At 48.3% G+C, this 70,949-nt stretch overlaps 3 protein-coding genes, 1 long non-coding RNA gene and 2 pseudogenes across 4 annotated transcripts; 5 read left to right on the forward strand and 1 right to left on the reverse strand.

The window, feature by feature from the left end:
* Positions 1–14,381: 14,381 nt before the first annotated feature.
* On the forward strand, positions 14,382–17,889 carry LOC120701589. Its single transcript, XR_005686169.1, has 3 exons — positions 14,382–15,010; positions 16,401–16,512; positions 17,670–17,889. It is a non-coding gene; the product is annotated as an uncharacterized LOC120701589 (long non-coding RNA).
* Positions 17,890–20,272: 2,383 nt separating this feature from the next.
* Positions 20,273–27,181, forward strand: LOC120701119 (annotated as a pseudogene).
* A 3,247-nt stretch (positions 27,182–30,428) lies between these two features.
* On the reverse strand, positions 30,429–33,997 carry LOC120700022 (disease resistance protein RGA4-like). Its single transcript, XM_039984175.1, has 2 exons — positions 32,975–33,997; positions 30,429–32,845 (listed from the first exon to the last, which is right to left on the reverse strand). Exons 1-2 carry the CDS (start codon positions 33,829–33,831, stop codon positions 30,595–30,597), a joined length of 3,108 nt encoding a protein of 1,035 aa, XP_039840109.1. The 5' UTR covers positions 33,832–33,997; the 3' UTR covers positions 30,429–30,594.
* A 2,122-nt stretch (positions 33,998–36,119) lies between these two features.
* On the forward strand, positions 36,120–50,707 carry LOC120700019 (disease resistance protein RGA5-like). Its single transcript, XM_039984173.1, has 7 exons — positions 36,120–36,357; positions 36,445–36,574; positions 37,764–38,855; positions 39,147–41,351; positions 41,573–41,675; positions 42,459–42,536; positions 49,034–50,707. The coding sequence occupies exons 1-7, from the start codon at positions 36,141–36,143 to the stop codon at positions 50,258–50,260; spliced, it is 5,052 nt and encodes a 1,683-aa protein (XP_039840107.1). The 5' UTR covers positions 36,120–36,140; the 3' UTR covers positions 50,261–50,707.
* Positions 50,708–53,597: 2,890 nt separating this feature from the next.
* LOC120700023 lies at positions 53,598–56,589 on the forward strand. The gene is made up of 3 exons (XM_039984176.1): positions 53,598–53,668; positions 55,151–55,928; positions 56,004–56,589. Exons 1-3 carry the CDS (start codon positions 53,642–53,644, stop codon positions 56,111–56,113), a joined length of 915 nt encoding a protein of 304 aa, XP_039840110.1. The 5' UTR covers positions 53,598–53,641; the 3' UTR covers positions 56,114–56,589.
* Positions 56,590–67,130: 10,541 nt separating this feature from the next.
* The window catches only part of LOC120700021, a 6,271-nt pseudogene continuing 2,452 nt past the window's right edge, over positions 67,131–70,949 (forward strand).

Genomic DNA, 70,949 nt, shown 5'->3' on the forward strand with positions numbered 1-70,949 from the left:
ATCTAGTTATGTGACCAAACCGTAACTCGCCCTATACCGTGGGCACGGCTATTCGAATATGTTTTAACTCTGCAGAGGTGTACAACTATACCCACAAGTGGGGTACCGCAGCACGATCACCTTAGTGTCAGTGCATATCCCAACAAAGCCATTACCCACCTTAGCTAGACCTGACTAGCTAACACGGGATCCACCAAGGGGCCATTGACCTATCAGCGAGGTTTAACCGGGGCATAAGACACCACGACCTTATCCCGTCTCCTTGATCACCCGTTGCTCTCAGCTCTCCTGATGGCTAATAGACTAACTAGTGGGGTTTATGCTAAGCCGTTGCCCATTCAACGGTCGAGTGGTTTGCACGATAGTTGAGTTAGGCAAGATGACACATCAACTCGGTCCTTAATTTCGACAAGATGGATATCTCCCAACCTTGCTCAACCACAAAGGTACGAGCCTCCAACATATGACAAGTCACACAGAAATACCATCCATCCATCTCATCATAACATTCTTTTCTTTCACTTCTCAAATATCCCATTTTTCCCCTTTACAAATACTTACACATTTTTCCTTTGATAAAACACATTGTAATCATTTTTGAAGTGTTGTAAATAAGTAATAAAATCCTAAGCATTCTAGCAGCGATTAACATCTAAATAGAATGAGTCATATTTAGAGATTAATCTAGGTCATCAAGGAATGATCATAGTAATCAAGGGGTGGCTATCCAATCAGGTTTCAGCGATAAAATAATATGCAAATTTATAAACAGGCCAATAGGTTGTGTTTGAAAAACTGGGTTAAATATGAATCAAAGGATGGAATTGGACTTGCCGTCTTCAAAGCCTTCCGGGAGTTCTTGCTTGCGGTATGGGTCTTCTGGCTCTGGCTCGCGGTACTGCTCTGCGTGCTCCTCGTCGAGTTCTCCCTCATTCACACCGGCATCTACGGCGCACACAAACGAGCACACAATAAAAAAAGAAATAAAGATTTTATCGTTGAGCTCGAATTAGAAGAAATTAAGATATGGAGGTAGGAATAATATTTTTGAGAGATTTTTGAATGGCATGGCTGAAATAATGTTGGAAACATCGTGGTAGAATTTCGGATCAATCGGAGGATTTTTGGCGCATGAAATGATAGGTTAAAGCGGTGTTCAGGGGCTAAACAAGGGTCCAGGGACCTTCTTGTAAATACTTTTGGGAGGGGAGGGGCTTGATTATAATTTCTAGAAATATCCGGGCTCTTCTGGAAATTAGGCAGGGCCTATTTAAAAATATTTTATATAGTGGAGGGGTTTATTTTTGAAAACAAACAAGGGAGGGGCTTCTTTGGAAAAGAGCTAGAGAGAGGGGGGTTCTTAATATAAAAGGGAAAATGCCACGGGGTTTTTGGCAAAAAAAATGCCACCTTCTTCCTCCTCTCTCCACGGGAAACAAAAGGAGGGGGCAAGGGGGGCGGAGGCGCCCTGGGCGCCGGTGATTCCGGCGGCCCTGGGGCTCGGCGGTGGCCGTGGAGAGAGGGAAAAGCATGGGTGCTCAAGGGGGTTCGATTCCCCCTACAACCTCGGGCTGGGTGGCGCGACAGCGGCTGGCAGAGGCGGGCGGAGGCAGCTGTGGCGGCGGCGCTTCTGCTCAGGGGAGGAGGCGTGCGGTGGTGGAGGTGATCGTGTGGGTGGAGGGCATCGGGGAGGCCCTATTTATAGGCCGGGTGGGGCAAGGAGGAGGGGGCCACGGTGGTGGTGCCGGACTATGAGCTCGGCGGAGGTTTTAATAGAGGTGGGGGCGGCCCGGCCACTTGCTGGTGTCCGCTAGCGGCGTGGTGGCGCTGAGGCTACGGTAGGAGGACGAGGCCGTGCAGCGAGGACGCACAAGTAGGGCGGGGGCGGTGCAAGTGGAGCAGCGGCGGCCAACGGCGGGGTGCCGTGTGGGTGCGGCCGGCCCTGCTCGCGGGCGAGCACGCGGGTTGAGGCGGCAAGGGGGCACGGCGCGCGCAGCGGGGATGGGACGGGCGAGCAGGGGCGCTGGCGAGGGGGGGCGGCGTCGAGTAGAGAGCTCAGCATCGTGCAGTGCGTGGGAGAAAGGAGAGAAGGAAGGAGAAGGCAGAAAGGAGAAGCAGAAAAAGGTAAGGGAAAAAAGAAAAAGGAAAAAGAAAAGGGAGAGAGAGAAAGAAAAGAGAGGAGAGGGCGCCGGCGGGATTCGCAGCGATGGTCGCGAATGCATGTGCTGCGGCGCCGGTGGGTCGAGCGGTGCGCACGCGGAACGAGGGAAAAGAGAGACGGGACGGCAATTGAATTCAGATGTCGGGACGGCAAAAATCGCCGGGAAGGATTTTTCGGGGAATTGGGAGCTCGGACAGAAAAAGGATTTGAAATAATTTGAGCTCAACGACCAAAAAGATTTTGAAAATTATTTTTAGCGAATAATTTATTTTGGTGAATTTTCGGGATGTTACAACCTCGCACTCATAGGGGCGCTAAAATGATGACCCCACTGTGATGACGCTGCGAGGACCTAGCATCTTCAGCTTGAGGTTGGTGTAATTGGGGACGGCCATGAACTTCGCGTAGCACGGCCGCCCCAAAATGGCGTGGTAGGTTCCCTTGAACCCCACCACCTCGAACGTGAGGGTCTCCTTCTGGTAGTTGGAGGGGTCCCAAACATGACGGGTAGGTCAATCTGCCCGAGCGGTATTGCTTGCTTCTCGGGCACAATGCCGTGGAAAGGAGCCCCCGAAGGTCGGAGGTGGGCCCGGTCGATCCCCATCGCGTCGAGGGTGTCGGCGTAGAGGATGTTGAGACCGCTGCCCCCGTCCATGAGGATTTTTGCCAATCGCTTGGTGCCGATGATCGGGTCGACCACCAGCGGGCATCTCCCAGGCTGGGGGACGCTGTTCGGATGGTCGGCGCGGTCAAAGGTGATCACTGACTCTGACCATCGGAGATATGCGGGCGTTGTGGGCTCGGCCGCGAACACCTCTCTGCGCTTAACCTTCTGCTTGCGCTTCGACTCGCAAGCGGTCAGTCCTATAAAGATCAAGAGGACGCCGTCGGTCTTGGGGAAGTCGCCTTCCTGCTCTTCCTCGTCGCCGGCTTCCTCCTCGGGCTTCTTTTTCTGCTCCGCCTTCTTGGAGGTGCTATAGAGCCATTTCTTCATCAAGCCGCAATCCTTGAAGAGGTGCGTCATGGGGTACGAATGGTTGGTGCAGGGCTTCTTGAGCAGCTTCTCAAAAAAGTCGGGGGTCTTGCCCGCCGGACCCTTTTCGGCCTTTCGGACGGCGGCTACCACGAAATTCCCCGCCTTTCTTCTTGTTCATCTTCTTCCCAGGGTGGTTGGAGGTTCCTTCGTTGGCTGCCTCATCGTGCTTTGCCTTGCCACTCCGGGCTCGGTCGAAGATCGCACGCACCGCCTCCTCGCCGGAGGCATGGTTGGTGGCGATGTCCAGGAGTTCCTTGGTGGTTCGAGGGCTCTTGCGACCCAGCTTTTGGGCCAGGGACTCGCATGTGGTCCCGGACAAGAATGCTCTGATGATGTCAGGGTTCGTGATGTTGGGGATGGCGTTGTACTCCTTGGAGAAGCGCCGAATGTACTCTCGGAGGGACTCCCTCGGCTTCTGCCGGCTGTTCTTGAGGTACCAGGGATTTCCAAGGTGCTCGTACGTGCCCTGGAAGTTCCCCACGAAGATTTCTCTCAGGTCCGCCCAATCGTGGATCCTGTTTGGCGGAAGGTGTTCGAGCCAGGTACGGGCGGAGTCGGCCAAGTAGAGTGGAAGGTTCCGGATGATGAAACTGTCGCTCTCTGCTCCGCAAGTTCGACAGGCCAAACGATAGTCGTTGAGCCATAGGTTGGGGTCCGTTTCCCCAGCGTATTTGGTGATGTTCGCAGGCGGTCGATACCGTGACCGTACGCGTGCGCTGCGGATGTTGACGCTGAAAACTCTGGGGCCCGAAGGCTTAGGGCTCCGGCTCTGGTCCTCGCCACTGTTGTAGCGCCCGCCACGGCGCGGGCTGTAGCCTCGGTTCACCGAGGCAGCGTCGGCGTCCTCATCGTACCCGCGACGCCGGGCGTTCATGGTGTGCTAGGCGTCGCAGTCCGTGCCGATTCGCTCCTTAACGGGGGTAGCCGCGCCCCCTGTTCCCATGTTGGGGGGATGTGCAGCCTCCACCACATCGCGGGGGATCGTCTTGCCGCTCTCCCGGCCGCCGGGCCGACGCGTGACCCTCGACGTGCCGCGGGGCGTCACCGTGGTGCTCCTCGTGGTGTGGGGCACGGCGGACGGGAACTGCCCTTACCCCAGACCCCACCAGCGCGTTCCGGCCCGCCTCCGGCACGTGTCTCCGTGAGATGGAACTCTCCGCTTGTTGGTTTGCCGCGAGTTCGAGATGCTTGTGCATCTTCTCGTGAGTGCGTTGCTCTTCAGGAGTTGCCAGTGGAGGAAGGCCCTCGAGCAGGGCTGCTGCCGCTGCCACATTTTGGCTTGCACGGATGAAGAGAGAAGGGGCCCCTCCATCCTCGCCGATCTTCCAGTTGACCTCTGCGGCGCAGCCACGCACGGTTCCGCGCCGGCACGGCGCGCTAGCTCGCGAGCGAGCTCCGCTTGCACTTGCTCGAGTTGCTGCCGCACTTCCTCGAGCTCCTTCTGGCGTGCGCATAGTCGGTCCGCCTGCGTCGGCGGCGGGGGTACGTTCCCCTGGGGCCGTATAGGTGTGCCCGGAGGCGTGCGCGGGGAAGGAGGATCTCGAAGATCCTCGAGGTCCTCCATGTGGCCCTCTGGGATTTCTGCCATGTAGAAGTCCCGCGATGGATGGTGACTCCCATCGCTGGAGTCCGAGCTAGAGTCCGACGTCGACTCCGTCGCCAGGAGATCACACACTGACTCGAAGACGTAGTCCGTCATACCCACGAACTCATCGTTCATGAGGTACGCGGCATAGCGTGACATCACGTGATGGCAACCATGCGACGCTACGTTTCGCAGACCGAATGGGTACGTCCCCACAGCACAACCCGTCATGATGTTCGGAGAGAGTGGCTCCCCTCCGGCGAGCTGCGCCATGACATTGTCGAATGCAAAGATGGCATGACACAGGTCCTCCTGGGTGGATCGAGGACCCAGGTGAGCCTGAAGCTGGCGGCCCAACCGCGAGCTATCGAAGGCGTGGGGCTGGGTGCCCGAGAGAGCAGCGCCCTCTCGAGAGTGTAGCCACAGTCCCCGCAGAGCCTCGACGGCGGTGTCAAGGCCCTCGGGGTGGGTCGGAGTCTGGATCCGCTCCAGTCCTCCGTCGATGTTGACGATGAAGTCCAGGCTCCCGGGGCCCATCCTCCGGCGTGGTTGGCCATCCGTAGTTTGATGAAGTCACGTGACGCGCAAAATCCCCTACTTGGCATTTCGTATCGTCGATGAGTGATTACGTGTGCGTGTCATGGGCTCGGATAGAAACGCAAGGAAAGACACAAGGTTTATACTGGTTCGGGCTAAATGTCCCTATGTCCTGTTCGAGCTTTCTCGTGTTCTTGCACTGGTTTGTAGTAGGGGGTTACATACGGGCAAGAGAGGGAAAGAGGCTCCCTTTTATAGTCCAAGGGGGAGATGGTCAGATACATGAAAAAGAAGGAAGAAAAAGGAGAAAGAATCCGGGGGTCGGGTGCTTCCCGACCCTCCTCCTCCGGCTTCTGATCTCGGTGGGCCTGCCTGATGGTGACGGAGGGTGTTCGTCCCCATCCCTGGCATTGTTATGGTCATGGTGAACAGGGACAGGGATGGCGTACTATTGGTGATGTTGTCGCTTGCAGGGGATGGCCGATCGGACATATCCTATGTCACGACGGACAGCACGTTCAACAGTGCTGACGTCCGGAAGAAATAGATGGGTGATGCCCTCCTCTGGGACGGGCCTGTCAACTCGTCACCCATAATGGTCCGTACCGAGGCGTGGAATGGTCAGCTTTCCTACTCGCCTGAAGTAATGGCGCGTGGGGTCCTCCTTTTGATCGGGGACTCCCTTCTCTCCTTGGGGTCGGTCGGCTGCCATGTGGCGGCGCGGTCCCCCCCTCCCCCCTTCACGGAGGTCGGGCGGAGCGGTGGAGTCCCCCGTGGGGGTCGGGCAAGGCGGACTTCGTCTGCAACGGTCGGACGGGGCGAAACGTTCTCTCCCTGTGACTTCGTCTTGGCGGTGTTTTCCCTTTGAGGGGACCCCTGATGGGCCTTGGGCCCTTTCCCAGCGGCTGGGCCGTTCCTGGGCTGTTGAGTCCGGTGCTCGTTAGCCGGGCCAGACATTAGCTAAGCTCGGGAGGTGAGCTTTACCCGGCACTTAGGGGTATCTATTACCTTTATTCTCATCACTAGCTGTCTGGAGAATCGGCTGTCTAGATAAGCTGAGTGTTTGGCAATCCTAATTATTTTGAGTCGATTGTCTGAGTTGAGTGGTAAAATATCTGAAGTGCCCCCTGAGGCTGATGATATCTCATTTTTTACAGAATACAAGCAGAAGTTAATAATTCTTATATTTTTTTAATATTGACTACATAATTTTATTACAATTAGATTAACCATAGGTTAATATCACTAATATACCAAATGATATACCAGCAGTAAATTAATTCAGTAAAACATGCATTATCCTATGGCAATAGCCTACTTAATTTATTTCAGACTATGTGCTAACACAAGAAGCTACTCTCGTTACCAAGCACTGAAGCAAGAACTGAATACTCTGCTCCTTTGCTGTGTCAGGCGATCGGAAGGGCTGGGGGCCTCGATGCAGGGGCCCACGATGCAAGGGCGACGGAAGGGCGCCGCACAGCAGGGCCGGGACAAGGGAGGGGAGGCGGGTGCCGAGGGAGGTGCGGCAGATGCGGGGGATTCGCAGCGTCGCCCGATTCGCCGGCGCGCAATAGGGACAGGGGAGAGGATGGCTGCCGGAGTGGCGGCGGGCGTAGAGGAAGGTGCACAAGAGGCCGGCTGGCACGGTAGGCGATGACGTGAACGCGGCTGCCCGTGCTGCTGGCGTCGATGATGACGCTGTAGCTCGGGCGCGCCGAGCGGGACGACACGAGGAGGATGAGCAGGGCGAGCGCGGACGCGACGGGAGGAAAGGCAGAGGGAGCCGAGGGCGCCGGAGCCCAAGCTGGAGGCGGCGCAGGGAGAGGGGCGGCGAGGAAGTGGCGTCGGGAGAGAGGGGCGGCGGCGCAAGGGTCTCGGGGGAGGAGGAGAGGGGCGGCGGCGCAGGCGATTCGGGGGACGAGGGGTCGGGGACAGAAGGGCAGCGAGGGGAAAAAGCGCTCGCTTCTCCCGTGTACGAGCTTTGCGACGCGTTGCCAAGAATCGGCTTTCACGTTGTATCAGGAATTCTCAGGTAAGCGGCGGCCCAGATAATCGAAAAATAAGCGAGATGTTTGGGTGGGATTCTCGTTTATTTCCAACCAGAATCGACTTATAATTGGAAACAATCAGGGCCTCAATCTGAGCCGGCCGCGCGCGAGAGGGGGCAGCGGCACCCGCCCGAGTGGCGCACGGGGACGAGGGTGGGCATGCATGCAGCTCAACTGCTGCTCACGCTGGGACACGTGCGAGCAGTCCAGTGCACTCGAGCGGTGGCCAGAAGGGGGCGCGGCGCGGCACGGGTGGGCGGGACCGCGGAGCCACGCCGCAAGGCACGGTCAACGGGCGTGGGCACGGCGAGCGGGACCCACACCGAGCCGCGACGCGAGGCCGGGTGATGGCGGGCCTGCGGCTCCACATGGTGCGGGCCGGTGGGGCGTCGCGCCGGAGACCGCGAGGGTGGAGCAGTGAGGGAGGAGGTTGTGGCAGCGGCAAGCGCCATCGGCGTGCGGCGAGCGGTAGGATGGTAGGACTTAGGAGGCCGTGGCGGTGGTGGCGTGCGGTGCGGCGAACAGGTCGTGGCGCCGACAGCCGGTCCAATTTGGTGAATTGTGGATGTATGGCTATGCGGCGGGTAAGTGCGGAGTCGCTGACAAAAATAATTTTTTTTGGCAGAAACTATCTCTAACTCGCAGTATGGGTCTACACCTCCTTCCACCCCCTCCATCTTGATAAGTCCAGCGTGAGGGGTAAGACGGATCCTATTTAGATAAAAAATATTTCTAATTATTTTCGATCTTTATAGTATAAATAGATAGATATAGATACATACTATAAAGATAAAAAATAATTGAAAATGTCTATTATTCAAATCGAGCCCACCATACCCCTTATGCTCTGGACCCACCTGTTAGCAAAAAGTAATTATTTTCTCACCGCATGTTCCCTTGCCCAGCCGCACATACCCCACGGTGCTAGCCGTGCCGCAGAAATTGAACAATACTAGAACATAATGCGCGCCTTCGCGCCCTATCCACAGTTTTCTTTTATTGTCTTGAAAAGTAAGTACGGTGCAATTGAAGAAATAATAAAATAAATATTATAAATGATAAATTTATAACAACGTCTCGTGCAAATATCTCGACAACATTTGTACTACTGACTGAATGATATGTGTAGACCATAGATTTTGTCAAGTCATATATTACATTTAATAGTCAGTATTGGTAGCCAGTAAACATTTTAATAGATAGTTTAGAATACCGGCTCAAATAAGAGTGGAGTACCAAGATACTAAAGAGGAAGTGTCACGACCCCAAATGTAAAAATATGCTTAACATTTAAATAACATCATCATAAGCATCATCAAGGCATAATGGAGCATCATGTGCATGTGAGTATTTGTTTTAAATTTAAATTGATGCTTGTTTGAATGAATGCTTGTGAAGAAAGTTTAAATGTTTCTACACAACATGGCCCCCAAAAATTTTATTCAAATACTAGATTTCAAATGTTGATTTAAAAATATTTTTGCAGAATTTTGTGACCTTTCACAGAGACACAAAATTCTAGGAAATTTCAAAAGTAGTCTCTTTGTTCATTTTGCTGCGACCAAATTACAAAAGTTTTTCGAGTGATTCTTGTTGCATCGTGTTCTTGGTTATTTTAGTAAAAATTTGGTGAATTTTTGAGCCCAGGAACACCTTTGTTTTGAATTTCAAACTTGTTTTCTTTATTATCCTCGCCCGGGCCCCCCGTCAGCCTCCCCTTCTCTTCCTCCTCCCTGTTCTGCTCCGCGTGTCACACGCGTCGCCGCCGCCGGCCAACCTCGCGCCACGCACCGGCCATCCTCATTCTGCACGCATCCTTATCCGCAGCGCCCTCCACTCGCTCGCCCTCTCCTTATCTGCGCCCGGCTCCTTCTTCTCCCCCCAAACCCTAGCCCTGCTCCACCATGGCCGCCGCGGTCTGAGCTCTGTCGCCGTCGCGATTCACCGCCGCCGGTGAGGTCCTCCCCAATCTAGCGCGCGCAACACCTAGCCCTCCCCATCCTCGACCGATTTGGGCCCTCACCCGACCTCCTCCCCCTCCCTGCTGGGCTCTCGGCGGAGCTCGCCGTCCGCCGCCGCCCAACGCCGCCACGCCGCCCGTCTTTCGCCCCTCCTCACCTGCGCCGCCACCGGTGAGGCTCACCGCCGTTCCCTACACCCCGTGCGCGCCTTCCCTGCCCCGCTTCGGCTCCGCTTCGCCGCGCCACCTCGCGCTGCCGCCGCTGTCGCCGCGCACGCCGTGGCCGCGCCCACGCGCGGGTCAAGTCGCGTGCCTTGCCTTGACCCGGGCTGGGTGGGCTGCTGACCCATGGGGCCCGTCTGTCAGCGCCTGGGCTGGCCCTGCGGGGTACGTCTAGCGTTTTCAAATGAGTTTATTTGTGATGCAAATTTGCAAAATGCGTAGAAAATCGTACGTAGCTCAGAAAAATGCGAAACTTATTTTGTTGGATTCCTCTAGCTTAGATCTACTCAGAAAAAATATGGTGTTGCATGTTACTTTGCTGTAATATTATCTTTAGTTTTATCTTGCAAAATGGATTAAAATGCATACTTATTTGTATATTGCTCTAAAAATTCCAAACCAAATTTTGTTAGACTCCTTGTGAAGTATAGTTTCCAATGATGCAACTTGCTCATAGGTTTTCCTGCTGTTTGTTAAGGTTTTAAGTGTGTTTTCTTATGCTCTGTCTGAAAATGGTTTAATATAGAACTTTTTGCTGGAAAGTGACAAAATGGTGAAACTAGTTTTGTTACCTTTGTACTCTTGCCTAGTATCTGTGGTAATTTTCTTGGATTTGTTTAGTTAAGTTTGCATGCCTTTTCTGATTTACCTTGTTTCGAATAGCTGAAACTTAATATATTTATGATTAGTTATAGGAAAATGCTTTTGCTGCAAATCCAATTTTTATGAGTTCTTGGTAATGCCCTCTGTATGCTCAGTTTATCCCAAGATTTGTGCGAACTGTTTGTTCTCCTAGTTTCAAATTGCTTGCCCTAGGGTTATTTTGCCTAGATAGGGTTTAACGCTCGATTGACTTGGTCATAATTGTGTATGTGCCATTGCATGTTATTCCATCCATGTTTCATTCATGGCATGTCATTTTCATGTCACCGCATCATGCTAATGCATGCATCTCATTCATGCATTTTAGTGACCAAACCGTCGGAGGTCGAACCCGTGGAGCCCACCGAGTCCGTCGAGCCTGAACCCGGAGTCCAGTTCGTGGTCGAGCCCGAAGTTAACCAAGGCAAGCAGCTAAGCATGGATCATTGCTTCTATTTAACTTGATTTAATTAGTTATCTCACCGGGTAATGTTGGGTTATATATATTATGTATGTATTGCATTCTTGTACATGCTTTCATGCATTATCCTTCCTTGAATTGTTACCCCTGTCCTTGTCACTTGTTAGTCAGTTAATTACTTAACTTGACTAGATGCTTAGCCCTGCTTAGAATGCTTGTATTGCTCGCTAGACAGGAATAGTTTGGAGGATCACATTTACCAGTTATCCTTGATCGCACTGGTTCAGTTTGGTTGTTAAGGGTTTGGTAGTATAGAGATTCGAGCGGAATGGTAGGGCCTAGAGAATGAAGTCACATGGGCATTGTCCGCTTGGATCGATTAAGAACCGAGTTGATGCCATCGGGCTTGAGCATCTTTCCGTGCTACCACATATCCAATATAATGGTACGGATGAGCCAATTACCTTCTTTGACTTGATCATTGATGTGCAGTCCTAAATACGTGGCTAAGGGCTATGCAGAGAGGCTTAGAGGTGTCCCCCGGGTGGACCTATGTGTAGGAAAGTTTAGAGATGGCCCCGGTGGAAACTAAGTCTCTACTCGTAAGCTAGGTGTGAAAATTTCAATGATCGAGCCATGTTGGGAACGGTTGACGCGAGTATCCCCTTATCCAACTTTGGCCGGTTGGGTGAGTCGCATGGTCCTTGCGTCATGTGTGTAAAGTAGTACACTCTTGCAAGATTATAATCATTTCGAATTGCCGCGCTCTCGGACATGAGCAAGCTCTTGGTTCGTCGAATTCTTCATAGAGAGTTTCGGTATTGTTGGCTTTGGATTCATGTCATATCAATGATCTATTGTATGTTATGTTACTCTCTTAATCAACTAAAATTATCTGGGGGTTGGACAAGATTAATTAAGTTTGCTAGGTGATAGTCTAGATAGCTCATGCTTATGCAATAATTACTTAACCTTAAAGCTTTTACTTGAGCCTTTGCATGATCCTTGTTTATTTAATCGCGTAAGTCTTGCGAGTAACTTTTGTACTCAGGTTGCATCTAAACCTAGTTGCAGGTGAGCAAGAAGTTGTCGATCGTTGTGGCCGCAATGGTGCCCTTGAGCAAGACGCCATTGCTTTGTTACGCTTTTATCGATTTATCCGCTGCGTAGTTTATCTCCGTGAGAGCATGTAAGTATAATAAATTCTAAGTTCCGGTTTAATTTGGTTTTCGTGAGCCCAAGGCTTGTATTGGAAGTTAGCTGAACCCTCCTATATCGAACTTGTAATATTAAGTATGTAAAATTGCTCTTTGTGAATTATCGGTAATGTACTTGCTTGTATAACGGTATGTGTGCTTAATTCTGGGCATGTGGCAAACACGTACCGGGACTACCAGATTTGCGGTCGTTTTAGGTGAATTGTGTTGATTAAGTGCCTCTAAGATGTGGATTAACACGTGGCGTGTCGAGAGACGGACACGTGTTAACTCTCATCTTAATGGATTAATCAATAATTTCACCTAAACCGAGTGCAAATTGGACGGTTCTCACAAGAAGTAGGAGAGATAACATAGATTACAGTTATGAGGTATCCAGGCTACAACTGTGTAAGCACAAAATGAGCTAGAGCAAAGAAAATATATAAGTGGGGTTCAGCGACAGCAAAGAAGCGTGTCAAGTTAAAGCAAAAGAGTTTATTTCAGACATGTCAAATTCTATGAACATATGTTCTAGACAGCTTAATATTAAGTTTCTTTTCTTAAGAAACAACACACTTCCAAGCTATATTTCGTAAAATAGAGAGCAAACAGTTTGCTGCAATTATTATAAGATTCCCAAACACTCTTACTCATAATTATCTTGTTGAACTATATCAATCTAGTTATGTGTGTTCAGAAGTTGCCCACCTATCTTTGGTTTCCATATGTATAGGCAACTGGAATGAATGCTTGATACATGGGCAAAGGTTTAGGTATGCGCTTTCAGTAAGCTGCCTACCTGGTAAGTATGCTATAGACAGCAAGGGCGGGATGGAAGGAACACGCATACGGGAGTTGCACGCTGCGCTGCCGGCACTCTGTTCCACGAGATGGAACCTCCGGTACAGCAGAGTAGAATCCAACGACGAGCACTGCCTACCGAGAGACTCCGTGACCCTATGGCCTATCCACCGGGGGCGTCTATATGCGTCTGCAGCCGTTGTCGACGTAGAAGACAAGCCCACCACTCAGGCCGTGTTTGGTTTTTTCGCGAAAAAAATTTACGAAGGAATCTCGTATGCATAACGTATTAAATAAAATCTATTTGTAAACTTTTTTCACAGATAGGTGCAACTTTGCGAGCCGAATCTAATTAATCCATAATTAGATACAGTAATGCTACAGTAACCAAGCTCCAATCATCCTCAAATCGTATGGTCAAAGTCCTCAGTAGCTATAGTACTACTACAGTACCATGGTTGTGGAGGTAGTATCGTAATTAGACTTCATTTAATACCTCTAATTACTGATCAAAGCTGCGAATTTTTTTTCAAGTTCAACCAAACACGGCCTCAGTTGGTTGCATGCGGTGCCAAGAAAGTACATGCTATCTAAAGTCAAGATAAAGAACTATTTGAGAACATAGAGTATTATTCCAAAAATATTTTTTCTAAGAAGAATGGTCATCATAAGAGAGATTGCTGTGAATATAAAACAAAAATATTGCAAAAATAAAATTAAATGTTATAAGAATAAAGAAAAGTGTTCTGGAAAAAATATTTAAATTTTTTTTAATATAGACAAGTATGATCTAGTTTTGAAGATCTCAATGCAGGGATCATTATGGTGCAATCAAAATTTGATTTGGATAATTGGTTTGCAAGATATAGATTTTTTAGTTTGAAGGCATACATTACACCAAATCCGAGACATTTCAACCTCATCACCCACCCACATGATGGGATGAATAAAAATCCCGTGACCACCACCGGGCTCTCCTCTTCCTTTTTTTTCTTCTCAGGCACATGTTTCCTTCTCTTTCACCCACTGTGACTGACAGTGGGGCAACTAAGTCTCTGGTCCACTGGTTAGGCAGCGTGATTCTTTGTATTCTGCGTGAGTCCACCGGAATGCCGGCCTCGTAACATCCCGTATTTTTATAGAATATTATATAGTGAAAATGTAAATTTTCAAAAACTTTTTGTGTGCATGTGTAAATAGCTAGAAATAATGTAAGGTTGAACTCATCTTCCATCTTAAATTCCTAGTAAATTAAAATCAATTATACATAAGGTTCATATTGTTAGTGTGAATACTTTTTTTTTTGTGACTTGTTAGTGTGAATACATGGAGCTTTTGGGTTTTATTTGAATCTACCTTGTTTAAAACTCTGTTTGAATGGTTTTGTTTGAAATTGTGTAGGTTTTTAATTTGACTTTAGCCATTCAAATTAAAAATCAAAAGCTAACTTGCCTTGGGCTCAAACCCTCCTAGGAACCTAGCCCAGCATCCGAACCCGCGAATAGCCCGACCCAACAAAGCCAACCGGCCAACCCACCTCGCGCCCCACTTTCGGCCTGCCTCCCCCGCACGCCCAAACCAGCCCAGCTGGCCTATCCGGCCTGCTAAGCGCGCGTGTCACCTGGCCCACTTAGCGAGCCGGCCCAGCACTAGCCCGTCGCCGCCATGTCTCACTGCCGCCCCGGCCCCGCTCATCAGCCCCTCCACTGTTACTTTTTCCCCTTCCTCGCGACACCTCTCACACCGACGTCGGCCGCGCTCTCGCCCGCGTTCTGCGCCGGTAGCGCCTGCCCCTGCTAATGCCACCACTTGCAACGCCTGCCCGCATCGCCCGCCGCAACACGCACGCCCTTGCTCGCGCTAGCTGCCAAACTAGCGAAACTGCCCGGTCGCGCGCCCTTGACTGCCGCACCACGCGTCCCGATCTAGACGCCGAAAACCACCGACCCCAGCCGTGCAAGCCCTAGCGCCGAGCCCCTATAAGACCATCCGTAGCCGCCGTTTCCCCCGAACCCTAGATCACTCGAGGATTTTTCCCCAATCCGCCGCTGCCGCTAGAAAAATAGAGGAAAGGAGGGAGAAGAAAAGAAGGGGAAGAGAAGCAGAGCAAGAGGAGGAGCTCAGAGCCGAGGAAGGAGAAGAGGAGGAAAGGAGAGGAAGAGAAGGGGGGAGGAGGAGCTCGACGCTGCCGCCATGTCGAGGGGAGAAGCCGAGGAGGAGGAATCGACACTGGAGCCTGATGCCAGTGCCACCCGAGCTGAGGACGCCATCGCCGGACTTCATCAAGCCGGCGCCCGTACGACTCCGTCAACGAACCAGTGCAGCACTGCATGGCCACGCCCCCGCCTGCGTCAACTCGCCACGGCACCGAGCACCACATCTCCGAGCCCGGCCGGTGAGCCGCCGCCGTACCCGCTCATCCACCCCCTTGCTGTCCGGCCGCCATGCCGAAGAGCCTTCCATAGCCGAGCCCTAGGATCCCGTCCCTTTTTCTTTTCGCTACAGGGACCTCGACGTCGCCTCGCGCGCATCCTCGCTGACCGCCGTCGCACTACCTCGCCGCCGCGTCGTGCCGCGGGCTCGGGATGCCGATGCCCTGTGCGCACGGCGAGGCCATGCCGCGGCCTTGGGATACAAGGGACTCACGCATGCGTGCGCACCCAAACCCGCCGAGCTCCGGCCTCGCCCCACCACAATACCGTCCTTCAGCCGTCGCGTTCGCCCGGCCTTGCCTTGGCTCGACCTCGCCACCGTTAGCCCGCCGCCGCGCAGCCCGACCTCGCCTTGCCGCCACTCCACCGGTCTGGGACACGCCTGCGCCACACTGTGGCCACACCTCGGCGTGCGCACGCACCTGTGCCGGCCAAACGCTCGCCTTTGTCCGATCGTGCACACACTGCCTCGCCCACGCCTTGTTCTGCCTCGCCATGGACCAGATGGACGCGCCCACGGTCGCGACGTCGCGAGGCCAGCCCTCTCGGGCATTTTGTCGAGCACCCTAGGTGCCATTCGGCCACACGCACGCCAACACCAGTCGCACGCCACGCCGGATCTGGCCGGCCGCACCGAATCCCCCCTTCCGCTGACAAGCAGACCCCACCTGTCTGGGAGGGGCGGAGAAAACTAACTCACGGGCCCAGTCCATCAGTGACATAGAGTGAGAGAGAGAGGGAGTCGAGTGGGACGTGGCTCATTTCCTTCAGCCCAGCAAGCCGAGCCGAACTTGGGCCGACTTGAGCCAACTCATGATCTCTGAGCCCAGTAACCCCTTAAACCCTTTCCTTTTTCCTTTCTTTTCCCAGCTAACCTATGGGTCCCACGCGTCAGCCACGGGTTGAGGCTGACAAATGGGGCCACTGACCGGTGGACCCGACGACCAGACTGTTGACCATTGACTTGGTCAATATTGACCAATCAACATTGACGTCAGCAATGACCATGCTGACGTCAGCAAAAGCTGACCCCGTGCTGACATCAGCAAAAGCTGATCCAGTGCTGATGTCATGTTGACGTCAGCATGACACGTGGCGCCCAGAGGTTGCCACATGTCAGCATGTGTGCTTTTCTTTTTCTGAAAATCCTTTATTAATTTTAGAAATAGATTTAAGCTTCAAAAATTTATAATAAATTAACCGGACCTTCAAAAATTATGAAACCAAATTCATATTTTTTCTAAAATCATGATCTACTCGTTAGAGTAGGTTTTGTTGTGATTTAGATCTTATTTGGAAAGTTTTGTGTACTTTTGCACTTTGGCCCCTATAGTAATACATAATTACGAATAGGCCCCTAGCGATGAAGAGTTGATCGACGCCCCTGACGCCCGGAAGACCCAGGAGGACGTCCCGGACTATGAGAAGCCCCTGGAGACCTAGAACAACTACGACGAGACGCCAGGTTCACGCCCATCTACGAATTGAATGCCTATTAGACATTGCTTGCTAATCTTGCTATTGCTTTATTACTGTTATGATGAGATGAACCTGCATAGCCATTTGTATGACTTATCTCCTTGAAATCCTATCTTTCCATGTTGAATGGTTGAGATGCTTGGCATGTGTTTGTGTGGGATTTGGTGATTGATAGTCATGGCGTGAGTGGAGATCCACTATATGAGGAGCTAGTGTTTAGGGCATTTGGCTAGAGGTGAGCGATTTGACCTGGCTGGGGGTGTGTGTTGGGCACACCCTACGAGCACCTGTGGCGGGTGCATGTTTGTGTTGTTGGACACGGTGGGATTCTTGAGAGGTGTTTGGTGGGACCTTACCTGTGATGGGTGCCACTCACGGACCGTTGCGGCGGATACACATTTGGATGGAGATGCTCGCCTCGGCATATGAGGAACCGGTTGGGGTAACTATGATTAGTGGGACTTTGTGAGCGTGCACACCACTTATCCACTATGCGGGTGGATCCGGTCTAAAGCTACTAAGTGTGGTACCAAGCCTGTAGGCGGATAGGGTATCAGTGTAGGGAAAGGAGGTGTTGACCTGGCGTTCCCTGAGATGCAGTGGAGGCTTCACAGTCCCGGGCCGACCTCTTGCGGAAGGACGCGCCCAGACCCGAAAAAGCAGGATGGCGCCATGGCTGCTAGTTCTCATTCTCAGTAGACCGGTGTCTCATCGTCAGTCGGTTGGCCCCTGGCTGGCGGCGATTCGAGTGGGTCTAGGTGTACAACCCCTGCAGGGTGAAAACTATACGTATAGCCGTGTACTCGGTCATGTACATCCCTACTATTCTGTTACTTCCATTAGTTAGTGTTACTTGATATTTCTATCTCCCTCTAGTCTACTTTTCCTACTCGGATAGCAGTTGAGGTGCGAGGAGAGGGAGTTCTCGCACCGAATCAGGGCGGGGTTATGAAGGTCTGAGTTGACCGGGAGTCCGGTATGCTGGAATGGCCCGCGCCAGGTGACTTGGCTGATGCTATACTTTATTGCTGCTGTGCATAGGAAACCTTAGCCTTATCCTTTGGCTATTCTTTCTACCATAATGCATCTACTTAAAGCTTGCATACGGATGGTGACGTGAACCTATCCCTTCCTTGGGGATAGTTTGGAAGATGCAGGATCCGACTCGAAGATCAACGACGACATTGACGGAGGAATTAAGGACGGCCCGTGCTTCGCTCAAGTTTGCCTGTGGAGGAAAGACATCAAGATGGAGGATGCCCAGAAGTCTAGCTACCGCTTCCGTTTTCTATTTGTCTCCTTTAGCCCGAGGGGCTTGTACCAGGAAAACTCGTACTACAATCCACTAGATTATATAATATTTAAACCCTTGTTGAGTTATAACTGTGATATGTAATTGAAATGAGTTCCGTACGTGATAGCTACTGATCCAGGGACTATCACGTCGATACGGGGAGTCGGGTTCTCTTTTCGGAAACCTGGTTCGTTTCGGGGCTCTCTACCTTTTTTTTTCTCAAGCACATGTTTCCTTCTCTTTCACCCACTGTGACTGATAGTGGGGCAACTAAATCTCTGGTCCACTGGTTAGGCAGCGTGATTCTTTATATTCTGCACAAGTTCACCGGAATGAATTCTTGACTGAAGAACTGCATGACCACGGGAGGGAACTGCACAGCTTGTTGTGCCGGGTGCCGGGTGCCGGGCCCATGCTACAGTCAGGGGAGGCTTCCCACCTCCACTCGGAGCGGCTGCGACCGTGAGCGGGGGCGACGTGGCGTGCTGCGCATGACCTTTTTTTTGAGAAAACAGTAAGCTTTCATTGATGCAAATGGTCATTACACACAGAAGCCCAGAGAAAATCTGGCACACCATGAAGCCAAACTGATACAGAGAGTTGATCCGTTGATCTAGCTAAAACATGAGCAACCTCGGTACAACATCTAGTTACATGAACAAAAGAGTAGACGACAGTAGAAGCTTGCACAGCTGACTTAATATCTTGGGTTATAATTCCTGTAAGCGAACGATCCATGGCTTCTGACTGGAGCTTCTGAACCAAAGAAAGACAATCAGTAGCAATTATGACATGACTGTATGGGAGTTCCGAAACAAAGAGAATTGCCTGCCTGACCGCAATAGCCTCTGCTAATTCAGGGTTTGTGATCATATCAATGCCTTGTCTGCAAGCAGCCAGCCCATTCGATTAGCTTTCTGAAATATTGCTGCATCTACATTCACCATAACCCATCCTTCCGGTGGTGGATCCCAAAGTTTAGGCTTAACCGAGTCACACCTATTAGGAACGACAGGATCATACATATGCAGCAACACCATATCAACATATGCAAGAATCTTTTCAACTAAACAGTGGGGGTGCACTTCCCTTTATCCATTACGAACAGCATTCCTAGCCTCCCAAATATGCCATAGAAATATCACAAAAATAGTTGCCTCTCTATCTGTGCAACCAGTCAGGACATCAAAAATCCATTGCCGGGGCGAAACAAAAGGTTTGAGCAATCTCTTAAGGCCACATCTTTTCTTCAATTCCCTCCAACTCTCAGCAACATATTGACAAGTGAGAAAGGCATGTTCTGTAGTTTCATCTCTCCCATAGTGGCAACAGAGATCATAAGCTGGGATATTTCTCTTTCTAAGCTGTTGTCCAGTTGGGAGACAATTATGTGCCAATCGCCACAGCACAATTTTCATCTTGGGGGGAACTTTGATACTCCACATACTCTTCCATTCTTTTGCAGTGCCCACTTGATCGGATGATTCCCCTCTACCCGTGATACTGGCCTTTAGGTGTACTTTCTCACTTTTAGCCATGGTATATGCTGATTTCACTGTGTATGTGCCTGTTTTCGTGAATGGCCAGGAAACATAATCACGCACCCGGTTGTGGCTCAAAACAATGTTCTGCCATTACAAGTGGCTCATTTTGGACGTATATAAAAAATTACTTTATGCAAAACCTTTGGAAAAAATTTACCACTAAGTACAGGAAACATTGGACTACAAAAATGTATGATTTATTTTTGTGCAAAACATCATAAAGGTGTTCAAATATCTATTCAAAAATAGGAACTCAGAGCCGCCGATGACAACTAAATTTCGTCCAATGGGTAGACGAAAATTTTATTTCGTCTACCCGTTGGACGAGATTTACGAAATTTATACATCTCGTCCAACGGGTAGACGAAAATTAGCAGGCCCCACGAAAATTGTCCTTTTCATGCATTTTCGTCTACTGGTTCGATGAAATTATATTTCGTCCGGATGAAGATACTGTATTTTCTTCCTCTGGGCAGACGAAATTTAGATTTCGTCTGCTGGGCAGACGAAAGGGGTATAATTTTGAAATTCCACAGATCCACGGTATTATTCCGTAATTACAGTATAATTTAGTATTAAAAAAATTCATGGTTTACCACTGGCTATTGTGACTGTTGCAAGTATTTTATCAAGTCATCCAGGCATACAAGATCGATGGGATTATGTCAATAATGCAATAGGTTACAGTTCGTTGACGAATCCTACCTGGCAAGGGATGAAACAAATCTTCGACCTTAGTTACAACAATAAAAAAAATTGCCCAGCGGGGGAAAGACCGCCCCACGGTATTGTATTAAGAAGAAAACCTTCTTACACAGGTCAAGAAAACCTCCGAACCCCTGTCCTCACCCATACATAGTGGCCCGTCGCCTTGTGAGTTAGGCCGGACCCCAAACTATGCTTTGGAAATGGGAATAGGCGAGGGGGTTTTTTTGTGCAAAGCGGGAGTCGAACTCCCGACCCGGAGGTTCCCATCTGGACATCCTACCAACCGGGCTAAAGCCCCTTTGCGTTATACACTGGTTTGAAAGCATTTGAAGGCATGCATATTATACACTGGTTTGTATGAAGAGGACATTGTAATTTGGAAGGATGATTTAGTTAACCAGTGGCTAGCTGAAGGTTTTATCCAAGCAACAGAAGGGCAAGACAAGAAGGAAATTGCAAGGTCATTTTTCGATAGGCTTATCAATGGAAAACTGATCCTTCCTGTAGATGTAAATAGAAATGGTGAGGTTTTGTCCTGCACGATTCACCACATGGTGCTAAATCTTGTTATTAGATGCAAGTCAATAGAAGAGAATATTGTGACCGCAATACATCATTCTCAAGCAACAACCACACTCGCTGACAAGGTTCGTCGACTGTCTCTCCAATTTGGTAATGCAGAAGATGCAATAACACCGCCAAATACGAGATTGTTACATGTTCGAACACTTGTCTTTTGGGGTGTCTTCAAGTGTTTGCCTTCCGTTGTGCAGTTTCGCCTTCTTCAAGTTCTGATTCTCCATTTTTGGGGTGATAAGGATAGCATAAGTTTTGACATCACTACAATTTCAGAACTTTTTCGACTGAGGTATTTGAAGGTTACATCTAATGTCACCTTGGAACTACGTACCCTGATGCGAGGTCTGAAATCTCTGGAAACACTTAAAATAGATGCAAGAGTTAGTTCAGTTCCATCAGATATTGTTCACTTGCCAGGCTTGCTGCACCTTAGTATTCCTGCTGAGACAAACCTGCCCAGTGGGATTGGAAACATGACATCGCTTCGCACGCTTGGATGTTTTGATATCAGTAGTAATTCAATAGAGAATGTACAGAGCCTTAGCATGCTGACAAATCTTGAAGATCTTCAGCTCACCTGTTCTACAGTACAGACAGAAAATCTGAATAGCAAAATGCAATTCGTGCTGAACTCGATTCTAGGGAGACTCAGTAACCTCAAGTCTCTGACTCTGGCATCAAGAGCTCCTAGTTATGCAAAATCTATTGGTGCTACGGGCATGACCATTTCTGGTGGCTTCAGCTGTTTGTCCTCTGCCCCAGCTCTTCTTCGGAGTCTTGAGGTTTCGCCTCAAATTTGCATATTCTTGTACACCCCCAGGTGGATCGGACAACTCTGCGAGCTCTGCGTCTTAAAGTTTGGGGTTAGAAGAATAGACAGGGATGGTGTTGATGTTCTCCGAGGATTGCCTGCTTTTTCTGTTCTCACCCTGTATGTTCAGACCAAGCCTGCAGCGAGGATAGTCATTGGGAAGACCGGATTTCCAGTTATAAAATACTTCAGGTTCAAGTGCTGCGACGCTTTGCTGGAGTTCAAGGAGGGTGCTATGCCTAATCTCCGCACGCTGAAGCTTGCTTTCAATGTCAACAGCAATGCTGACCAACAGAGCACAATACCTGTCGGCATCGAGTACTTGTCAGAGCTGAAAGAGGCATCTGCAAAAATTGGTGGTGTTGGTCCTGAGGAATCCCACAGAAGGGCTGCCGAATTGGAATTCAGAGATGCCATCAGGGTGCACGCTAGATTTCAGAGAGTCAATGTACAATGTGTAGAGCAGATCATTGAATGCAAGGATGATCAGAATAGCGTAACAACAATGGAGTATTTAGATGATAAAAGTAGCGTGACAACAGTGGAGTATAATCAGAGTAGCGTAATAACAGTGGAGCCTGATCGAAGTAGCGTAACAACAATGGAGTATTTAGATGATAAGAGTAGCGTTACAACAGTGGAGTATCCGCCTGCCCCAGCCGGGACGAGCCTCCTCCGTAGGACACGTGGGCTCCGGTGCGGTCAGGCCCACGTGTCAGTCGGAGCAAGTCCCTCTGGAGTACCTCTAGCCGCATACCGGAACCGCCGAGACAGCATCCTAAGAGAGAGTTGTCAGCTGCCTTCCTTCCTGCCTGCTCAAATCAACTCCATCATTTTTGTTCAACAAATTAGTGCACTCTGATCTAATTTGTCCTTGCATGTGCCGGCTCTCACACTGGCAAACAGTGACAGCAGCCTCGCCGCACTACCACCACGGGTACCAGTGGAGCAAGTGTGGCCAGAAGAGGATCGCCAAGACTCAGTTCTCAAGGTCAACACTGAACATAACACGATTTTCTAAATAATATTTTGACCATTCACTTCTCATATATTATATCACTTATGGTAAACTTATAATCATAGTAAAGAACATTTGATTACGAATCCAACCATATAAAATTTATATTATAAAATAAAAAAATTAATAGTTAAATTATTAGTTAAAGATAGAAAATTTTGAATTTTAATATACGTGTACGTCTTATAAACGTGAAAGGATGGAGTACATCTGAGCTTGGCACTTTCATCCTGTCCATGTACTCCTATAATGCATTATTTATTTAAAATCTTTTACCTAGATGGGCACTTCGTACACCGAGGCGCAGTTCGTCTCCTTCTTTGACCCGAACGCCCGCAAGGACCTCACGTCCTGGTTCAACCACCTCTACGAGGACCAGGCGGCGGAGTTCCCGTTGCCGGAGCCGGCGTTCGAGGCGTCGGGGGTCAAGCGGCAGCGGTCCCCGACCAGCTCCCGGGAGAACAGCGGCAGCAGCAATGACGGCGACGACGAGCACTCGTCCGCCGCGGCCGGGGGCAGGGGCGGCGGCCGCCGGCTCTGGGTCAAGGAGCGCGACCACGAGTGGTGGGACCGGATGAGCAGCCCGGCGTGCCCCGAGGACGAGTTCCGCCGCGCGTTCCGGATGTCGCGGGCCACCTTCGAGTTCGTCTGCGAGGAGCTGGGCGCCGCCGTCGCCAAGGAGGAGGACACCACGCTCCGCGCCGCCATCCCGGTGCGCCAGCGCGTCGCCGTCTGCATCTGGCGCCTCGCCACCGGGGAGCCGCTCCGCCTCGTCTCCAAGCGCTTCGGCCTGGGCATCTCCACCTGCCACAAGCTCGTGCTCGAGGTCTGCGCCGCCATCAAGGCCGTGCTCATGCCCAAGTACGTGCAGTGGCCCGAGGCCCCCGCCGACGTCACCGCCCAGTTCGAGGCCGCCTCGGGGATCTCCAACGTGGTCGGCGCCATGTACACCACCCACATCCCCATCATCGCGCCCAAGGCCAACGTCGCCGCCTACTACAACCGCCGCCACACGGAGCGCAAGATCCGGCATGAGCATGCCACCACTAAGGAGACCGTACCGACACCCGTACAGAGCAACCGGATCAACGTTCAACGGTTCAGACTTCGGACACAGGCATGAACTCGTTCATCCAGCCGTGATCAGCTTTCAGATACAGATGTTGAGTGGCAACGGCAAGCGGATGTCTGAAAAGCCTGAAACTATTCGCAACCGGGCACCAGCAATCGATCAGTTGGATCGTCATGTTCTGACACAACGTAGTAGTTAAGCTCAGGGAGAGGCCACTGTTATGTTATGCATACTACGCTGCAGTTCCTGATCCTCTGCCCCCTGGCCCCTGCCCGTGCGACCGAGTTACGGACAGCTCCGCTTGTTTACGGAGACTGAAGACGAACTAGAGGCGAAGGGAAAAGGCCCATCTCGTCGTTCCCGTGGGCCGTAGCCACGTTGATTTGCCGTTTGGTCATAGGATACGGCCCAGGCCTCATTTGATCGCTAGTCTTTATTCATGGGCCCTGCTGCCTCTGTTCCAGGCAGGCTGCTTTGGGCTGGTAGTTGCCCATGACCTCATGAGCCGAAACACTTGTGCGTGGAGAAGGAATGTTCTTAGCCCACGCCAGCCGCTGCGAGATGTCTCTGGTGCGACGGATTGCTTGCGGCTTCCCCGCCGCACACGTCGCTCCAGAGGAATCGCGAGGGGTCTGCGCCGTGTCCCCGACTCCCGAACGTGCCCGGCGGCGGTGGAAACAGTAACATTTCAAATATTTTCGAAATGTTATAAAGTCGAAAAATATAAAATTTTAAAAAAATTTCGTGGCAATACTGTAATTATCAACTTAAGTAGGATTTCTGCCTTCCAAATTTCTAAAAATTAAAAAATTTGTTCTTGATTAAAGATATTATTTGCTAGCGTGAGAATATTTGGAGTTAATTGGATTTTATTTGCCTTTGCCTTGTTTATTCGATCTCAATTTGAATTTATTTTACTGTGTGAAATTGTGTGGAAATTAAATTGAGGTGTGCCCCTCAATTTAATTTCAAGAGCGAACACTGGTGTGGGATTTAATTTGAATTGAGCCATTCAAATTAAATCCAAACCCTAACAACTCTCTAACCCTAACCCGCTGGCCCGAGACCTACCCTAACCGACCCTAACCCGGTCCAACCCGAACCAGCCCGGTTAAACCCCAGCAGCAACCCAGACCAACCTATCCTTTAGCAAAACCCAGCCGGCCCGTTAGCCTCTCCCCACCGGCCCGCGAACACCCCACCAGCGCAGCCGGCCTGCTCCACCGGCCCTTTCCGCCCGCACCAGCCTCCACGCGCGCACCCCGGCCCGTTCGAGTGCACACGGCCCGGCCTGCCCGCGCGGACACACCGCACGCGGCGCCCCTCCTGTCCCGCTGCCGCCTTGGCCCCACCTGCCAGGGGACTATTCCCCTTTCTTCCTCCACCTGCGCCGCTGCTCTGCTTTTCGCCGCTCGCCTCCGCGTCGCGACAATCCAGTGAAACTGCAGCGCTCGCGCCTCGCCGACGTCACGACACACTCCCACGCCCTCCGCTTTGACGGCCCCGGCGCGCGCCGCGCCCAAAAACCCTAGCTGCAGTCGCGCGATGGGCGCCACGTACCCCTGCGCGCGCCCCCCAAGCCGCCGCCGGCAATTCTCGGCGTCCGAGCCTTGGAGCACCCCGCGCCGAGCCCCAAACACAAGTGGCCTCCTATAAAACCCCCACCGGCCGCCGCAAACCCTAGACCCCCGTTCTTTTCTCCTTCCGCCGCCGCCTATCGAACCCCGAGGAGAGGAGAAGGAGAGGAGAAGAAGGAGAGGAGGAGGCCCCGCTGCCGCCAAGGACGCCGCCGCCGGAGCTTCGCCAAGCTTGCGCCAGTACGACTCCACCTTTACAGCGGCCCTGCACTGCATGGCATCGACGTCCCCTGCTTCGCCTCGCCGCCGCGTCGAGCTTGTCGTCCACGAGCCCGCCAGGTGAGCGTCACCTCACGACCTCGCCACCGTTGAGCCGCCGTAGGACAGCCCTAGAGCCCACCTACCCCTTTGTGTGTGCATGCCCGCGGAAGCCCGTCACTACCATCGTAATCTCGCCGTTACCATCGCCACTGCACCGCGCCGCCGTGCCGAGTCCGCTCGGGATGGCCACGCCGCGGCCCTGGGGGCCAGGTGCCCGCGCGCGTGCGTGCGCCACCCAGGCCGGCCCTTCGCCCCTTCAAGCCGCCGCAACCTCGCCGTGGCCTTGCCATGCGCGACCGCAAGGCCACGCCATTTTCCCGGCCAGTCCTGCCCCTCGCCGTCGTCGCGTCGCGGCCGTGCCCACGCCACAATGTCGCGAACCCCGCACGCGCAAGACATGTCAATGTCACGTTCCACCCCGTGAGCACGCGCGCTCACCCATGCAGGCCGCAAGGCCCTTCTTTGGCCTTGCACTGCCGCCGCCGCCGCCGTCGCGCCGTGGCCGCGGCCACGCCGTGACGTCGCGAACACGAACACATGCCATGCCACGGCCCGCACAGACTCGTCCTGGCTCCACCAGACCAAGCCAGCACCGCACTATGCCCACGATATCGTGCACGAGCACCCCTGAGGCCCATTCTCACCTCGCCTTGACCCGGCCTCCATTGCCTCTGCCGCCGCTGAGGAGTCGTTGCCGGTCGCCGCTACGAGAGGACCAGGAGCCGAGGAAGAGGAAGGTGACGTGGCCAGGGGCAGGGGCGGCGGCTGCTGGCTCTGGGTCAAGGAGCGCGATCACTAGTGGTGGGACCGGATGAGCAGCCCGGCGTGCCCTGAGGACGAGTTCCGCCGCGCGTTCCGGATGTCGCGGGCCACCTTTGAGGCCGTCTACGAGGAGCTGGGCACCGCCATCGCCAAGGAGGACACCATGCTCCGCGCCGCTATCCCGGTCCGCCAGCGCGTCGACGTCTGCATCTGGCGCCTCGCCACCGGGGAGCCGCTCCGCCTCGTCTCCAAGCGCTTCGGCCTAGGCATCTCCACTGCCACAAGCTCATGCTCGAGATCTGCGCCGCCATCAAGGCCGTGCGGTGGCTGGAGGCCGCCGCCGATGTCGCCGCCCAGTTCGAGGCCGCGTCGGGGATCGCCAACGTGGTGGGCGCCATGTACACCACCCACATTCCCATCACCGCGCCCAAGGCTAACGTCGCCGCCTACTACAACCGCCGCCACTCGGAGCGCAACCAGAAGGCGTCCTACTCCATCACGGTGCAGGGCGTGGTGGACGAGGCCTGCGCCTTCACCGAAGTCTGCATCGGCTAGCCAGGCTCCATGTCCGACGCCGATGTGCTCGACCGCTCTGCGCTCTACGCACAACGCGGCGCCGCGGGGTACCTGCAGGGCCAATGGGTGGTCGGCGGCTCGGGCTACCCGCTCATGGACTGGCTGCTGGTCCCCTACATGCACCAGAACAACATGACGCGGGCGCAGCACGTGTTCAACGAGCAGTTCGACGGCGTGCGCGCCGTGGCGAGGGACGCGTTCCGGCGCCTCAAGGCCCGATGGGGCTGCCTCCAGAAGCGCACCGAGGTGAAGCTGCAGGACCTCCCCGTGGTGTTCGGCGCCTGCTGCGTGCTCCACAACATCTGCGAGCGCGCCGGCAACGCCGTCGACCCCGAGAACGCCTTCCAGATCTTCGACGACGACATGGTCGCCGACAACCCCGTGCGCTCGTAGGCAGCCTTCACCGCGCACGACGAAATCGCCCGCGACCTCCTCCGCGACAGCAGCACCGGTGGCCCCGACTTCCTGTTGAAATGAAGAAGAGGAGAACATATGCTGAGATATACCGGAACTGTCTACTGTGCAAAATTCTGAGTTAGAGCATCTCCAAGAGACTATGTAAAAAGCTTTGGATAGGTAAAAATTTAGAGAAAACCCAAAAACTAGGATCCAAAAGCCTCTCCATCTGGGTCGACTGGCTATCTCGTTCGGCATCCCACGGTGCTCGCTAGCTTTCTTTTCCGTGGCTCACGACTCGCCATCTCCGAATCCCGCACTCGCGGTTTGCCCTCCCGCTCTCTCGCGCACCCTCCCACCCTCACGCGCGCCCTGCTCGTCCTCCTCCTGTGTCGTCGCCGGCTTCCACAACGCCCGCAAGTGCGCTCAGTTGGGCCAGCGGTGAAGGAGCCCTTGCGCCACTGCTCTCGGTAGAGAGCAGTGCGGCGAAGCTGGAGGTGGGCGCCGCGGCGTCGGTCGGTGGTTGTAGCGGTGGTGAAAACCAGCCGGAGGTGGCCGGACATGGAGAAGAAGAGGAACCGAATTTGGGGGTTTCCACATGAGCCAATTTCGATTGGAATTGATGCGTTGGGGAGCTTCTACTAGGTGCACGGAACCTATTTTTGCGGATGGTTGGGCCGGAAGGTGGCCGGGCTACGGATGGCGGCGACCATGGCGGCGGCTATGCCTGTGGGCGGCTTGCTGGGAGGCCCAGGAGGGGTTAAGTAGGGGCTGGGGGAGAGGGAGTTGGGGCCGGGGGTGCTAGTGGTGGCATTGAAATTGTCAGAGAGGGCCTTGCGGTGGCCGGAGTCCAGTGGGGCAGCTGCCATGGCTGTGTTTGGGAAGAGAGAGGTGGAGAGTTTGGGAAGGATGAGGAAGACATAGATGCTCACGAGAAGCAAGCTCACGGCAGGGAAAGTAGTGGGCCCGAGTCAAATTTGCTAGTCTATTTGCCTAGTCTGTTGGGGTTCATCGCAATATAGAGAGGAGATGTTAGCTAAATGGCTAGTTAAATGAGAATATAGAGAGGGAAATTTAGCTACACTGTTGGAGATGCTCTTACAGCGAGCGGAAGCAACTCCAAGAGAAAAGACTCTTTAAAATCTTTCCTCGTTATTATAAAATAGAGATTTTGATGGAAAAGCATTGGACGGGAAGAGAAAAGTGCGGATGGAGGACTTATTGGAAATGAACAAGTGGACAGGAGTTCGTATATATGTGGACCTTGGATAAATACTCGGCCAACGGAAGCGTGGATTTAAAAAAAAAAACTTGTACGGAAGTGCATATTTCTTGCACACCTGCCTGTTCGTTGCTAGCGCCGAGCAGCGAAGGCATCCGCAAAAGACGGTTCGTTTAGTCTTTAAATTTTATTCTATAAAAACTGTTCCTTTATATTGTAATAAAGTACATCTAATTGAAGTAATATCAAACTAGTAACAGGTTGCATCTTCTGACTTGTGGTTTCTGTAGCAGCTGCTAGCTAGCTAGCCATGGCAAGAAGTTTCTTGGTTGGCGGATCCATGCATGGGGATCGATGAACAGCTAGCCACTTCGATCTCTCCGAAGAATATATATGCAGGCACAAGTGCGCTGGCTGTTCATCAGTCATCACATTTCGTTCAGTGCCTTCCGATCCATAAATCAGAGATTCGTCAGAGAGGTAGCTGCAGCTCCTGCATGTCGATCGCAATTTAGTCAATCAATCTCTGTTTCATCCGCCAGGGAGAACTAAGAAACGGCCATCTTGACAAATCTTGGCCGCACATATTAGATCCAACGGCTCCGCTCACCTTGATCCGCCACCGTCCATCCCATGCCAGAGCACGCCGTCGCGGCCACCCAGTTCGCCGCCGCCGCCGCCGCATTCCGGCGATCACACCGCTGAGCAAGTGAGCCCGGCATAGGCAAGCGAGCGTTTCCCAGCAGGGGAAAGCCGCTCCTCCTCCATTGCCGCCGCGGAGGGGGCGGCGGAGATCGAAGCGGCGCGGTGCCGTGCGCGCGGTTCCAAACGCGGCGGCGCGCGCACCTGGCCGGCGCCGGCGTGCCGGCCTGGACTGGCGCCACCGCCTCGGGCGACAACCCTGTCTCCGTAGAGGTGGGGCATCAGCTTCGGCGCCGGACGGGCGAGCGGATGTCGCCGGGGCTGGCAGGGATAACTGCCCCTGGCCGTAGTCCAGCGATACGGCAGGTTGTCGATCACGGCAGCACCAGCAATGAGCGTGGCCGCAGAAAGGAGACGAAGAATCAAGCTTGTTCAAAACAGAGCATCTGCTAGACTGCTACAGTGGCACCTAAAATGCCACTGGGGAGTTTCTCACACTGTCTGCTACAGAGTTTTTCAGTGCCTTCTTTTGAGATGGAACTGGGGAAATGAACTAGATTATCAGTGAACATTGTTGAGACGCTTTGTGTTAGCACATGGCAGAGCTAGACATGGCCTTGAAAAGCTACATTCGTGAGCAGAGGAAGTTGTGCAATTGGTTATTGGTCTATCTCGAGTTCACCCGTCGCAGTCACCGAATCATAAGATGATAACATAGTATGCCCTTCTGCCATCTCATGTTGGGTGAATCGGATCTTTCAAATCAAACGTCGTGTTCTTAATTCCTACAAGGTTGACACCCTTTTTGTTGCATCAGTTCAAACAGGTATGTCTAGTACACTTCTTTGTGTCCCATGAACCTTACAAGTTCTATTCTTCAATTTTTGGTGGCTTGCTACCTGGTTATTTTATAACTTTATCTCCATGTATACGACCACGTACTGTCTTCCTGAAAATACCTGGTAAATGATTACTGTGGTTTTATGTAAACAAGTTACCAGCTATTCTTTTTGAAACAAGTTACCAGCTATTCTGTATAAACTTCAAGTACTTGTATGCTTCTTGTTTACAAAAGCCAACCTAGGAGTAACTAGGTGGCTGACTGGACGTATATTAATATATCAATAAGAATAAAGCACGCAATCCGAATATATTCCTTGGATTGCTTTAAATGTATTGGGTGTAGATACAAGCACCCCTCAACTGTACCAGGCAGTCCATAGCTGCTCTGCACCAGTTATGTCTGATTAGAGAACACAAGTTGAATTTGATTAATTACCTTCAGCATGACAGTCTACTACACCCAAGTATAGAACAATAAAACCATGCATCAACTCCAGCAACAGCAATCTATCAGATGGTAAAACACATTCTGCAATATGCACAGCAGAAATTGCCACTGACCACCCCAATCTTACAATCTTTCCATAAAAACAAGTCCATCGACTACATTAACGTCGGATGTCTGTACGAAATAAACAAGAGAGATACACAAATCTATGATTACAAACACAGTTGAGAAATGAAAAGGGCATGAGATTTGAAATTAAGAACGGCTGTGCTGCTGCATCCAACCACCAGATTCATCAGCATGAAGAGGAATAGCAATACTGGATGATGCCATTGTGTCTGCTCCCATCACCGGATCGACAATTGCCTGAGACCAAGAAGGTGACTCTGAAAGTCTCATCTTCTTAAGACTAGAATCTAGTGCGTCATCCAAACTTGGTTCAGCTGGACATCTTTTTCGCTTCTCCCTCATGGCACACGGTCCCGGTCCCAGTCCCAGTTCCTCGCTTTCAATCTGATTGGCTGTTTTGACCAACATTATTCTGGGCCTATTTGGGTGTTTCTTTGCTGCGTGTTCCCAGTGTTGTCTTTCTTGTGCTGTCGCCTCAGCATAAATTGTGACTTCCTTGAGATGTTTGAAGTGTCTGATATCCATGCCTGAAAGACCAACCACCAAATCTCGACAGAGAAGCTGAAGTGAGACGAGGTTTGGCAGAGCTCCTTGTTCAATGGTTGGTGGAGCTAAAGCGCAACTCTGCACCTGAAAGCACAGGCGTCGCAGACTTGGGAATGCCCCATGTTTTATTTCAAAACCCTCAAGAAGGTCTGCAATCAGTTTGAGGTAGAGCAATTTGCCCAAATTTTCCAGCGCTGATAGAAGACCCCGTGTCAGGGTAGCTGATGAGATGCACAGATCAGTGAGACCTGACAGCAGCATAACAAATGGAGGCAGCATAAGCAACTTGCCTTGAAGCTTTAGTGACCATAGATCATATTTGGAACCCTCAGAGCATGGTTCCAAATTAAGTTGACTCGGAAAAGCTTCGTCGGTTTCTTCGAAATCAAGTGACAGAGAACAATCATTGCGTCTGTCGATTGGGACCTTTGTCAATTTCTGAATGGTTTTTGAAAGGTCACTCATATAACTATCTCTGTTGGCAACACGCTTGCACCATATCTTAAGCTTCCTCAGTTTATACATATTCATAGTAAGCTGCAGAAAACCTTTGCTATCTTCCTTTTTTGAACAAATCAAACATTTGCTATCATCAGCGACAAATCCAGCTAAAGTCTGCAAGTTACTCTTTCTTCCAGATAAAAACTTTTCTAGTTTACTCATCTTGTTCACATTCTTCAAGTCATCCTTATCAAGCATAAGTTTATTTCCAAACAGGTGAGTTAAGTGTGGCAGTTGAATGGCCTCGACGGGCAGTGATTTTATCTTTGTTCTCCTTAAATCCAGTGTCTCTAAACAGTGCAGCCCATCAATGCACCTCGGAAGCTCATGGATAGTGCCTCCTAAGCTCAGGTATTTCAGATGCCATAATTTGCAGATGTGCTTGAGATCATGGTCTTTCAAATCACTGCATTCTTCCAGATCCAAGACTCGTATCAGTTTACACTTGCGAACAAAAGAAATGGCTCCACCTGCATCCCCAAAGACTGTCAGAGATCTAACACGTGACAACTCTTCATCAGATGCTACACATTCTATCAGTTTGCCATCTTGGACAGATAGGTGCCTTGCATTGTTGGCATTGGCCCCAGCCCATGGATGATCAGGAGACAGCGTCATGATGAACCTATGCGACAAGGACTTATGGAGTACAAACTCATGCATGATCCCATGAGTTCTGCAAGTCTTCACTTGTGAATTGTTTCTTGTGTCGATAGGCCGAATGATATTCCAATCAACAAGCTTATTGAAGTTCTCGTCTGCAATGTCCTGCTCATCACGAAGAGATTCAGTTCGAGCATACCCTTCGGCTAACCACCGCCTTGTTACAACTTTCCTCTTGAGTGGACTATTCCTTGGGAATATGCCAAGATACAGGAAGCAACTCAGAGCATAGCCAGCTAAACTGTCATAGTTGTCAAGAAGAACCTTCCTTAGGTCTGAAAAGCTGTCATGGCCATGGTTTTCCTTTAGATGAGAACCAAGGTTGCGGCATAGCTTTGCACAAAGCTCTCCTGTGGGTTCAACTGAACTCTTCAGATAGTCAGAAACACTGACTAGAGCAAGTGGAAGGCCATCACATTTTCCCAGCAGCGCCGCTGAACCGTGCTCCAACTCAGGCGACCTGATCCCCGGAAAGGCTACCTTCTTTGAGTCTTCTTCACCAAGGGTGTCCATTTGGTAGACATAACCATTTCCATGACTGCACACATTAGCAACCGACTGAATAGTTGTCGTCAGTATCACTCTGCTGCCTGTACTGCTATCAACAAAGGCTGAGTTTACGGCTCTCCACTCATCCATTTGGACGCCATCAATGACAATCAAATACCTAACAACAAAAATAGAGAACTGAGAATCAAAGTTGAGTGATAAAAACAATAATAAAATTATTAGGGAGTTGAAGTGGCAAATAACTGATACAAACGGAAACATAAACGGAGCTCCAACATAAACAAACCTCTTGTCGGTGAGGTACTCCTTGAGATCGGCCTCAAGATTGTTGTTGTCAGCATCCAAATCCATGCTGTCCTTGGGAAGAACTTGCTGGAGTATATCACGCAGGATGGTCTTAATCCGCTGGCTAATCTCCGGCGAGGTGCCGGCGGCGGAAACCCAAGCACGACAGTGGAAGGTTTCCTTGGCATGAGGGCTGTCGTAGACCGCCCTTGCAAGGGTGGTCTTCCCCGAGCCGCCGAACCCAACGATGGAGATCACCCTCAGCTGCCGCGGTTCACCGTCCACCTCGCGCAGCAGCGACAGCACCTCCTCCACGGGCTTCTCCATGCCCACCGGGCTGCTCGTGACGGCGCGGCAGCACGGCTTGGAGGCGCCGAGCATCACGGACGGCGGCGATCCACCGGGTCGGCCAACAGGAGCAGCGTCGATGACCCGTTGCCGCGCCTCCGTCAGGCGCCTCTTGAGCTTGTGGATCTCGTCGGCGTAGCTTGAACGGCTCTGAATTTTCTTCAGCCCGTGAGCCACCCGATGCGCCAAGGAAGACGCCGCCCCGGCGGCGCCGCCGCCGCTGCCGTGGTGCTTGCACCTGAGGCGATGCGTGAAGCGGTCAACGCAGTCCTCGATGTCGTGCGCCAGGTCAAGAATCTCGGCGCTGTACAGCCTCGCGACGGCGTTGCGCTCGTGCCTCCCCAGGGCGCCGAGCTGGTCATCCATGGCGGCGGCGATCATGCGGAGGTCGTGCTGGATGGACGCAGCTTCTTGCGCGAGGCCCCTGTGCTTGCTGTATTCCTCCTCCAGCAGCAGGAAGAGCCTTCCCATCACGCTCTTCAAGAAAGCTCCCACTGCCGCGGACTCCATGGATGTGTAGTTGTGTACGGGACTATGCGTATGTGGAAGAAGTTGATCCACACTAGGAGACAGCTATACAAATCTCACGGATTAGCGAGAGGGCATAGCAAGGAAGAAAGCGTAGCTCTATCTCGTTAATATTTTTTTTTTAAAAAAATGAGCTGGTGGTTGGAAGTGATAGGAGACGACGCTACATGCCATATATAAACACTTTTGTGTGGATGCCATGGTTTTAAATCTCCCAGTATAGCTTCCGCTATAGGCCACTATTGCTATTTGAAGTATGATACTGCTATTTGAACTCATGGGTAATTTAGCTGCTATAGTTTCATTTAGTCCACTATTAGTTGTTTTTAGAGTCCAAACGTTAAACCCCTAGCCCGCTATTTAGAAACATGTTTGGATGCACTCAATTGTGCGCAGAGTTTTGTTGAACACCCAAGAACTAATAGGTAAGGAATATTGATGACATGGGTCCCACTCTCCAACCTGAAATGTAAATCATTTTGATTTGTTCTAAATCAAATCATTCTAAGTTTGATCAAATTTATAGAAAATATTAATATTAAAAATATTTGATGTATTAGATGTCAAATAAAAATAATTATATTCACTATAAAATATATTTTCATAATTTACTTATTTGATGTGTTAAATGTTAATATTCTCTATAATTTTGGTCAAATTTAGATTAGTTTAACTTACTCCCTCCATCCCAAAAAGATCGTTCGTTTAGAAAATTTTAGATATGTTACTAGTATTAGAAAATGACCATATTACTCCTAATTAACTATAGCAATGTGATTGAAGACCGCGATGTTTATTTGGTTTCCTAGATCCTTAATAAATGCAAATGTATTGGAACTAGAAAAGTAACATCTATTTAAATATTTGATTGGCTCTATACTCTTCACAATGCAATTCTTTCATGGTATTTGATATTGCTTTGATTTGAAGGACTTTACAACAATTTAAATGAACAGTCTTTGTGGGACAAAATTTGAAAGCTAAATGAACAGTCTTTGCGGGACAGAGAGAAGCAAATACCTTGCATTTTAGAACTGAGCGAGTAGTTTAGTGGACAGAAAATCATATGCTTTATTGATGAGCCATTTTAGAACCGGGCGAGTAGTTTAGTGGACAGAGAATCATATGCTTTAGACGCTGTTTGTTTCTTGAGCCTAAAGTTTAGCCTCTGTCGCATCAAAGAGAACCTTACTATTTAAGAGTATTAAATAAAATATATTTATAAATTTTTTTGACAGATGAGTGCTAATCCGCGAGACGAATCTAATGAGCCTAATTAATTTATGATTTACTACAGTGATGCTACAGTAACCATTTTCTACCTATAGATTAATATGCCTCATTAGATTCGTCTCACACTTTAACCTCAGGGTTCTGCAATTATTTTTATAATTAAATTTTATTTAATTCTTCAAAATAGTAAGATTCTTTTTGATGTGATATGGTCTAAAGTTTAGCTCTTGAAACCAAACAACCCCTTATTGATGAGCGTGTCTCGGTTGGCAAACACTACTTATCACCTTTAATTTTATTACTTTAATTAAAGATGTGTGGTGACATAAAGCAAACAATCAATCTTGCCTGTGCGGTTCCTATTAAGTGGACACAGAATCGTATGCTTTATTGATGAGTAGGCATATATCCTGGTTGGCAAACACACTTCCCCTCCTTTCTCTTTTAAAAATTTTATTTTTAAAATTGAATTATTCTCTTTTAAAAGTTCTATTTAAGTTGGCATCTTGAAAAATAGTACGGATGCCTATTCGATTCCCGTGCAGAATAACTTTTCTAGAAAAAAAGGTTGGTGTATGTATAGTACTATAATATTAAAATTGAGGAGCCGTAATTCTTCTTGATCATTGTATCAAGATGAAATGGAACCATCAAAAGAGAATGGAGAGAATTTATCACCTTTAATTTTCACTACTACAAAAAACTTAATAGTGACCGGCAAAATGGCTTTACCGAGGCGGGCAAGCGAATCATCTCGGACCAATGATCTAGTTAATTAAGACCTTAACCGAGGCGAGCCTTTTAAATAACCGCCTTAGTTATTTCCTATTAACGAAGGCGGTCGCCCTAAACTGCTTGCCTCCTTTAATGTTGTTTAATCAAGATGATTACGTTAATGTGCATGACTCATCAGTGAGTGTTTTGCAGAATTAGAAAAAAAACTTATTTTATTTTGATTGAAAATATATACAAATCAGAAAACACACATAGAAAACGAAAGATAATTATATATATTACATCCATTCCCCCACCTGATTCATCATTAGGCAGCAACGAACATGGCCGAACCCCAGAGGACCAGGAGCGGGAGCAGCTCCCCGGGGGCTCCTGTTGCGCTCGACGACGACCACGGCCAGCCCGGAGGGGCGGCGCAGGATCAGGAGGAGCAGCTGGAGCTCCGGCGCGGCCCGTGGACCGTCGACGAGGACCTCACCCTCGTCAACTACATCGCCTGCCACGGCGAAGGCCGCTGGAACTCCCTCGCCCGAGCCACCGGTAAGCTAGCCCTCAATAAGAGCGCCCGGACGGCCGCCGGCCACTTGCATCCATGGCTGATCGCTCGAGCTTTTCACACGCATGCAGGGCTGAAGCGGACGGGCAAGAGCTGCCGGCTGCGGTGGCTGAACTACCTCCGGCCCGACGTGAGGCGCGGCAACATCACCGCCGACGAGCAGCTGCTCATCCTCGACCTCCACACCCGCTGGGGCAACAGGTAATTAATCAACCACCATTCAACTCATAATCAACTCGCCTCATCACTATCACCTCCTCCTAGCTAGCTCGTAATCAGTAGCACACCACCACCACCACCGTCACCGTCACTGTTCCGGCCAGCTTCGCCGACGACGGCCGGCCGTCCTCCCACCGTCGTCCCACGGCCATCGCCGGCCGTCGCGCACGTGCCTACTACTACATCTGCACGCGTGCCCTATCAGCCGGTGAGATGGACCGACGCGCCGTCGTTTTTAGACTCGTGTGGACGCCTGCTAGCTGTAGGCTGTAGCGCCTAGCTAGCGGCCACTCGACGGCGGCCGGCGTGTCCACGTACACGTACGCATCCGTCGCCGACCGTATTTGTACGCACGTACGTGCACGGTACTGCTACCCGTAGACGACTTGTGGCGAAGTTATGACCCTGCAAGCAAGTCTTCTTCTCAAAGTGGATGCAGGAACGGACGCACACAGATGCCCATCACTTATGCGAGGGCTATATATCGTCATCGTGACAAAACTTGAATCCATCGCCTGAAGGGAAACGTCTTCGTTTCTTCCTTCCTCATGCTCTGGTAGGCAGCGGCGGTGAGCCAAGGGAGGGGGAGTGGTGGCGACGAGCCAGGGGAGGGGGAGGGGGTGGCCGGTGAGGAGTGGTTGGTGGGGGAGCGGCCGGGGTGGTGGAGGGCAGCGATCGAACTTAAATTTTTGGGTTGTTGGGGCTTTCATGGCAGCCGACTCTAGAGGAGGGGGACCGGGGATGGCGGCGGCCGGGGGGTGGCGGGTTGGGGGCGGAGGGCGAGGCGGCGCTCCTGCACCACCAGCCGAAGGGGGGGTAGGACCCTCAGTGGGTGATGGTCGGCGGCCGAGTGTAGAGAAGGTGGCGCGGTGGCCAGGCAGCATGGCGGCGAGAAAGATTAGAGGCGGAGGCGTCAAAGGCGGCGGCGCGGGGCCGAAGAGGGCATTGGTGGGCCGCGTGGGCCATCGTGATGTATAGCTGCGCCTCATCACATTCACTCCAGAAGCAGCGTGCACTTGAACGATGCACGAATTTCAAAGCTGCACGCCCCTCTCTAATGTAGCTTTAGCTTTGCTTCTTCTGTCTCTAGAAAGTTCTTGCATATAGTTGTTCCATTCCATCCTGATCCTGAGCGTCTCATCTAATTGCATTCTGGTCCTCGATCGATCAGGTGGTCGAAGATCGCGCAGCACCTGCCGGGGAGGACGGACAACGAGATCAAGAACTACTGGAGGACCCGGGTGCAGAAGCACGCCAAGCAGCTCAACTGCGACGCCAACAGCAAGCGCTTCAAGGACAGCATGCGCTACCTCTTGATGCCGCACCTCGTCGACGCCGCCGCCCGCCGCCGCCGCCTCGTCCAGGCGCAGCACCACCAGCACGCCGCCGCCGCCCACGGCCTGTCCGCCATCGGGATGGTCTCGTCCTCGGACTCCTTCGCGACCACGGCCGAGTCGTACCGACCAGGGAAGCTCGACAGCCTACTGCGCCACGGCTGCGCCCTGCCCAAGGGCGTGGCGGATGAGATATCCCTCATCAAGCTTGATCTCGAGAAAATCATAGCTATATTCTCAAACCTGCAGGAGGACGACCATGCTATGATGGTCAGGTGCTGGAGGAAGGAGGTGCGCGAGTTGTCATACGACATGGACGACTTTGCCGACCAGTACGAGCACGCCGCTGCCATGACCTGTGCTAGATCCATTCGTGGCCGGGAGATTACTCGGCAGCTCAAGAGCAAGAGAAGTCTCCCTTGGATCCGGGAAAAGCTGAGGCAGCGCCTGTGGATGGCCAACAAGATCAGAGAATTCAGCGAGCGCACACAGGAGGCACTTGAGCGCCACAGGTTGTACAACCTTGACGCCATTGCTGGCTCTGCTTCCTTTAGTTGTACAGATGATGCATATCCCACCTCTTGGAATGGCACGCCTTATGGGGAAGATAAGGCTTATGTTGGTATCGATGCTGCTATGGAAAAGCTCGAAGAGTTGCTGATGATGACCCACGATCAAGGGCACCAGAAGCTTCAGGTTGTTTCCATTGTTGGGTTTGGAGGAATTGGGAAGACGACACTTGCCATGGAACTTTACCGCAAGCTTGGGCACCAGTTCGAATGCCGGGCATTTGTGCGGACTTCCCAGAAGCCTGATATGAGGAGGATTTTCATCAGCATGCTCTCCCAAGTTCGTCCACACCAGCCACCTGACAATTGGACAGTACATGGCTTAATTTCCACCATCAGGACACATCTCCAAGATAAGAGGTGTTATCTTTACTACATCTAGCATTACTTAAATACTTATTTTCATTGTGATAAACTGTGCTCATAATCCAGCTCCATGTTCCAGTGGAGCCCGATATGCATTTCATTCATTGTCTCCAATGTGTCTAACATAAAGCAACTTGATTTTTTAGAGCAGATGATATTTAACGGGTGCACAATAACAAAATGCAAAGTTTGCTTAGAGAGAAAACTCGAATTATTCAGAGTTATTAATTAATATTTACCACTGATCTTGCCACAACTTTTTCACTGTAACAAAAATATTTTCAGGTACTTGATTATAGTTGAGGATTTATGGACTACATCAACATGGGACATTGTTAAACACGCTCTACCAGATAGCAATTGTTGCAGCAGAATACTTACAACAACAGAAATTGAGGATCTAGCTCTGCAATCTTGTGACCATGACCCCAAGTATGTTTATAAGATGCAACCGCTTGGTGAAGATAACTCAAGAAAATTGTTTTTTAGTTCAGTTTTTGGCCCTCAAGATGAATGTCCTCCAGAACTCAGGGAAATTTCTCATGATATTATTAGGAAATGTGGTGGTTTACCACTGGCTATTGTGACTGTTGCCAGTATTTTATCAAGTCAGCCAGGCAAGCAAGATCGATGGGATTATGTCAATAAAGCCATAGGTTACAGTTTGTTGACTAATCCTACCTGGGAAGGGATGAAACAAATCTTCGACCTTAGTTACAACAATCTTCCCCAGCATTTGAAAGCATGCATCTTATACACTGGTTTGTATGAAGAGGACATTGTAATTTGGAAGGATGATTTAGTTAACCAGTGGCTAGCTGAAGGTTTTATCCAAGCAAAAGAAGGGCAAGACAAGAAGGAAATTGCAAGTTCATTTTTCGATAGGCTTATCAATGGAAAACTGATCCTTCCTGTAGATGCAAATAAAAAGGGTGAGGTTTTGTCCTGCACAATTCATCACATGGTACTAAATCTTGTTATTAGATGCAAATCAATAGAAGAGAATTTTGTGACCGCAATACATCATTCTCAAGCAACAACCACACTTGCTGACAAGGTTCGTCGACTGTCTCTCCAATTTGGTAATGCAGAAGATGCAATAACACTGCCAAATATGAGATTGTCACATGTTCGAACACTTGCCTTTTGGGGTGTCTTCCAGTGTTTGCCTTCCGTTGTGCAGTTTCGCCTTCTTCAAGTTCTAATTCTCCATTTTTGGGGCGATAAGGATAGCATAAGTTTTGACATTACTACAATTTCAGAACTTTTTCGACTGAGATATTTGAAGGTTACATCTAATGTTACCTTGGAACTACGTACTCAGATGAGAGGTCTGAATTCTCTGGAAACACTTACAATAGATGCAAGAGTTAGTTCAGTTCCATCAGATATTGTTCACTTGCCAGGCTTGCTGCATCTAAGTCTTCCTGCTGAGACAAATCTGCCCAATGGGATTGGCCACATGACATCTCTTCGCACACTTGGATGTTTTGATATCAGTGGTAATTCGATAGAGAATGTACAGAGCCTTAGCATGCTGACAAATCTTGAAGATCTTCAGCTCACCTGTTCTACAGTACAGACAGAAAATCTGAATAGCAAAATGCATTTCGTGCTGAACTCGATTCTAGGGAGCCTCAGTAACCTCAAGTGTCTGACTCTGGCATCAAGAGCTCCCAGTTATGCAAAATCTATTGGTGCTACGGGCATGACCATTTCTGGTGGCTTCAGCAGTTTGTCCTCTGCCCCAGCTCTTCTTCGGACTCTTGAGGTTTCGCCTCAAATTTGCATATTCTTCTACACCCCCAAGTGGATCGGACAACTCCGCGAGCTCTGCGTCTTAAAGTTTGGGGTAAGAAGAATAGACATGGATGGTGTTGATGTTCTCGGAGGATTGCCTGCTCTTTCTGTTCTCACCCTGTATGTCCAGACCAAGCCTGCAGCGAGGATAGTCATTGGGAAGACCGGATTTCAAGTTATAAAATACTTCAGGTTCAAGTGCTGCGACGCTTTGCTGGAGTTCAAGGAGGGTGCTATGCCTAATCTCCGCACGCTGAAGCTTGCTTTCAATGCCAACAGCAATGCTGACCAACAGAGCACAATACCTGTCGGCATCGAGTACTTGTCAGAGCTGAAAGAGGTATCTGCAAAAATTGGTGGTGTTGGTCCTGAGGAATCCCACAGAAGGGCTGCCGAATTGGAATTCAGAGATGCCATCAGGGTGCATGCTAGATTTCAGAGAGTCAATGTACGATGTGTAAAACAGATCATTGAATGTAAGGATGATCAGAGTAGCGTAACAACAGTGGAGCATTCGGATGATCAGAGTAGCGTAACAACAGTGGAGTATTCGGCTGCCTCGGCCGGGACGAGCCTCCTCCATACGACACGTGGGCTCCAGTGCGGTCAAGCCCACGTGTCAGTGGGAGCGAGTCCCTCTGGAGTACCTCTAGCCGCATACCGGGACCGTCAAGACAACATCCTAAGAGAGTGAGTTGTTAGCTGCCTTCCTGCCTGCGCAAATCAACTGCATCATTTGGAAGCGTGGCCCGTTTGGTAGGGCTTTCAGTCCCAGAACGGCTAGTGGAGTCGAGATTTTTTTTCTTTCTTTTGACTTCACTGCTCCGAAGAGCCGGAATCCTACCAAACGAGGCCTTATTTTGTTCTAACATATTATTGCACTCTGATCTAATTTGTTCTCGCGTGTCCAGGCCTCTCACACTGGCAAACAGTGACAGCCTCGCCGCACTACTACGACGAGTACCAGTGGAGGAAGTAGGGCCAGAAGTGGATCGCCAAGACACAGTTCCCGAGGTCAATAAAATCTCTCTTCCTAAGCACATCTTAACTTGGCACTCTCATCCGGATACATATGCTTCTAAAATATATTATTTATTTAGAATTTTTTTTAAACTTTATAATTTCAAATCAAGTTCTAATCTTAATAAAAATTGATAAAAACAATTCATGAGGCAATCATCTTGGATACAATATTTGATGATTTCTAGAGTTGGTATTTTAATGCATTTATTTAATAGTTAATTTTATTTTAGAGATTGAAATAGTATTAAAATCATTTATCCTTTGCACTAAAAAATCCTAAGAAAATAAAAAAAAATTCAAATCTAAATTATTTAGAGATTTTTATATTTATCCATAAATTTTGGATCCACTTTGAGTAGGAATTGAACATGATTTGAAATCCAAACAAATTTGAAACAATTTGCAAAAAAAAATTCTAAATCTACAATGCATTTTAGAAGCATATGGATCTGGATGAGAACGTAGGACAAGTCTAAGGATTTGCATTTTAAGTTTAGGGACCATTATATGCATTTTAAGGGTATGGGACTATTATGTGCATTTTAAGAATACCGGATCAGAATGAGAATTTGGAACCGCTGATGAAATTCATCACTCTAAATAAATCAACTATATATCGGGGTAGGTGTTCCGCAAGGAGCTATGCGTTGGCAAGGACCCCCACAAAGTCTTGTCCCTCTTCTTACATTGTCAAAAAGATTTTGCGGTTGGAAGTGCCAAAAATACATACCCTAATGTATGTTTCTATGTGTCATATTTGCATTACTGGTACAGCACTATGCCCCCGGCCGCGGGCTCTGGGTCATGGACCAGGCGGCGGCGTTGCCGGGGCCAGCGCCGGCGTTCGAGGCGCCGGTTGTCACACCCTGAAATTTTTGGATTTCAGGATGTGATTAAAATTAAAAATAAAACAACAATTTTCTCATAATTTTAAAATTTTTACAACATTTATTTTTGTTCACATGGAATTTAGTAAAAATAAATAATTGGTTGTTTTTCTAAATCTAAATGAGGTTGTTTGTTTGCATTCATGCAGCTTTGCATTGTTTTATTGCTTGTGGTTTGATTTGAATTTAAATTTATGGAGTTTAAATTCAAATCGAATTTGTTGAATCTTTTTGCAAAAAGAAAAAAAAATAGGAAAAACTTTTTTGGCCCAAACCAGCAGTCCGGCCCGTTTCTTCTCTTGGCGCGCAAGCCAAGAACTCTCGACCACTCCTATATAAGCACCACCCCTCCCCTCCTGATCTCCTGCTTATTTTTCCTTGCGCCGTGCATCTGCAACGCCGCCGCCGGACCTAGGCCCTCCCTTTCCTCCCCCCTGCGCCGATCTGCTCTGCCCAGGAGCAGAGCGCCGCCCAGCCTGCCGCCCTCCTCCTCCCTGCGCTGTTGCCTCCAGGCTGCTGGCCCCCATGCGCTTCTCCTCTGTGCCGAGCCAGGTCTGCTCTGCCCTGCTTGCTTTTCCCTGTGTCTGCACTGCTGCCCCCTGCAGACATGTCTTCCTTCTTGATGCACGAGCCCAAGGGACGAGCCCAGTGCTGCATGCGCCCCTTGCCTGCTCTACTGCTGGACAGGAGCACTGCTGCTCAGTGCTGCGTGGCCGCTGCTGTTCCTTCCGGTTTCAATTCCCACCGCTACGATTCATCGCTGGTAAGCGGTAAAACAGTTTCCCCTCGATCTCACCGTTTTAGATCCGTTTTGACTCGTTCTTGTTGCGTTAGTTTTGTCTTAGCGTAATCTATAGCTTAGTAGTGCTGTTACGTCGTAGTTACTGTTTTTAAAATAGATTTAGAATCAATTTGATTAATATCTATTTCAACTAGTTTTTCAGATTAAAAGCTAATTAGAGTTGTACACCGATTTTCATAATTAATATTAATTGGATTAATACAAATATAAATGTTTTTTTAATGTAACTTGATTAGTTCAAATCACGGATCATAAAGTTTTACGCTAGACGCTCACAACACTCTTTTATTTGCTAGTTAAATAGTTAACCAGTTTAATTCATACTAAAAATTGATAAATAAAATGTGACTAAGTTTACTCGCCTTTACAAATATAAATCAATATGATTTAGTTAATATGGATATTTCTTTCAGATATCGTTTACATGTGTTTCCTAATTAAAATAAATCCAACTTATAGTTTCTTTCTGTTATAATATAAATCTTCCGATAGCTGTTTCTTTTCAACCGTAGCTTCGTTTTCCGCGTTTCTTGCGTTTTCGTAACCGTAGCACCAAGCCCTATCCTTTAGAGCGTTCTTTCAAAGCCTTTCTTTTGTTTTGGTGTACTGTTCTTAGTTGTTCTTGTTATTTGCTTTGTATGTTTGCTCGGTGATTGCTTCGAGTAGAAGGATCGTTGTTCGAAGATTGAAGATCAAGTTTTCCATGCGAGCAAGAGCTAAAGAGCAGTAAGAGTAGCTTTCGTTGGAGAAAGGCAAGTGACCCTAACCATCTTTCTGTCTATGCTTATTTACAAGAGTATTATGATGATTTAATTGGAACATAGAGAACCACCCAAGAAAACCGTACAACCACAATACTATATGGCTCTGGTCTTGGCTTATTAATTAGAGACTCTAGCTTGTGACAATCTTACCGAAAGGGCAAGAGGGGATGCATCGACGGGGTATAGCTCGGTCCTCTTGGGGCAATTGGTATTGTTTAATGGTCCTTTGGCAAGGTACCACCTCATTAGGACAGTGTTATGACTGCTTTGGCTTGAAACCTTAGCGGATTGTCATGGGTTAGGGAATCTTTGTAAAGGCCTCGTAGCGTCCCTATGCAATCACACCTCGGAAGTGTGGTATTGTGCCTAGCTAGCGCATTGCGTGGTTGGGTTCAAAGTTCTTCGGAACTTTTACGCGAATTGTGGTGAAATTGTACAACCTCTGCAGAGTTAAAACTAACCGGTTAGCCGTGCTCACGGTCAAGAGCGGCTTGGACCCTCACATGATTAATAAACTTAAAGATGGATTTAAATCACATTCTGGTTATTTCTTGTGGCCTTGCTGAGTACCAACCATAAGTGTACTCACCCTTGCTTACTGCTGCTCAGAAGAAGAAGGTGTGAGAAGTATTTTGAAGATGATGCTGAGTTCTAGGCGTACGCAACCCCCAGTCGATTGCCTGTGAAGTTTGGAGCCTTCGTTTCCAGGATAAGCTGTATAACTCTGATAGTCTTTTATTTGTTTTAGTTCTCTTTTTCGTGATACTGTACTGATTATTCACTTATGATGTCTCTATATGTATGAAACTTGATCCTGGCATACATATAGTTATGCATTCGGTTTTGTCCTTAAAACCGGGTGTGACAGAAGTGGTATCAGAGCTGTATCGACTGTAGGACGTAAGCCTAGATAGCAATGGTCGCTTCCTAAGACCTTTTATGTCACCAAAACAATTCCTACCTTATCCTTGACCTCTTTGGTGAATATTCTCACTCCTTAACTATTTTTCTTTCCTCAGTCAACCTTGACTCTCTCATCATTTGCACTTCATTGTTTCGCAAATGTTAGACCCTCAATTCTGGTCGGTCTAATTTCCCCTTCTGGCTCACTCCTTGATTTTAATCCTCCTTGATGTATGATTATACAACTTCCATCCTTGAATTTCTTTTAACTTATCATTCTTGAGCCTATTTTCTTTTAATTTGTTTACAATGTGCTCAGTTTTCACATTGTGCCTCTTCTTTCCAAAATAATAATAATAATAACAATACCGCTCTGGAATCATCCCTTGATTTTTGATTCCAAAGTATCTTTCCTGATTCAAGAAAATTAGATGATCCGTGCCATGTATGCTAATGCCTGTCCAAGTCATCTGAGATCCAAGTCATCTTAAGAATAGAGCTGCTAGTTCATCATAAGGAGTCGAGTTGAATTAGAAATAATACCATCTGCTCACCTTCCTACTCATGTTGGATGGAAAATTCAAAGCACTACCAAAGAATCAAGCTTGAGCCACATGGTGACGCTATCACTACTACTGCAATCACGATGGAGAAGTCAACGCGGGACAAGTTGAAGGAGACGCGTGTCATCAATGACGAAGATGGAAGATAAAATCAAGCTTAGGAGTACCCCTTCTAACTCTATTAACAACGTTTAGCATCGTTCCTTGATCGTGTTGACTGGTGGAATTCAGTGTTTGCATGATGATGCTTGTCTTTATGACCTTGTTTGATTCGCTTCTTTGTAATGATTGTCGGTGTATTGTGGGTCTTCTACCTACGATAACATCGGTTGCCTAGACGGGTTCTTTTGTACCTCCCACCTCCTTGTTATCCTCCGTCTTTTTACCTAATCCTTTAAAGGATGTCAAGAAAGAAGTTCATGGCAACACTCGTCTACAATGATCAACAAATGAAAGAAACTGAAGACAAAAAAAATGCACTCTTTTTCTTTTTTTTTGTTACCCCCATGTCTTTTCCCCCCTCCACCTTGATTTATTTAAGTTGCGACTACCAAGAGTTGGTGAAAAGGAGGATGATGATCAACCCAAGAACCAAAGCTCCAATAGCCATTCACTCGGTCAGACGTCATCAGTTGATCCCCTTGCCAAGACGGATGATCAGGATACCTCTGCCAAATGAGAATGCCATCAGTCTCCAATTCTCATGCCACCACGCGTCGCCAAGATACTAAGCCAAGAAAATCATGTTTCTACAACGCAGTGGCTGCCTGAGGAGGTATGAAAATATCTGAACTTTATGGTTGGTTTATCTTCGTCACTTTACTTGAAGGTTATGAGATGTGTTTGTGGACTTGAGAAGTGATACCATATACTCAAGCCAGAAGAAGCAACTAAGCTCTATTCAAATCACTTTATCAAGGTACGAAGGATGTTCTTCGAAAGATGTGTCAACAAAGTTGTGGAAAGAATGGAAGTTAAAGGAGGAATTAGATTGAGTATCCGCGAAGTGTTTTGTGTGAGTTATCAGGAATTAAGAAGAATACATTGCAAGAAGGAATAACTGAGAAGAAAGTTATATGTGTTGGATGCTACCCACCTAAACCTTTGTCTCTTGCTATCCTTGTGAATCTCGGGACGAGATTCCTTTTAAGGGGGGTAGTTCTGTCACACCCTGAAATTTTTGGATTTCAGGATGTGATTAAAATTAAAAATAAAACAACAATTTTCTCATAATTTTAAAATTTTTACAACATTTATTTTTGTTCACATGGAATTTAGTAAAAATAAATAATTGGTTGTTTTTCTAAATCTAAATGAGGTTGTTTGTTTGCATTCATGCAGCTTTGCATTGTTTTATTGCTTGTGGTTTGATTTGAATTTAAATTTATGGAGTTTAAATTCAAATCGAATTTGTTGAATCTTTTTGCAAAAAGAAAAAAAAATAGGAAAAACTTTTTTGGCCCAAACCAGCAGTCCGGCCCGTTTCTTCTCTTGGCGCGCAAGCCAAGAACTCTCGACCACTCCTATATAAGCACCACCCCTCCCCTCCTGATCTCCTGCTTATTTTTCCTTGCGCCGTGCATCTGCAACGCCGCCGCCGGACCTAGGCCCTCCCTTTCCTCCCCCCCTGCGCCGATCTGCTCTGCCCAGGAGCAGAGCGCCGCCCTGCTCTACTGCTGGACAGGAGCACTGCTGCTCAGTGCTGCGTGGCCGCTGCTGTTCCTTCCGGTTTCAATTCCCACCGCTACGATTCATCGCTGGTAAGCGGTAAAACAGTATCCCCTCGATCTCACCGTTTTAGATCCGTTTTGACTCGTTCTTGTTGCGTTAGTTTTGTCTTAGCGTAATCTATAGCTTAGTAGTGCTGTTACGTCGTAGTTACTGTTTTTAAAATAGATTTAGAATCAATTTGATTAATATCTATTTCAACTAGTTTTTCAGATTAAAAGCTAATTAGAGTTGTACACCGATTTTCATAATTAATGTTAATTGGATTAATACAAATATAAATGTTTTTTTAATGTAACTTGATTAGTTCAAATCACGGATCATAAAGTTTTACGCTAGACGCTCACAACACTCTTTTATTTGCTAGTTAAATAGTTAACCAGTTTAATTCATACTAAAAATTGATAAATAAAATGTGACTAAGTTTACTCGCCTTTACAAATATAAATCAATATGATTTAGTTAATATGGATATTTCTTTCAGATATCGTTTACATGTGTTTCCTAATTAAAATAAATCCAACTTATAGTTTCTTTCTGTTATAATATAAATCTTCCGATAGCTGTTTCTTTTCAACCGTAGCTTCGTTTTCCGCGTTTCTTGCGTTTTCGTAACCGTAGCACCAAGCCCTATCCTTTAGAGCGTTCTTTCAAAGCCTTTCTTTTGTTTTGGTGTACTGTTCTTAGTTGTTCTTGTTATTTGCTTTGTATGTTTGCTCGGTGATTGCTTCGAGTAGAAGGATCGTTGTTCGAAGATTGAAGATCAAGTTTTCCATGCGAGCAAGAGCTAAAGAGCAGTAAGAGTAGCTTTCGTTGGAGAAAGGCAAGTGACCCTAACCATCTTTCTGTCTATGCTTATTTACAAGAGTATTATGATGATTTAATTGGAACATGGAGAACCACCCAAGAAAACCGTACAACCACAATACTATATGGCTCTGGTCTTGGCTTATTAATTAGAGACTCTAGCTTGTGACAATCTTACCGAAAGGGCAAGAGGGGATGCATCGACGGGGTATAGCTCGGTCCTCTTGGGGCAATTGGTATTGTTTAATGGTCCTTTGGCAAGGTACCACCTCATTAGGACAGTGTTATGACTGCTTTGGCTTGAAACCTTAGCGGATTGTCATGGGTTAGGGAATCTTTGTAAAGGCCTCGTAGCATCCCTATGCAATCACACCTCGGAAGTATGGTATTGTGCCTACCTAGCGCATTGCGTGGTTGGGTTCAAAGTTCTTCGGAACTTTTACGCGAATTGTGGTGAAAGTGTACAACCTCTGCAGAGTTAAAACTAACCGGTTAGCCGTGCTCACGGTCAAGAGCGGCTTGGACCCTCACATGATTAATAAACTTAAAGATGGATTTAAATCACATTCTGGTTATTTCTTGTGGCCTTGCTGAGTACCAACCATAAGTGTACTCACCCTTGCTTACTGCTGCTCAGAAGAAGAAGGTGTGAGAAGTATTTTGAAGATGATGCTGAGTTCTAGGCGTACGCAACCCCCAGTCGATTGCCTGTGAAGTTTGGAGCCTTCGTTTCCAGGATAAGCTGTATAACTCTGATAGTCTTTTATTTGTTTTAGTTCTCTTTTTCGTGATACTGTACTGATTATTCACTTATGATGTCTCTATATGTATGAAACTTGATCCTGGCATACATATAGTTATGCATTCGGTTTTGTCCTTAAAACCGGGTGTGACACCGGTAGTGATGGCGGACCCGAGGAAAAGGAGCGCGGAGTACCAGCTGGCGCCGGAAAGGGAGGCGTCGGGGGTCAAGCGGCAGCGGCCCCCGACCAGCTCCCGGGAGAACAGCGGCGGCAGCAATGACGGCGACCACGAGCATTCGTCCGCCGCGGCCGGGGGCAAGGGCGGCGGCCGCCGGCTCTGGGTCAAGGAGCGCGACCACAAGTGGTGGGACCGGATGTCGGCGTGCCTGGGGGACGAGTTCCGCCGCGCGTTCCGGATGTCGCGGGCCACCTTCGAGGCCGTCTGCAGGGAGCTCGCCAAGGAGGACACCATTCTCCGCGCCACCATCCCGGTCCACCAGCGCGTCGCCGTCTGCATCTGGCGCCTCGCCACCGGGGAGCCGCTCCACCTCGTCTCCGAGCGCTTCGACCTGAGCATCTCCACCTGCTACAGGCTCGAGCTCGAGGTCTGCGCCGCCATCAAGGCCGTGCTCATGCCCAAGGCCGTGCAGTGGCCCGAGGCCCCCGCGGACGTCGCCGCCCAGTTCGAGGCCGCGTCGGGGATCGCCAACGTGGTGGGCGCCATGTACACCACCCACATCCCCATCATCGCGCCCATGGCCAACGTCGCCGCCTACTACAACCGCCGCCACACGGAGCGCAACCAGAAGACGTCCTACTCCATCACGGTGCAGGGCGTCGTGGACGCCGCCGGCGCCTTCACCGACGTCTGCATCGGCTGGCCGGGCTCCATGTCCGACGCCGACGTGCTCGAGCGCTCCGCGCTCTACGCGCAGCGCGGCGCCGCGGGGTGCCTGCAGGGCCAGTGGGTGGTCGGCGGCGCGGGCTACCCGCTCATGGACTGGCTGCTGGTCCCCTACACGCACCAGAACAACATGACGCGGGCGCAGCGCGTGTTCAACGAGCGGGTCGACGGCGTGCGCGCCGTGGCGAGGGACGCGTTCCGGCGCCTCAAGGCCCGATGGGGCTGCCTCCAGAAGCGCACCGAGGTGAAGCTGCAGGACCTCCCCGTGGTGCTCGGCGCCTGCTGCGTGCTCCACAACATCTGCGAGCGCGCCGGCGACGCCGTCGACCCCGAGAACGCCTTCCAGATCTTCGACGACGACATGGTCGCCGAGAACCCCGTGCGCTCGCAGGCGGCCGTCACCGCGCGCGACGAAATCGCCCACAACCTCCTCCACCGCAACAGCGGCGCCGGCCCCGGCTTCCTGTTCAAATGAAGAAGAAGAAGAGGAGGAGGAGAAGCAAGCAGCTTCATTTCTCGGCTTCGGCTTCGGCTTCAGCACAGGCTCCGGGCTTGTCATCTCGCCTCCACGGCTCCGTCGTCCCGATGCGGGTGCATCAGAAGCAGCCAGCGGCGGGTTCGGCACGGCGGCGACGGCGACATCTCTATTATGAACTACTTGCAGCCTAAATAAAAATAAGATTTCCAAAGATTTTGTTGTAATTTTTCGAATTAATCTCTTGTAGCTGAGCAGAAGTATATGGAAGAGAGAAACATTTACAGATTTAGCTTTTCCCTTTAAGATTTAGCTTTCCTTATTGAAAAAGCGTGAGGACCACAAAATGTAAGGGGCATGAAGAACTTGGGTACACGGAATTCCTATGTATCTCTTTAAAATAAAGGATTGGACATCCAAGATTGGGGGGCAATGTTTGCCTCACCATTAGGCCACGTCTACAATAATTGACAGTCGTGTGATTTGTATCCAACAGCTTAAAATCCTAGACCGTTAGATGTTCCATCTATGGTAAAAACTAGGAGCGCAGAACAGCAGGCTCTTTATAGCAGTTTGAGTAGCTTTGTATCAATTTCCATATGCAAATCTGATTGTGATCGAGACAGACTCTGTGATGTTGAAACATGCTCTACAAATCAAACGACTGCCGGCTGGCCGTGTCAGGAGGGGTGATATGCGATCTGAAATTTCTTCTTAGCACGAGTTTTTCTGCTACTTCTATTGTTTATGCCTCTCGGGTTTGTAATCGTGTTGCTCATGCTTTAGCGGCAAAAGGTTGTAAGTGTGCTCCAAATGAACCCATTGTATGGGACAGTACGCCAGATGGCGTGGAGGACCTGGTGGCCAGCGATGTAGCTGAGCCTTTAAGTTAATGGAAAGCACTTTTCCACTCAAAAAAAAATTATCACTTCCAATCCACTCCTAGTTGCCTGATGCTGTCGTCAGTCGTTCAACAATAGTAACTTTTTTCTATACCATGCAGGTGTAATAGGTGGATTCGTTGTCATAGCGGCTCTGCTATTCCTTATTCTTCTTCGCAAAGAGAAAAAGAAGATGAGGGAGTTCTACGAAAAGAATGGTGGGCCTATTTTGGAGAAAGCAAAAATTATAAAGCTTTTCAAAAAGGCAGAGCTTAAGGAAATTTTGAAGAGTAAAAATTTAATTGGGAAAGGTTTCATTGGTGAAGTTTACAAGGGCCTCCTTGATAACAAGATGGTTGCAGTAAAGAAACCGATAAGTGGTGCTGCACAAGAGAATAATGAACAATTTGTAAATGAAGTCATCATCCAATGTCAAGTCATCCACAAGAATATTGTTAGGCTGATAGGTTGTTGCCTAGAAGTTGACATCCCAATGCTTGTTTATGAGTTCCTCCCCAAAGGTAACCTCAAAGCAGCTAAAGATCTAATTTGGGGGCTATTTTTGCCTCACCATTGGGCCATGTCTACAACAATTGGCAGCCGTGTGATTTGTATCCAACAGCTTAAAATCCTAGACTGTTAGATGTTCCATCTATGGTAAAAACTCGGAGCGCAAAACAGCAGGCTCTCGGCCTCTCGACGCTTCACGTACATCCGGACATCCCTCATGTCTAGCCATCTCGGGCCGTCGGGCAGCCCGGCAGACGAGCTTGTTCTTTGTCACCTTCCCTCTCTCCAATCCCGAAGATTCTCACATCCTTCTCGATCAGCAGAGCTCTCTTATATGCCTCCCCCCTTGGGCCACTTGCCGCTTCCCTTCTCATACGGGTCATGCGTGTTGCTGCCCCACAACTGCAACCATACAGGGAAGCGCGGGAGAAGCTCTCCATTCTCCACCACTTCGCCGGCGCTGTAGCCTGTGGCCCCCATCTCGTTCCCTCTCTGACTGTACGATGTTCCCGACAACGATGGCAGCGAGTCTCCTTCCTCCTGATCCTGTTGCTTCCTTCGGTGCCTGCAAGTAGGCAATCGACTGCCGCAGCCATGCAACACAACAAGGCAAGCGAGCGCCTGCCGCCGTGTCGCGGGACATGTAGGGGCGTAGGGCTGTTGTAGCCGCATCCACAGAGGCCGAGCCTCCCGCGCAACAGCGACCATCCCTAGACGGTGAGCTCTTCCATGGCCAAGGTCATTGCCTTTAACGTGCATCAGTGTGGCTGGCGTCCACTCCTCCATATATATCACCCTTGGCATAGCCTCCACTCACATTGCCTCCCTACCGGCCCCTGCGCCCCACCAGTCCCATGACTGCTTGTCTGCTTCTCCTGCTACCTTAGCATGTTTGCTTGTTTGTTTGGTGGGCGCTCTTGTTTGGTTTCTCGTTACTTACAACTCCATGCCTCCAACATGTTTGCTAAGGCCGCGTTTAGTTCCTGAAAAAATTCGGGCGGGCCAAAAAAATTCGGCGTGCGGATTGTGTCAAACTAAATGGCACGCAAAATTTTTCGGCCTTGTACTGTTCACCTAAATGTTCTGTAGCCGGCCCACCACCGCAGAACCCATATCCCCACCCGCCCCCGTGACACCAATCCTAGACCGCCGCCCTTCTCGATCCCCTTCCCAGGCACGCAGGAGCGCCGCTCCCATACCCGCTTGCGCCGCTGCTTGCCCTCGCTCCGTCCGCCGGCGGTCGTCATCCGATTCACCCTCACCGCGCAGATCCTCCGATTGACCCGCCTCCATTCGCCCGTCGCCCTCGCCCTCGCCAACCCTAGCCGCCGCCTCCCCTAGCTCCTCTTCCCACCATCGCGTCGCACCCCCGTCGGACCCACGCCGCCCGTGCAGATCCACGTGCTCGGGTTCCCGCTGGACCCCATGGACAACTCCGATGGCAAGGCTTTCAATGGAGGCGGCGACGCTCCGAACCAAGGTGCCCCCTCCGCAGTGGGCTCCGGGTTCCTGTCGGCCGCGTCATACACGGCGTACCTGAGGCCTCCGAGTTCGTGGACCTTGGGAGGCTCCGGCTTCCCGGCGGCCGCGGCTTCCACGGAGTACCCGAGGCCGCCGAGTTCGTGGACCTTAGGTCACGGCCTCGCCGGCTACCCCGCCGCCTCGCAACCATTTGTCGGATCTGGCAGCAACAATCCCATCCACGCCTTCAGCATGTTGGATCTCAATGCCGGCAACTCGTGGCCGGACATGAACGCCTACGCCTCCTACATCAGCTCGGGCCACGACGTGAGCGCAGTGCAGGCCCCTCCCCCCCCCCCCCCCTTCGCCTGTCATCTCATTCTACAGCCCCAAGGTCCGGCGCCGACGGTCCTCGCAGTGACGCCGAATAAGGAGGAGGTACTGGGACGAGCGCGAGGGGCCGGACGCGCAGGAGTCCCCGAGTCCGAGGCCCCGGCATGACCATCGGTGGCGACAACTTCGACAGCGCATGGACCCCCCACCGCCTCCACCCCGGGTAACAATCCTCATCCCCAGCTGTCCTTGCTAATGTCATCCATCGTAAATTGAATGCCTTGTAGATGTCATTGTGGTTTCCGTTGTTGTTGTGGTTGGTAAAAATTTTAGGGTCGGAAAGTTGCAAAAAACAGAGCCGATTGGACTCCTGAGTACACAGCCCTTTTCTGTAAGCTTTACTGCATGCAAATAGACAACGACAATTGCAACATGGGTGTTATGAGCAAGTCAGGCTGGACCGATATCAGGACCAGGTTCTTTGCTGCAACTGGCATGATGCATACCACCGAACAATTTTCTAGCCGGCTCAGAAACCTCAAAAAAGAATGGGCATTTATCAATTTGCTGCGCTACGGGGGATCAGGGTTGGGTAGAGATGCAAATGGAAACCCTGTTGCCGACGAACAATGGTGGGAAAACCACACCAAGGTATTTACTTAATTTCTGTAAATTCTTACTTGCCATTATGAAGTCATTCACTAAGTTTCTTGTGTTCTTTTGCAGAAGCACAAGTCCTGGAAATAGTTTAGACACGGCTACCCTCCGTATTTGGACGACATGGACAGAATGTTTGAGCATGCCAGTGTTGATGGGTCCTCAGCTTGTTGTGCTGCAACATGTACTGCACAGCGGGTTGAGCAGGTAGAGTCCTCAGATGAATATGAGGACGACAATGAAGATGACACCAACACTGAAGCTGAGCAGACATGCACCCCCCACAGCGTGACCACCCCTCCCTCCAATAGCAGCAAAAGAGCTAGCAGCACCAGCACCACTGCCCGCAGCCCAAGCAAGAGGCACAAAATTCGTGCTGTTAGGGCAGTTTCATCCAGCTTGATCCGCCACAATGAAATCCAGGGCGACAGGAATGCTCTGATTGGAAAACTTTTTAGGGAAAGGGCAGAACAGGAAGAAGCTGCCAGGAATGAACATAGGTTGAGGGTGCAGAGGGTTTACGACCTTGCTGAGGATATAGGTGTCACCCTAGAGACGACACCGGAGTTGTTCCGAGCAGTCATGGCCCTAGTAAAGGACGACACTCATATGGAGCTGTCTTTCAAAGCAACTCCCGTAGAAAGGCGATTCATGCTGGAGGACTACAAGACGGTCAAGAACTAGACCATCCTATATAATATGCAGTTTGATTAGTGTCTTAACTAAGTATGGTTTGTAGTACGTCTGTGTTGGTTGGCATGTGAGTTTGAACTAAGACTGGGTTGTAGTATGTCTGTGGTAACTGTCATGTGCTTTGAACTAAGTCTGTGGTTTGAGTTGTGGATGCAATGGAAGTTATTATTTATGCATGCCTGAGATGATTTAAATTAATGTGCACTTGTTGACTCATTTGTGTGGTCGCTCAATTAGTAGGCTGTTTTTTAAAATATGATTTGACTTACTGTGCAGCAGTGTTGATCTACGATATGAGTTCGGGCTGTTTCCTTTGGTTGCCGCTAACAATGTTGTGCTTCGGTTTCTTATGCAGGTTCCAGGGACATCATCAACTTCGAGAAATAGCAGTTCAAAATGGGAGGACAGCTTCTTTGAGCTGGTGGAGCTGTGCCTGCAAGATGATGACGACGAGGCCTTCTTCCAGAGTATGTATGAATTTGCAATTCATGCTGACAAGCATTTGAGTAGAGCACCTTATAGGCAACCAAAAATGTCTGGTTTGGAATGGGTTAATTTGAAATTGAGCAATAGAAGGTCTTGTTACAACATGTTTAGAGTCAGCCCAGACATGTTTCATAATCTGCACTCTCTTCTGGTACAATCATATGGCCTCAAATCTAGTTCAAAATCGACCTCGATTGAGGCGCTCGGGATGTTTCTTTGGATGCTTGGGTCCCCTCAGTCAGCCCGGCAAGCTGAGGACAGATTTGAGCGATCTTTGGGGACAATTTTCAGCATGTTCAGCAAAGTTTTGAAGAGTGTGTTAAGGCTTGCTGCCGACATCATAAAGCCGGAGGATCCAGAATTCAGCATTGTGCATCCTAGACTTCGCAGCCGTAGGTTCTATCCCTACTTCAGTAATTGCATAGGGGCAATCGATGGAACTCATGTACCGTGTGTGGTGCCGAAGAATCTGTTCATGCAGCATTTGAGTCGGAAAGGGAGGACCACACAGAATGTTATGGTAGCCTGCGACTTTGACATGAGGTTCACATTTGTGCTTAGTGGATGGCCCGGATCAGTTCATGATATGAGGCCCTTTAATGATGCACTGACAACATATAGCCATGTCTTTCCACATCCACCAGCAGGTACAATTCAAATCAGCAAGTTATGTTGCCAATGTTATGTGAGGTAATGTCACTAACTCACGCTATTTGCTGCAGGGAAATATTACTTAGTGGACTCGGGGTATCGCAACCAGGTGGGATACCTAGCTCCTTACAAGGGAACAAAGTACCATTTGCAGGAATATAGGAATGCCGCACCTCCATAAGATATGGAAGAGACCTTCAACTATGCACATTCTTCCCTTAGGAATGTCGTTGAAAGGTCTATTGGTGTGTTGAAAATGAAGTGGAGGATGCTGAAGGAGATACCTGCTTATGCCCCTGATAAGCAGAGCGAAATCATACAGGCCGCATGTGCATTGCATAATTTCATTAGGAATAGTGGCATACGGGATAGACACTTCCGCTGCTGTGATCGTGATGAAAATTATGTCCCAGATGAAGCATCGGAGGATCAACCGGACACAGAAGAAGTGCCTGATGAACCGGACAGCATGAACTAGTTTCGTGATACCCTTGTGCTTGCTTTGTTTAACCATAATTAAAAGTTTTGTTCGACTTGTGTGTACTGCGAGATGGAAAATGTCTTGTGCTGCCTTGTTTGTGCGGGAACTGTGTATGGATGAGAACTGTGCATTTGTGGTTCAATGACGCTAATAATGTTCACATGTGTTCTGTGAAATTGTTATACGGTGTGTGAGTAATGGTTGGATGCTTTGCGTTCGGATGCTGGGAATTTAATTTTGAAATTGTGCCGTTGCAACTGTTCGTTTGGATGCTGTGCTTGTGGGCTATGAATGCTTTTTGCATGCAAGCATTAAATGAGGGAACAAGAAAAGTCCTAGCTGCAGCCCAAAAAAGTTTGGGAACTAAACACCACCCAAAATTTTTTGGGATGGAAAGATTTTTTGGGTTGCGCTGCCAACGACAGCTTTTAGCTCGGCCAAACTTTTCCGGCTACTAAACGCTGCCTAAAATGCTTGAATGCTTCAGCTGTAGGATAGGCAGCATTGGCTATGCAAAATTCTGACACTCATTTATTTAATATTGTTTACACAATTAGATTTCCCACACACAAAGATTTACAGGTGCTACACTGATAAGATTCTTGGCTGATTTACTATCTGATATACACATCTCAACGTTCACAGACCATAGAGTGTTGGCATATCATTTTTCTACCGAGCTAAAAATCATAAACTGAGTCATCATTTCCTCAACTTGATACTTTTCATTGAAGTGAATTAATTTTTTTGGTACAATATGTGACTATAATGGACTCATAAATCCTGCAAGTTTTTTTTTAGGGGTCAACGGAGGGGGAGAGGATCCCCCACCTGATTTATATTAAATGTGGTGGCCCGAAATGATAGGATTGGGGAGCACTTACACCAGTTAAGGTTTACATTGCCGAAGAAAAAAGAGAACACCATTGATCAGTTATGCATCCATCGATCATCTCGCGATATTTTACAGCTCCATGCCCGGGCTGTATTCTTGCAGGTTTGCAGAGTCTGTGGTAGATTGAGTGACTCTCTGCAGAAGACAATTCCATTCCTGCGCTTCCACAGCTGCAAGTATTGACTTATGGCATCTTGTGAACCAAATTTGCAGCTGCCTCAGCAGATTATAAATGTGATTTACGGGTTTCTTGATTTCATTTTAGTAAATTTACTAAAAAAAATTCTTGCAAAATTTTTTTTAGTAAATTTGCACATAGATATACAGTAATATGGCTCCCACTGCAATTGGCCTGTTGGCTCTATATGTCTCCCACTCTGATTGCTGTTTTTTTTTCGCGACCGTGCCTGAGCACGTTTTTCATTAAGAGGAGAGAGAGTTAAGTTACAAGGATAGGTGGGTTCCGGAGAAAAAAAAACCCACCCACAAAACCCACGCGACACGATTACATGGCTATAGTTGTGCGACCCGAAAGCGTACCCATGACCATTACTGCTGGCTCGAGCTGCTTGAACCCTGCCTGGAACCAAGCCGCAATTTCATCGGACACACGAGCTAAGACATCCTGTATTGTTCTCACCCGGCGATCAAAGGTTCTATCATTACTTTCTTTCCAAAGGAGCCAGCACACCAGGACAACAAGGGAGTCGAAGCAACGTCTGCCAGCCTTCTGTATTTGTTTCCTCGCGTCGTCCCACCATACCACAAATTTATCAGACTGGATGTTTGGCACAACCGAGTCCCAACCCATCTTATGCAGCACCTTGAACCAGATCTCCCATGAAAATGGGCAAGCAATCAGTAAAATCATCTCAGGCAGCTGGGTGCAAAGCACACAGGAGTCATCGTCTCTTACGTCGAGCTGCTGTCCAACATCTTTCATGGATCACAAGCCAGATGAAGAATTTGTATTTGGCTGGGGCACGTGTTTTGCGAAGTAATTTAGCTCCCTCGACAGGGTGCTGTCCCATGAAGAAGGACATATATGCGGATGAGGTGGAGAAGATCTTATCACTAGTCCACTTCCAACAGATTTTATCAGCTTGACCCTCCACCAAAGCGACGTCCCTCGTCCGATGCCAAACTTGTAAATATTCCAAAAGAACCTGCACAGTCAGCGCCCCGGTGATGTCCCTGATCCACCGGTCTCCCTGTAGTGGTTGGGCGACAGTTCGCTGCTTTCTTACTCTAGAGCCAACAGCATTGCAGAGACAGGGGGTAAGATCCATCAAAGATTGGCCTTGCGGCTTTCTTACTCTGATTGCTGTTTCACACGTCACCCGTGCTACTACCTGAGTACCTGGCCATATCTATGGTCATCAGATTTTTGGGCATTGAAAACAAATGATCAATTGAAGTGCTCTGCCTATGCTCAAGAACACTATATTACTGATCGAAATAAATACAAAATTATTGTGATTATATTAGTGCTGAATTTTCTCCAGTTCACTTAAGTATAGTATGTCCTGTTTCTGTACTGCATCCTTTTCATTGCAACATTTATGCAGAAATTATAAAAATCAAATTGACAATAACCTTAAGTTGCTAGGAAGGCACTGCGATTTGAATGGAAATCATTTGTTGGAGATACATGTATTTAATTATGATACAACTTCAATTGCTTACATCATGATCCTCAGGGCAAAACGGTTGAAAAATGTACATGACAAAAGTCATCTGAACCTTTTCCCAAAATTAAGTGACATGCTGCAAATTTGTTGTACACACATATTTATGAAATAATGCCCTGAATTAAATAGACTAGTAATTAGAATTACATATGCTTTTCTATATAATCTAACTCAAGTACTGTGCCTTTGTCTAAATTTATCGGTCTATGTATTACTTCGTCACTCTGCTTGCTACTCTGATTCCGAAAAAGTAAGGGGTAGGGTCTCAATAGGGCAAATGCAACAGGAGACTTGCTATCGATTTGGTCCCCAAGGTTACCTCACATCGACGGCCTGAATCAGATGATGAGATCTCCTGCCAAATGGTCACGAATTGTAACACCCAGGGTGTTACAATTCGTGCCTTAGTCGCTAATCATGTGCTAAAACATGGTCATTAGCATAAACCCTATCATTAGTGGTAATTGTGCATGCATAATTACATTTTGAATTGCATGTCATCACATGCATTCAAATTTAATTATGTTTGCACCATTTCTGCTAATTACATGTTTGACCAATGATTCGAAAACTTTGTTAGTTCAAAACCACAGTCCAAAATCTAGTCAATTCCCTGTCTGGATTCCTCTCTGGAGCTAAGTCTGAATTCAGCTTTGACTGCTCTTTGACCCGCTTTATCTCTCAAATCGTAGCTCAGATCAACTTTTGCCCAAAAGCAATCTTGTAGATCTTTTTATCCTCTACAACTTTTGTTTTGGCCAAAATTCAAGTTTTGTTATGAAATTTTGAGTTTTGGGCGCTCAAAGATCAAACTCAGGTGAGTGCTGCCCGTGGCCGGTCAGACCGGTGAGGGCCACCGGTCTGACCGGTGCTCCCCTGTTCGCCATACCGGCGCCCATGCCGACGATCGGCACAGCACCGGCGACTCCACACGTCGACCGCCTGGCTATCTTCGCCCTCCACACCGCGGTCGGCCTTATCCTCTTGTCCCTAGCGCCCCATTCTTCATGTCCCCATCCCCTTCTTCCTCCTCTCGGCCAAAGCCGAGCAGAGCCACGCCGCCAAAACCGTGCCGGCCATTCCCCGCTGTCCCGCTTCAATTCCTCGCGCCTAGAGCCACTCGGCCTCGTCCCCCACCTCTGCCACCCCTCCCCGAACCCGTTTCAACCGTTTCCCGGCCGAATCGGACCCCGCCACCACCGGCCGCCGCTGCCCCTCCACCGGACAGCCGCCCCGCTCGTCGAGCTCCACCCTCCGGCTCTCCTCCATTCGAGTCAAGCCCCATGTGAGCTCCGTCGCGTCGCCCTCGTCCTCTCCGGCCCCTGCCCGCGTCGTTCCCTGCACTATCGGCGACGGAACATCGCCGTGCCGCCATATCGACCGCCTGTCGCACGCTGTTGAGCCTCCATCGCCACCAATCCGCCGCGCCACCGCACGCATGGGGTGCGCCGCGTTGCGGTGAAGCTCCCCAGCCTGAACCCGACCACCCGGCCTCGCCGGAGCGGCGCCAGCGCCGCCGCCGGCCACGCCGGCCATGGTCCGTGCCCAGCTCGGTGGCCGGTCTGACTGGTGGACCGGTTAGATCGGTGAAACCAATCGGTCAGACCGGTGGTGCTCGGTTCAACTTTGGCTGAAACTTGTAAAATTCGTAGAAAAATATAGAAAAATAGTAAAAATGCAAAATCAGTTTTGTTAGCTTCATCTCTTTATTCTCTATATGATAGAACCATGAAATGTGTTGTTTTGACCACTTTTTCTGTGTAGTTTTGCTTATGCTAGAATAAATCCTTTTGTAGCTTGTAAATGCATAGATGGAGTTTGGAGCATGCTAAAAATATAAAACCAGTTGGTTTAGCTTTGTTCCCACCTGTAGTACTTAGTTAAAATATTTAACATGCTGTTTGTTTAATGTTTTGTGATGTATTGCTTTAATCATGTTTAATGCTTGTTTAAGCTAGCTTATTTAATATCTGCAGTTCTGGGAGCCCAAAATTTTTGAAATTTATGCGGTAGCCTAATCTTGGCATGTGTAATTCACTATAAAAGTTTTAGGTCCATCAGCTGTGTGTATGTTTGTAGACCTTTAATTGCTCATCTTGTTTTGCTAAGGCCAAGATAAATGCTTCTTGTTATCAACTGCTGTTGGTAAATTTTTGTTACATGCTTTGTCAATAGCTTTTCATGCTGGTGAAATTTTGTTGCTAGATCATGGATGCAGGTTAAGCTTTTGCAAATGTTTAGTTCCTAGCTTAGTTTTTTCCTTTTTGGCGTTGTTGCTAAGTGAACTCTTTTCAGCATGAATAATCCCAGCAAATTACTTGTTTCAGTTTGTAACCTATTAACTCTTTTAAGATCAGAATGTGGGTTACTTTTATATCGCTTGGTTCTATGTGCTTGTTAGTTAAATAAAAATTCCGAGTACCCCTTTTGCTCTATGTATTTTCTATCTTTATGATAGACTTATGTGATGTTTAATTAACCTTTAGCCATATGGATGCTCATGCACATGTAATAGTGCCCTTGTGCTTGTCTTGCTTGCCCTTTTTGATGCATCATCCATGCATTCATACATCAGCATTGTTGCATCTCATATAGGTACGCTAGATATACAACGCATGGACGTGAATGTGACGGCCCAGGTTTTTAAATAGCCAATTTAGGGTAATTAGAACCAAATCATGCATCATTAAATAGGAAACCTTGAATTAATGCATGTGTATGCATGAATGTTTATGTGTATGTGTGTTTATGTGTATATGAAATTTTGCACATAAAATGACAGGTCAAATGAACCATAGTATTCGAGGTTTTAAACAATCTTTCAAATTTTAAACAATTATGCTTTGAAAATAATTTCTAAAATATAGCTCAAATGAATTTTTTTCGAAAACCAAAGTTGTAGGTTTTTAAAAGACGAACAACTTTCGTGTTCAAAGTTTTTCGAGTTGCCACAAAAAAATGGGAGAAAAATTTGAATTTTGAAGCGTATAGGACATTTTCAAATGCACTCAAGTTTCAAATTTTATCTTTCAAACGAAGTCTCAAATAAAAAAGTGACTAAAACGAATGTTGTAGATCTCAGAAATTTTAAGCAAGTTTGGTATTAAAAAGTTTTTCATTTAAGGCCGTGAAGAAGAAGAAAAACTGAGTTTACGAACTGGGATTTGGAACTTCAAGTTATTTACAGGAATGCCATCCCCTCCTCTGCTCACGCCGTTCGTCGCCATCTCGTCGCCGGCACCACCACGCGTCGCCTCGTCGAACTGTCTCGTCGCCGCTTAACCATCCAACGAAGCCAAGTTCGTTTTCTCCTCTCCGTTTCGCCTCTTCCAGAGCCACGCCCCTCCTCCCCTTGCCCAGGCTCGTCGCCGCAGCATGCCATGGCCGCCGCCTCCGCCAAGCTCGTCGCGGAGCTCCCCCTTTTTGTCCTTCCTCGACCCTAATTAATCCCAGGAACGGGTTCCACTTGACCCCACGAACCTCTTAAGCCGCCCTCCCCATCCTCAGCCCCGCCGGTGTGCCACCATTGCGGAGCAGAGTTGCCGCCGCCATGCTCCTGGGGAACCCCCTCCTCCGCCTTTCCCCGTCCTCAATCGGCCCCACCAACAGCTCTCTCATGTCGCGGTGAAGCTCCCTGACCACTCCACGCCGCCTCCCCCTCGCCGGAGTGGCGCCGCCGCGGCACAGGGCCGCCGCCGGCGCCCGGGGACAGGCCGCCACAGGCCACCCCAGCCCCCACCGAGACCATCTACAGGTGCGGCCCGAGCTCCTCTCCATTTTCCCCAACCTAGCCCCCACCTCCAGTGCCTCTCCTCGCCGGAACAGGGCTGGCCGCCGCTCCTCTGTTCCTGGTCCGACCAGGGACCTATGGTTAAAAGAAACGAAAATTCCAGGGGCTAGTTTGCAAAATGTACATGAACTTCAAACAGCAAATTTTGAAAATTCGTATAAAATCGTATAAAAATCAGAAAAATGCAAACTAAAATGTTTTGGAATACTTAGATCAAAATCTACAACTTTTGTTACATCCACTTTTGCGTTTGACCAATAGTTTTATCTCTATATTAAATATTAGTGTTATCCATATTTGTATGTATCTCAAGTTCTACCCACTATATTTAGCTGATTTTCAGACAGTGTGCTACACCCTATATTAATAGATTACTGTAAAAATTTGGGTAGAAATTAAATTGTAGATTACTACATCTCAAGTCCTACCCACTATATGTTTCATTAGATCTTGGTTTATGCATTTGTTAAATAGAATTAAATTCACAGGGTTCTATACTAGTTTTATTGAGCTGAAATTTTTACAGCAGACTTAAATTTGATTCTATATGCTATAGAAATTTTTTGGGAATTTTTAGTAATGTATAACTAGTCCTTTTGATTTATTCATGAATAAACTTTGTAAATCGAAAGCTCTAGTTTCCTTCATTAGAAAAATCTCATATTTTTACTAGAGCTTGGTTTTCAGTACATGAACATGTCTGTAAAATTTTAGTCACTGAAACTTAGTAGTTTACTCTGTAGATTTTTAGTTAGATATATGCCTAGAAAAGAATCTTAATTCTCATGCTTGCTGTGTAGCTCTTTTAATCCTGAAAAATTTACCACAAGCTCATCTTAAGGAATCTAACCTACTGGTCAAATTTCATTACCAGCACTTACATTACCTAGCCCAGAGAATTATTTTTTGGTAGAAATTCTTTTTCTGTACTAATATAAAAGAAAAGCAACATACCCAGCTCTTTTATGAGTTAGTATAGATAAAATTCCTACTCTATAAATGACTGCCCAGGAAATGTAATTAAGAAGTTTCACATCCAACTCACTTTATGTTAGACTACAACTTTATCGTGAAGGAAAAATAATAACATCTATATTGTTGAGCAACTCGGAACTTTGCATTCATACATATGCATTGCTGCATTTCATTTAGGTACGATAGATGAACCACGTGAAGGATGTGACGTTGAAGCCAAGCAAGAAGACGGTGAGTGGTGGACACATCTAGAAGATGGATGGATGGATCCCGATGTGCATGACCGAAGGAAGATGCTCGCCGAGCAGTTGTTCTCTAACTAACACTGAACTAGTGTTAATTCCAGGCAAGCCCCAGAGCATGTCCTATCTATTTTAAATTTATGCAACTTATTATTGTTTCTATCCACTTGCGCATTTAAGTTTACAGGAGTTGCTTGGAACCTTAGCTGCATAATCCTAAGTACCTATGCTTGAACACTAGTATGTGTAGGTCGCTAGATGGCTAGGCTAATGGTTCGGTAGAAGTCGAGTGATTTTCTGTCTCTCGCGAGAACTATAGGAGTTGAATGTCTACTACATACTGCAACTATAAGGCTTACGGATGGGGTTGTGGTACTTGTGATACCCCGTCTGTTTAGTCAAAATGGATAAGGCCACAGTGTGTGGTAGTGGTGGTTAAGCTTTTGAACGTACTAACCACATGCCGAGAAATATGGTAATCGGTAAGCTTAAGTACCTGATCGGCCCGGCGAGTGGACTTTACTTTCACCCTCTTTGAACGTTGTTCTCATGCGGCCACATGCGGGTGCAAGAAGGCTCACGACCCGGCGTCGTACCGTGGCGTGGATTCTTGTAGTCGAGGTGGGTGACCCTGATCCACAACCCGGAAAGAAAGGGAAAAAGTCGTGTGGGTGACTTGGTTCTCATACGTGTGTGTTAGGTCTGCCTGGCCAGGTTAACAAATTCGATTCGAATCGTCCGCTTCTCACGGTTTGGGACTGCTTAACCCTTTTGCCACATAGAGTAAGAAGTAAAAGATGATGATGATGATGATGAATATGGTTGGTTGGATGATGAAAGATAATTGTTTCCCACCATGTATGCTATTGGATAGATGCTCACCTAGAATGGTTAATTGAACTAGAATTTGGAAGCTAAAACCTGGAATTAAGGATCTACTCTTTACTGCTTTTCGGCAAACCAAACCCCTCCAGCCAAAAGACTTGCATGTCTAGATAAAGGGCTAAGTATACCCTTAGTCGGGTAAGCCTTGCTGAGTATTAGTATACTCAGCCTTGCTTGTGGCTTTGTTTGTCAGGTGGTACATCTGGGGATGTGGCTAACGTCATGTATGGGCTTCATCATGACGTCTGGTTTCATCGCTAGTCTATCGTGTATTTTCTGCTGCACTTAAACTCTGTTGTACTTTTATCAATTCAAACTTGGTTTGTAATAATAATTCAGTTTCATACTCTGTACAATAAAATTTGCGGAATGTTGTATTCTCTGAACAGCTTTGTCGATCCTGTTTCAAGTGGTTTAATCGGGATTTTACCCGACAGCACTGCCGGATTACTCCGTTTTAAGTGTGTGTTAACCCTGGGTGCCGTTTTAGTGATGGTTAGTGTACTTAAGCCGAATTAATTTAGGCAGGGCTACCACAGTGAAGCACGTGATTACAGAGCCGAACCACGAGACGGTATTTGGTGAACGTATCCTGAAGAGGGAAGGACCAACCGGAGCAACCAAAGATCCGGCCCAAGGTCAGAAGGGCCCAAGGCCTTGTTAGTACTAACACTGACTTAGTATTACTCCCAGGCAAGCCCCGGACCATAACCCTTAATTTCAGTATTCAATGGTTATTATTTAATTATTGTGCATTAAGTTTTCTAGGTGTTGATTGGAACCTTAGATGCATGATCTCTAGGTTCCCTTAGTTTATCTACTAGTATGTGTAGGTCGTTAGTACTCCCATGCTTAATTAGAATTCGGTAGAAGTCGAGTGATTCCTGTCACTCGCGAGATATAGGACATTGTTACTTATGGCAAAGTTACTGAAGAATGAAACAACGAGTAAAGAAAAATGGAGACCGGGCAGAGATGAGTCTGGTTAAGGATATGGAATGGATGGAAAGTAAGCCTCCGTCTGCGTCAATTGAGGACTATACCATTGTTGTCATTGTTGATCAAGGATTGAACCATACTAACCACATGCTGGAAGTAGGAAGTAGTCGAAACCGGTAAGCTAATTACTTGATTTGTAATGATACTTTGAATCGTGACCTGCTACTCTAGGCGTGGGATGATGGCGGGTGTTGGATTGTATATCGCCTTTGGGTTCTCTGGGAGTTCGCCGTGAGGGGCCCTTCACCCGGGTTTAGACAGGCGTGGTTCAGATGTCGGGGTGATGATGGGAAAAGTTGCTGCGTGTGGCCCGGTGTGGCTTGCATGTGGTGTGTGCGTTAGGTCCATCTTGCAATGTTAAATCGGATCGATTTACCGTGACTCGCGAATATGAGAGCCTTGGTCACTGTGTCACATCGTAGTAAAGCAGTGGAATGAGAATGGAAATGTGATGATCTGAGAAATGTTTATGATACTCTTGGAAGATTAATATGATATACCATGCTTACTCTAGATGATTATGCAAACCTAGTTGGTAGATGTACATTAATTTTGAGCTAAAATACTGAAAGTAAGGATTCACTATTAGTAACTTTCCAGCAAAATAAACTACAGAGCCAAAAGACTTGCATACTAGGAGTCGGCTAAGTATATACCCTAGTCGGGTAAGTCTTGCTGGTTATTGGGAGAGTTGCTTTTGCAGTTCCCCAATAATCTCATCCCAAGCCAACTACCGTATTGAGGAGAGTTGGGGTAGATTATTTTGTCCCCGTAATTATTAGGAAAAGGAAATGATAAAGAGGATCTGCTAGAGCACAATTTTTACACAAACTCTCCCACTATAGTAGTTGGATTGGGAAATGGAAATCTGCTGGAGATGCTCTTATCACCTTTAATTTTATTACTTAATTAAAGGTGTGAGGTGACATAAAGCAAACAATCAATCATGCCTATGTGGTCCCTATTTGATGAGCATCTCCAGCAGTCTTTCTTTCCCTAATAAAATGATAATATCGGGAAGAAGTTGTACTCCAGCAGTTCTTCAAAACCTCTCCCTTTTTCCAATAATTATTAGGTTGTTCCAATATTTCACCTCAACTCCCCTCAAATGAAGAGAGAATTTTGGCTCTCCCAATATATTAGTTGTATTGGGACTTGGGAGAAAGTTTTTGGGGAGCTGTAAAAGCATCTCTCCCAATAATCTGTAAAAGTGATATTGAGATATCTCAATACTATTTTAATGGGAGATGTTTATTAGGGAACGGCTGGAGATGCTGTTAGAAAAGAAAAATGAAGGAAAACGGAAAAGGTCTCTCCCAAAGTCCTTCCTTCCGCTTCAATTCTGTTGCTCGGAGAGGTCGCTCATGCTACCTTATCTGAGCTGATCCCTTCACCTTCTAGGTTTGTCTTTCGTACTACTACTTGATTTCTTTTTCAGCATCTTTATTATTTGCCCGTAAATTTAAGCACCAAACATGGCTAAGCAATCTGCAGCATGCATGCTCTTAGGCCTCGGGGAGATCTCAAGCATGAAGGCTCCTACCAGTCCTTTGGACGGCACAATTTTGAAGCTTCCAGAGAAGTTCGACAGGCTACTTCATCAGGCTCACAGCTGCGCCCTGCTCAAGGGTGTGGCGGATGAGATACCCCTCATCAAGCTTGATCTCGAGAAAATCATAGGTATTTCCTCAAACCTGCAGGAGAACGACCATGCTATGATGGTCAGGTGCTGGAGGAAGGAGGTGCGCGAGCTGTCATACGACATGGAGGACTTCCTCGACCAGTATGAGCACGCCGCTGCCATGAACTGTGCTAGATCCATTCGTGGCCGGGAGATTACTCGGTGGCGCAAGAGCAAGAGAACTCTCCCTTGGATCCGGGAAAAGCTGAGGCAGCGCTTGTGGATGGCCAACAAGATCAGAGAATTCAGCGCGCGCGCACAAGAAGCACTTGAGCGCCACAGGTTGTATAACCTTGACGCCATTGCTGGCTCAGCTTCCTTTAGCTGTACTGATGATGCATATCCCACCTCTTGGAATGGCACACCTTGTGGGGAAGATAAGGCTTATGTTGGTATCGATGCTGCTATGAAAGACCTCGAAGAGTTGCTGATGATGACCCATGATCAAAGGCACCAGAAGCTTCAGGTTGTGTCCATTGTGGGTTTTGGAGGAATTGGGAAGACGACACTTGCCATGGAACTTTACCGCAAGCTTGGGCAGCAGTTCGAATGCCGGGCATTTGTGCGGACTTCCCAGAAGCCTGATATGAGGAGGATTTTCATCAGCATGCTCTCCCAAGTTCGTCCACATCAGCCACCTGACAATTGGACAGTACATGGTTTAATTTCCACCATCAGGACACATCTGCAAGATAAGAGGTGCTATATATCTTTACTACATCTAACATTAATTACATAAATATTTGCATTGTCATAAACTGTACTCACAATCCAACTCCATGGTCCAGTTGAATTCAATATGCATTCCATTCAGTGTCTCTAATATGTCAAACATAAAGCAACTCGATTTTTAGAACAGATGATCTCTAACAGGTGTACAAAAACAAAATGTAAAGCCTGCTTAGACAGGTCAGAGTTCTTATTTGATATTTGCCACTGATCTTGCCACAATGTTTTCACTGTAACAAAAAATATTTGCAGGTACTTGATTATAGTTGAGGATTTATGGACTACATCAACATGGGACATTGTTAAACACGCTCTACCAGAAAGCAATTGTTGCAGCAGAATACTAACAACAACAGAAATTGAGGATCTAGCTCTGCAATCTTGTGACCATGACCCCAAGTATGTTTATCAGATGCAACCGCTTGGTGAAGATAACTCAAGAAAATTGTTTCTCAGTTCAGTTTTTGGCCCTCAAGATGAATGTCCTCCAGAACTCAGGGAAATTTCTCATGATATTATTAGGAAATGTGGTGGTTTACCACTGCCTATTGTGACTGTTGCTAGTATTTTATCAAGTCAGCCAGGCAAGCAAGATCGATGGGATTATGTTAATAAAGCCATAGGTTACAGTTTGTTGACGAATCCTACCTGGGAAGGGATGAAACAAATCTTCGACCTTAGTTACAACAATCTTCCCCAGCATTTGAAAGCATGCATCTTATACACTGGTTTGTATGAAGAAGACATTGTAATTTGGAAGGATGATTTAGTTAACCAGTGGCTAGCTGAAGGTTTTATCCAAGCAAAAGAAGGGAAAGACAAGAAGGAAATTGCAAGTTCATTTTTCTATAGGCTTATCAAGGGAAAACTGATCCTTCCTGTAGATGTAAATAAGAATGGTGAGGTTTTGTCCTGCACGATTCATGACATGGTACTAAATCTTGTTATTAGATGCAAGTCAATAGAAGAGAAATTTGTGACCGCAATACATCATTCTCAAGCAACAACCACACTCGCTGACAAGGTTCGTCGACTGTCTCTCCAATTTGGTAATGCAGAAGATGCAATAACACCGCCAAATATGAGATTGTCACATGTTCGAACACTTGCCTTTTGGGGTGTCTTCAAGTGTTTGCCTTCCGTTGTGCAGTTTCGCCTTCTTCAAGTTCTGATTCTTCATTTTTGGGGCGATAAGGATAGAATAAGTTTTGACATCACTACAATTTCAGAACTTTTTCGACTGAGGTATTTGAAGGTTACATCTAATGTCACCTTGGAACTACGTACCCAGATGCGAGGTTTGAAATCTCTGGAAACACTTACAATAGATGCAAGAGTTAGTTCAGTTCCATCAGATATTGTTCACTTGCCAGGCTTGCTGCATCTTAGTCTTCCTGCTGAGACAAATCTGCCCAATGGGATTGGCCACATGACATCGCTTCGCACACTTGGATGTTTTGATATCTGTAGTAATTCGGTAGAGAATGTACAGAGCCTTAGCATGCTGACAAATCTTGAAGATCTTCAGCTCACCTGTTCTACAGAACAGACAGAAAATCTGAATAGCAAAATGCAATTCGTGCTGAACTCGATTCTAGGGAGACTCAGTAACCTCAAGTCTCTGACTCTGGCATCAAGAGCTCCCAGTTATGCAAAATCTATTGGTGCTACTGGCATGACCATTTCTGGTGGCTTCAGCCGTTTGTCCTCTGCCCCAGCTCTTCTTCGGAGTCTTTAGGTTTCGCCTCAAATTTGCATATTCTTCTACACCCCCAAGTGGATCGGACAACTCTGCGAGCTCTGCGTCTTAAAGTTTGGTGTCAGAAGAATAGACAGGGATGGTTTTGAGGTTCTCGGAGGATTGCCTGCTCTTTCTGTTCTCACCCTGTATGTCCAGACCAAGCCTGCAGCGAGGATAGTCATTGGGAAGACCGGATTTCCAGTTATAAAATACTTCAGGTTCAAGTGTTGCGACGCTTTGCTGGAGTTCAAGGAGGGTGCTATGCCTAATCTCCGCACGCTGAAGCTTGCTTTCAATGCCAACAGCAATGCTGACCAACAGAGCACAATACCTGTCGGCATCGAGTACTTGTCAGAGTTGAAAGAGGTATCTGCAAAAATTGGTGGTGTTGGTCCTGAGGAATCCCACAGAAGGGCTGCCGAATTGGAATTCAGAGATGCCATCAGGGTGCACGCTAGATTTCAGAGAGTCAATGTACAATGTGTAGAGCAGATCATTGAATGCAAGGATGATCAGAGTAGCGTAACAACAATGGAGTATTTAGATGATAAGAGTAGCGTGACAACAGTGGAGTATGATCAGAGTAGCGTAACAACAGTGGAGCCTGATCAAAGTAGCGTAACAACAATGGAGTATTTAGATGATAAGAGTAGCGTTACAACAGTGGAGTATCCGCCTGCCCCAGCCGGGACGAGCCTCCTCCGTAGGACACGTGGGCTCGGGTGCGGTCAGGCCCACGTGTCAGTCGGAGCAAGTCCCTCTGGAGTACCTCTAGCCGCATACCGGAACCGCCGAGACAGCATCCTAAGAGAGTGAGTTGTCAGCTGCCTTCCTTCCTGCCTGCTCAAATCAACTTCATCATTTTTGTCCAACAAATTAGTGCACTCTGATCTAATTTGTCCTTGCAT

This window comes from Panicum virgatum, chromosome 3K (assembly GCF_016808335.1).
Source record: "Panicum virgatum strain AP13 chromosome 3K, P.virgatum_v5, whole genome shotgun sequence".
Taxonomy (NCBI): domain Eukaryota; kingdom Viridiplantae; phylum Streptophyta; class Magnoliopsida; order Poales; family Poaceae; genus Panicum; species Panicum virgatum.

Bases quoted from the DNA above. Each gene is read 5' to 3' on its own strand.
- LOC120700019 (XM_039984173.1), top strand. From the start codon at position 36,141: ATGGCCGAACCCCAGAGGACCAGGAGCGGGAGCAGCTCCCCGGGGGCT. The intron at 36,575-37,763 runs GTAATTAATCAA...TCGATCGATCAG, and splicing joins CACACCCGCTGGGGCAACAG to GTGGTCGAAGATCGCGCAGC. The intron at 42,537-49,033 runs CCGGTTGTCACA...CCGGGTGTGACA, and splicing joins CAGCGCCGGCGTTCGAGGCG to CCGGTAGTGATGGCGGACCC.
- LOC120700022 (XM_039984175.1), bottom strand. From the start codon at position 33,831: ATGGAGTCCGCGGCAGTGGGAGCTTTCTTGAAGAGCGTGATGGGAAGG. The intron at 32,846-32,974 runs GTTTGTTTATGT...TTTTGTTGTTAG, and splicing joins GAGTACCTCACCGACAAGAG to GTATTTGATTGTCATTGATG.
- LOC120700023 (XM_039984176.1), top strand. From the start codon at position 53,642: ATGGACCCCCCACCGCCTCCACCCCGG. The intron at 53,669-55,150 runs GTAACAATCCTC...TTTCTTATGCAG, and splicing joins CCCCACCGCCTCCACCCCGG to GTTCCAGGGACATCATCAAC. The intron at 55,929-56,003 runs GTACAATTCAAA...TATTTGCTGCAG, and splicing joins CTTTCCACATCCACCAGCAG to GGAAATATTACTTAGTGGAC.